Here is a 72,089-nt window from a genome sequence, read left to right as displayed (position 1 = left end):
ACATTTTTTTCAATCAATTTTGTGAGAGACTTCAGATGCAAAAACTCAATTCTGTTTACCACAGTTAATGTCATAACTTGATATAATAGTACTATTATTTGAGTAAATACGAGATAATGTTGCTTGCCATTTAACTATGATTCCTCATTTTCAGTGTATTTAAATAATATGAAGAAACACACATTCTTCCAATGCATTTTTGTTCTTGCAGAACACGTGCTTCCTACAGTCTCCCTGCATTAGTCACAACAAGTCAAACTAGAACATTTGAACAATCCACATGTATAAAAATATCACATCAGGTTAGCTCAAAACATAACCATCAAAAACATAAATCTCATGTAACCATCATAACCTAATCACAGATCACATATAATCATCATAGACCAAAATCATGAATCACATGCATACTAAAACTGAAATAAAATACAGATACTTATCCTTTAATCAATCCTTAGCTTCCACTTATGTCTTTATTCTGCACGCACTTTGGATCGGTTTCCACACTAGACAATCACCCAGTGCCTTCTCCACAACCATGCACATACACGTAGTGTGCATCACACACATACAACTATATACATCAACCAACATCATGCAATACTTGCATCCACAACAGTACCATATGTACCACATGTACACAGTACCACTTGTATGATGTGTACACCATAACAAATGTCCATAGCATCACATGCATGACATGTACCTTAGCCACATTTTTTCAAACCATGTTAGTATAATTAACATAACATCAAGTTAATGCCAAAAATTCCTTTATTTATTCACACTACCTTTAGGCATGTCCAATCAAACCATGCTCAGTTTGTCAATTTGGGAATAAGGAATCCATGGACATGTTCCACTTCTGCAATTAGAGCATAACTAAATAATTTTATGTCAAAGTATTCAAGTGATTTTATTTAGCTAATCCTTTTCATGTATCTTGTGGTTGCAGGAAAATTTCAGCAAAATGATATCATAGAGGTAATCATGCATAATACAACTTTACAATACCAAAATACTTGAGTTTTGGGATTGAATCTGTCACTAGACAAGGTCTTAATAACAATGGAATATGACCTCCGCCAAATCATAAAGCAAGATTTTAATAGCTAATATAGTATGGCCTTCAATATTATATTTGAAGTTTAATAACAACCCTAACCTTTTCTTTAGCTAAGAAAATAATTGTTTGGTACTCCAAAGTACACCACTCATAATCTAGTTATGCCATATAATTTCTTGTTTGCTCTTTTTACCACTTCTCCCAACACTTTGTTGACCATGAATAATTCAGTGTATATTTGAAAACAATTGAATAATTAGTATGCAAGTACCTACACTTCCTATGCATGAGTCATGAATGAGGGTTACACTGCTCTCAATTCCACACCCACTAAGTTTTTAGGCACTATGTGTCCTAGGGTGTGAACCTAGGTCATTAACATGTTGATACCCTAACTTAACCTTAAATTGTGACTTGGTAGAATATAGTTCATTTCTTGGAAATCCAATCAATTATTAAATTCCTTAAAATAAATTCCAAAGTAGTTTATGTGATAATTGATATGTTGTCATATTTAAAACCAGACAACACTATCCATGCAATATGACAATAGACTTCTCCAAGATTGCTTGGTAGGAAATAGTGGTACAAAAATGTGCATCCTAGATTGTATGATTATGAATTAATTTGAATATATTGCTAGATATCATTTTATTGAAACCCATTATCTTACAAAAATATCTATTAGCAATACCACTTAGCCATATTATATGGTTGAAGCATCCTATCATTGTAACATCGAGCTGTTGCATGGTTTGTTATCCTCTCTCTTCATCGTCTTGAACATTTTATATGTCACACCTTACTTGATGCATGCATTATTTTACTACTAGCATAGGATCCTTAGATCACCATAAGTTGTATTAATGTGAAGTCTTTTTTTATACCAAAAATTTGTTAATTAATTCGGACAAGTCATGTTCTGAGTCTAGTGTACAATTCTTATTAGTTATTAGGCTACTCTGAATTTCTTTATTTCTATTTCCAATGCATCAAGCACAACCATATCTAATCTCTTTGTCATTTATGTTCTCATAACACACATATACGTTGTTTATATATAGTAGAATCATACAAAAAATTTCAATCTTATCAATTCCCCCAAGAAGTACATTTGTACGATCTACAATCATTCTACTATAAGCATCTTCTTCTTGCCGCAGATTTGAAAGGCCCCTATTTGTGAGATATTACTAACAAAACCCCATCTCTAGTTGGATTGATATGCACATCCAGGTTGTGGAGTTTGAGGTTGCAAACCTTGAGTTGACAAATTGGAATCTGATTGAACTTAAGAATGTTCCCTTGAGCTTGTATTTAATATTGCCTTTATGCTATTAATTGAGAGTACTAGGAGCTGCTTTTACACTCCCATTATGTATTTACACTAGATGTACTTTTGGGTGTCATTCCCATTAACCTACTTATTAGAGTCGTAAATTTATTAATGTATGATGTCTTGACATGCATATAGTGAGTTGTATTGCACGTATGCACACTCTTCACAATTCTGACCCCAATTCAGTCTAGATTGGAAATATAATTTGTGCCTCTTGCATATCCCAGTTACATTTATTGGGATATTACTTTATGAAGAAAGAAACATGTAGGTTCTAACTATGCATGTTTCTATTGAATATCTAAATAATGACCTAGTAAGGTTTTGTTCCCTTCAGTAGTGTATATTTAGAGCATTTTTCTCACTAAGGGTGAACTAAATGGTTCCACCAGTGGAAAAACCACATCCAAAGATGAACTACATCATTACATATAGATGCACCAATCAACACAAAAATATTAAATTGAAAGACAGGTATAAAAATATATAGTCTCCTACCACATACAGAGACACGTGTTTCATGAGCTTAATGATATTTTATGTGAAACTTCATGAATAGATACAAAGAAGGAAAACCTTCAGAATTTGTTCTAATTTGGAAAATGATTAATTAACCATCAATACTAATGTTGATATAATGTCAATAACTTCTTTCGTATTATCTATATAGAATCCATCTATATACTTTTATTTTTTTTATCTTTCCTCATGTTGGCCGTGATCTGTGGAAAGACACTTGCCTATTTTATCTATTTTTGTTTTCCAGTTACCTCATAAGAGTTCAACATTTCTTCCCTCACATCTCATATTTTCTTGAGATCTCTATAAGTATAAAATTAATTTCATTGAGCTATGTCCTTGGATATATTATCTTTACCGACATTGGTTGAATTTTGTTAAGCTATGTCCTTCGATAAATAATGTAAAACTCATAATTTAGTTTTAATATGAGCAAAGGAATATGATTCAAAATTTCCTTATCCCCCATTAGCTCTTTCAATAGTTTCTTTCATATTTATAAGCCATGATGACCACACCACTAAAATTGATCATCCATCCTTTCAATAAGCATAAATTACAACTATTTCAAATGTGTTCATTCATCAAGCTCAACTATAACCATCTAAAATTAAACCAATTTTAAATCATGGTAATTACTGAGAATTTTTAGTCATCCATACATGTAATCATACAAATGAAACTCATTGTGACCACACAAATGATCCTTACATGCGTGTCATACATATATGTAAGCACATGCATGTAATGACATCAAGATTTTAGGACAATATCCACTCATCATATGCAACGAGAAGACTAAACATACATCCTTCAAGCACAATGTAAATTAACAACTCTAAGGAGAAGGTATTCATATTCTTATGAGATGCTTTATGCATAAAAAAAAAAATGAATCATATAAAATTGTACATACACTTCTCTGTAGTTCGTTTATACACAAAGTGCAGACACGTCATTTAAACTTGTTTTTACGTAATGAATGCTTAAAATAATTATACAGAGTAATCTGAAAACAATATCGTTTCCATCAAGGAAATTGTAATTAAGTATTGCAGCAAACCGTGGCATACCAGGTTATACATGTTTTGATGTTTCCCACACATTAATGTGTACAAAATAAAAAAAATGAATCATATAAAATTGTACATACACTTCTCTGTAGTTCGTTTATACACAAAGTGCAGACACATCATTTAAACTTGTTTTTACGTAATGAATGCTTAAAATAATTATATAGAGTAATCTGAAAACAATATCGTTTCCATCAAGGAAATTGTAATTAAGTATTGAAGCAAACCGTGGCATACCAGGTTATACATGTTTTGATGTTTCCCACACATTAATGTGTACAAAATAAAATATGTGCAGCGCAGTCCTCATCAATACATACAATAATTGAATAACTGTGCACCTAAAACTACCAATAGGTATTTTCCATTAATTGTGGTATATATATATATATATATATATATATATATCAAGCTATGAATGTTTTGACCTGTACTGTTATTTATTGTGGAGAGAGTCTTACCACGTATGTTAGAGTCGAACAAATTCATCCTTATGACATTCTAACTTGTTGACACAACAATTTGGCGTATTAATTGCAGTAAAAATTGGGATTGGTAATATTTTTACCTTAGCAAGCAGAAAAAAGTTTGAAGTTCAACTATATAGACAATAAGGGACCACACCATGAATTTCGTCTATAAACTGGAAGCAATTCCACATCATGATCGACTCCATGGGAGAAAAAGAACTTGAAAGATAAGACATACCTGTGCATTGTTTTTAAAACATGAATAGGAAGCATGGGAGTGTAGAACTATAGGAATTCAAAACCAATGGCTCTAATGAAATACATCACCTCCATGCAGTCTAACTCAAATTCAATGGGCACATTTTCGTTGAAAACTAGCCCCCTTTTTGGCACTGCGCTCTACAAAACAAATTTTACCAATTTTAAACAAAAAGTCGAACTTCACCAATGTGTCTCAAATGTATCCAAGTAAAGTAAAACAACACCTTTTGTAAGAAGGAACTCCTTGATACAATAACACTCTTCCAATTATGGGCTGATGGAATGGTTTGAACTTTCTCGTCAACTAAGGTCTCTCGAAACCTTACAAATGGTTGACCAACCTAGGCTATGAGTTATGTTGGCCTTCCTATGCACACATGATCATGGTGGATCGACATTTACTACCCTCAGGGAACTCTTCTCAATATCTATTGAAGGGCTCGAGGCCAAAGCTCCAAGTCCTTATTACTTGTTATGGGATATCACCGAAATCCAACTAGGCAGTTCGACAACCAAGGCACCACACCCCGAGAGGATTTTCATCATAACCCATCCTTCTTAGCTTCATTATCGAATTCCTTTATATCAGGAATGTTCCATTTTATTGCTTTTCCATAGAGAGGTGGGTTTAGGCAACCATTAGGTTCTCGATCACAACTTTCGTAAATCACAGTCCATATCTGCTCTTGGTTGAATGAACTCATCTGGAGAAGAACTCGAATGGGTTGTTTAACAGAAAAGATATTCTACATGGTTTCCTTGCCAAAGAGGGTAAAACCCGATGTCAATAATTCATAACAAATGGATATGGGATATTTTTACACCAACCAAAAAAAATACCAATCGGTCAATTGGTTACCGATCGTTCTAACAATCGGTCAATTGGTTAACGATCATGATAAACATGAATCCACGTATGTGCACATTTACAACGTAGCATCAAGAAAAGTTAACCCTATGTTGTCAAATCAAAACTGGATAACCATTATCAAACTAAATGCGTTTATGGTATGACAACAAGGATAACAATTATCCATTGAATGCTTTTATGGCATGACAACTAGGATGACCAAAGAAAGCATTAATGCACTCCATGCAAATCACAACTTCATATTCAACGAGAATGTTGTCACCCACCATGCTTACGTTTTCATAAATACACTATAGCTAATATTTCCATATATCATGATCGTAATCCTATTTTCATAGTAGAAGGTATTACTAACATATATATTATGCAATACGAATCATAGTGAATAATGTGTATCACAGTTAACACAAGCCTCCGTGGATTCAATTCAAACCATGATGTGTAGCATAGATAACATGAGCCATCGACTATACAATTGCAAACCTTAAAGACATAATTAAAAACCATAAAGTGAGTCACATATTTTAAAGAAAACCTCAGAGAGATAGGTGCGAGTCACCGTAATTTCTTTGAGCACAATGATGTGACAAGGAAAATGAAAACCACTGATTGTATTGCGAGCCACTGTGATGAATTAAACGAGTTATTGTTCATGGAGTTCAAGCTACAAGGAGTGGACATGATGCGAGACGTGTAGACATGTTGCGAGCCATTGTGATGAATAGAATGAGTTACTGTTCATGGGGTGCGAGCTACAAGGAGTGGACAGGATGCGAGATGTGTAGACATGTTGCGAGCCAAAGAATCCATCTCTCAGCCATATATATGAAGATAATCGATTAATTAAAAAAATAATATAATATTCCAGTCATCCAATGTGCCGCACAAAAGATCAACAAGTCATGGAAAATAAGTTGAACCCTGCTAGGTAAGATACCTACCTGGGAAAGTTGAATGTTGATTACATGATATGAGTAGATAAATATAAGATTCAAATTAAATTTCACGAAATGAAAGGAGTGTTAATTTTGTCCTCCATGTATCCCCGCTCTTATCTTTTTTATTTATTTTTATGCTCAATGTGCACATTATGATTAACCCTTGATTACATTGGAGCACAAAAAGTAACTAGTTATCGCTTTATTCATAAGGCATATTTATTCAAAAAAACACTATATCGTCAGGAGTGTTAATTTTGTCCTCCATGTATCCCCGCTCTTATCTTTTTTATTTATTTTTATGCTCAATGTGCACATTATGATTAACCCTTGATTACATTGGAGCACAAAAAGTAACTAGTTATCGCTTTATTCATAAGGCATATTTATTCAAAAAAACACTATATCGTCTTCTTAGCGCTAGCTTCGATTTCTACCTAGTTGTTTAGATTTGTCAATAATGATGTACAACATATCGGTAGTAAGGAGAGGAGTCAAAAGATTTGATCAAAATATCTAGTGAAATTCATATTAGTCAATAATGAATTTATGTTAGTGATAATATCTCTATCATTCTTCTTCCTGGACACAATAAGACATTAACTATGATATGAGTGGAGACATTCTTAGAAATTACTATTTATTTGAAGTGAATACAAATGCACTAGTGACAAGACCTTGCTTACGTCATTCAAATTAGACATAATCCTTTTGGTGATTTCCATAAAATGAGAAGGTTTAAATGAAAGTAAAGGAATAATTTGTTGGAAAAGTGTGAGAAACGTTCGCTCTTCCTTGCAAACAGTAAGGTGCATGCATTGATGGCATATGCCTTGGATGTCAAAATATTAGATTCACATACGTTCTAATGTAATAGAGACTACGTTGACCTACAACCACGAATTTCATCTATAAACTAGAAGCAATTCCACATCATGATCGACTTAATGGGAGAAACAGAACTTGAATGATTAGACATACCTGTGCATTGTTTTTAAAACATGAATAGGAAGCATGAGAGTGTAGAAATATAGGAATTCAAAACCAATGGCTCTAATGAAATACATCACCTCCATGCAGTCTTACTCAGATTCAATGGGCACATTTTCGTTGAAAACTAGCCCCCTTTTTGGCACTGTGCTCTACAAAACAAATTTTACCAATTTTAAACAAAAAGTCGAACTTCACCAATGTGTCTCAAATGTCTCCAAACAAAGTAAAAACAACATCTTTTGTAAGAAGGAACTCCTTGATACAATAAAACTCTTCCAATTATGGGCTGATGGAATGGTTTGAACTTTCTCGTCAACTGAGGTCTCTCAGAACCTTACAAATGGTTGACCACCCCAGGCTATGAGTTATGTTGGCCTTCATGTGCACACATGATCATGGTGGATCGACATTTAATACCCTCAGGGAACTCTTCTCAATATCTACTGATGGGCTCGAGGCCAAAGCTCCAAGTCCTTATTACCTGTTATGGGATATCATCGAACTCTAACTAGGCAGTTCGATAACCAAGGCACCTCACCGCGAGAGGATTTCTCATCATACCACATCCTTCTTAGCTTCATTATCGAATTCCTTTATATCAGGAATGTTCCATTTTATTGCTTTTCCATAGAGAGGTGGGTTTAGGCAACCATTAGGTTCTCGATCACAACTTTCGTAAATCATAGTCCATATCTGCTCCTGGTTGAATGAACTCATCTGGAGAAGAACTCGAATGGGTTGTTTAACATAAAATATATTCTACACGGTTTCTTTTCCAAAGAGGGTAAAACCCGATGTCGATAATTCAGATCGAATGCATATGGGATATTTTTACACCAACCAAAAAAAATACCAATCGGTTAATTGGTTACCGATCATGCTACCAATCGATCAATTGGTTAACGATCATGCTAAACATGAATCCACGTATGTGCACATTTACAACGTAGCGTCAAGAAAAGTTAACCCTACGTTGTCAAATCGAAACTGGATAGCCATTATCCAAACTAAATGCGTTTATGGTATGACAACAAGGATAACAATTATCCATTGAATGATTTTATGGCATGACAACCAGGATGACCAAAGCAAGCATTAATGCACTCCATGCAAATCACAACTTCATATTCAATGAGCATGTTGTCACCCACCATGCTTACGTTCTCATAAATACACTATAGCTAATATTTCCATATGTCATGACCATAATCCTATTGTCATAGTCGAAGGTATTACTAACATATATCTTATGCAACACGAATCATAGTGAATAATGTGTATCACAGTTAACACGAGCCTCCGTGGATGCAATTCAAACCATGATGTGTAGCATAGATAACATGAGCCATTGACTATACAATTGCAAACCTTAAAAACATAATTACAAACCATAAAGTGAGTCACATATTTTAAAGAAAATCTTAGAGAGATAGGTGCGAGTCATTGTAATTTCTTTGAGCACAATGATGCCATATGGAAAATGAAAACCACAGATTGTATTGCGAGCCACTGTGATGAATAGAACGAGTTACTGTTCATGGAGTGCGAGCTACAAGGAGTGGACAGGATGCGAGACGTGTAGACATGTTGCGAGCCAAAGAATCCATCTCTCAGCCATATATGAAGATAATCAATGAATTAAAAAAATAATATAATATTCCAGTGATCTAATGTGCCGCACAGAAGATCGACAAGTCATGGAAAATAAGTTGAACCCTGCTAGGTAAGATACCTACCCGGGAAAGTTGAATGTTCATTACATGATATGAGTAGATAAATATAAGATTCAAATTAACTTTCGCGAAATGAAAGGTGTTAATTTTGTCCTCCATGTATCCCCGCTCTTATCTTTTTTATTTTTTTATGCTCAATGTGCACATTATGACTCACCCTTGATTACATTGGAGCACAAAAAGTAACTAGTTATCGCTTTATTCATAAGGCACATTTATTCAAAAAAACACTATATCGTCTTCTTAGCGCTAGCTTTGATTTCTACCTAGTTGTTTAGATTTGTCAATAATGATCTACAACATCTCGGTAGTAAGGAGAGGAGTCAAAAGATTTGATCAAAATATCTAGTGAAATTCATATTAGTCAATAATGAATTTATGTTAGTGATAATATCTTTATGATTCTTCTTCATGAACACAATAAGACATTAACTATGATATGAGTGGAGGCATTCTTAGAAATTACTATTTATTCGAAGGGAATACAAATGCACTAGTGACAAGACCTTGCTTACGTCATTCAAATTAGACATAAACCTTCTAGTGGTTTCCATAAAATGAGAAGGTTTAAATGAAAGTAAAGAAATAATTTGTTGGAAACGTGTGAGAAACGTTCGCTCTTCCTTGCAAACAGTAAGGTGCATGCATTGCTGGCATATGCCTTGGATGTCAAAATATTAGATTCACATATGTTCTAATGTAATAGAGACTACGCTGACCTACAACCACAAATTCATCGGTTTTTATGAAACATAGTTTATAAACCATTCCATATCCCAGAGAGGTGGGTTGGCCCTTAAGCCGCAATATTTGAACCTAGAGCTTTGATACCATTTGTCACATACCTCCTTAACCCAATATTAACAACCACCTACTATGCTCCAATCACTATCATTTTACTTCGATTAAATTTATCTTCAGTAGTTGTCACGTGCATAAGTATTCAATCATCTTATAAACAAGGATAACACAAACAATTATACTCACATGCTTAGAGATTAGACAACATAAAGAATAAGGAGCCAACATACAAGACATCCCATGCAATTGAAGCGAACTAGAGTAGCTAAAAGAATGTCACTTGGAAAATCGAGCACCGCTACCCAACCTAGAACTGACTTCCTCTAGTTCACCTCAAGCCAAGAGTTCTTGCGATGGATCAATTGTCTCTTGTTGATTTCTTTAATGGGTATTTGATGCCCTCTTTCATGATATGGTTTCCTTTAGCGGCGTCCCTCTTTTGGTGGATCTTTTTATCCACTTCCTAGGCTTTTCCCAGAAAAAGATCGCCTTTCTCTTGTGCGAGGCTTTTCCCATAAAAACTTTCCTTTATCTCCTGCAAGGATTTTATGTTTTTCTTGCTCACTTTTCTCTCCAACAAGGTTTTTCCCATAAAATCTTGCCTTTCTCTCGTGCAAGGCTTTTATTTTTTTCTTAAACTTAGCAACTTTCTCCAGCTAAGAAATTAATGGATATTTATCTCCCATTCCATTAAGTTTATCTAGAATTTGATATAGAAGTCTTATCATGAAAGAATTATTTATTCCCATTCACCAATGAGATTTCATTTGACAAAAATCTCATCTCTTGGTGTCTCATTTTCCAAGCGATTAAATTATCTTTATTTATTTAATACTAAAGTATTTACTTTTATTGTTACACCTTAGACTTAGCTTTTCTGTTACAATTTAGGCTTAGCTTAGGTGTGACAGATCACAACAAAGTGTTACATACAACGGAGGGGTGTTACATAGTATGAAGAATAGATGTGTTAACCCTAAAATAAAATAGTGGCAAGTGGTGAGTAGTTGCTATAAAAATATGGCAAGTGGCCAACACTATGGCAGAAGCCATGAGCATTAAAAGTGATGGCAAATGGCATGAACATTAAACTTTGGATAAAGGTGCTAGACTTTGTATAAAATTAACCCAAAAAAAAAAAGAAAAGTGGAATCCAAACTTTGGATAAAGGAGAGCAGACCATTCCCGTACTTTGCATAAAACCTATTTGCAAATTGCAAATTCTTCAACCAGACAATAAGACCTCGAAAAGTATGGATAAACCTTGTTTTCACATTACAAATTCTACAACTCAGCCAATAAAAACATAGAATATGAAACTTTGAATGAAAGTAAGTGTTTTTCAAAACATTAATTACATGCATCGGTCAACACAAATTCATATAAATTCAACATCGAATCGATCGCTATAGTCGCTGCGCTGCCTTACGCAGAGACTACTAAGGGTAGCAGTGTGGATTTACCGTGCGCGGTTTCCTCATCACCATCTCACACATATTACGATATGCAGTTAATAAGCACCTGCGAAAAGGGCAATACAGAGCTATGATCGGGATGAAACGGATGTAACATTTATTGAGATATACAGCTCAAATTGAAACCGCTGAATAAGTCAAATCACATGACTTAAGACAGAGTGCGGAGGAATCCATGATTATTTGAAAAACGACAACGAGAGCCATGATCATCAGCGTCACCATTTGAAAGCAACGGCGTGTAGTGGGTGTGTAGTGGGTGTGCTCGTAATTTCTTGATCTAACGAGGAGGCTGCATAGGAAGAAGGGAATGATGCCTGTATACCCTTCCACTATTCCCTTCACACTTCTTTTAACTTCAACTGCCCTTAATCTATTGTTATTCATATTCATCCCACTGATAGACTGGCCGGAGGGAATAGTATTCGATCAAACCTTTGCTACGTCAACAAGTGCCCTCTTTTCTTCGTGCAACAGCTCCAGGAAACCCTGTTCTTTCTTGTAATTGTATCGTGTGTAATTCCAATGGAAACCTAAAGATTGTGATGCAGCAGTGCGAGAATTTATAGAGCTGAAGGTTGACTACCGTCGGGAGGACGGTTTGATAAGAACGAGCAGCGTACAAGTATATATTTATCGCTTCAACGCGCAGCGGTGCAATCTTGAAACAAAAGCAAAAGATGCGCTTCAACGCGCAACGGCGAAATCGTGAAACAAAAGCAAAAGATATTCGTTAAGAACAACCATGAAAATCTCAACGATTTTGTCCCGCCAGCTTTGCAATTGTTGGAAATTTATGATTACAACCCATTATTTTCTGCATCTCTTAATCCGCATGATCGCTTTCATATAAACAATGGATGAGTGTCCTCCCAGGCTTTAGGAACGGCGGGCCAATAATGTACCAATTTTGTAGGAAGTACAAAAGCATCACTGAAGCACGCGGAAAAGTTTCAGTGATTTTACTTGTAGTTGTGCTAATGAAGAAACATACATTTCCTTCTCTTTAATATTTGCATTCTTTGTATAAGTTGTGTTAATAAAGAAACTTATATTTAGTTCTCTTTAATATTTGCTTTGGGATCACGTAAGTTGTGGTTGTGATTATATAAGAAGTTTGAAAAACAAGTACACGGCCTTCGACCACATTTATTTAATTTAAAAGATGGTATGAGTTTGTGCTTATTTTAAAGCTTGCGGAGGTAATCGTCGTATGAATCGAGTTCACCATATTTTTAGTCCCTGCCATCGTCGTATGGCAATGGCAAGGGATTAGAGTAATCGAAAAATGTGGGTTACCATTAGTTTGAGCTGGTTACCATTTGGAATAAGTTGGTTAATCATTATTCATTGCTAAAGTTTTAGGCTCATATCACTTTCACAGTGTTATTTGGCCTCTTCTCGAGGCGGGGAGGGGGCAACCATAGGTTATATTCAACTTATGTCCTTCATATTTTAAAAGACATATTTCAAATCTTAACTAATGCTAGCATTAGTTTAAAGTTATTAAATGCTACGAAAATGTTATTCCTAAACCTTCATCCTGGTTTCCACTGCCACCACCTTGTAACTGCCACCTACACCTTTCATGACGGTGACACAAACACTACAACTACATGTTGCATGGTGGTGCCACGAATACTGCATTGGAAATAGGAAGTATGGCTTATAAAAAGCACTATCTTTGCTTTTGTCCACTGCGTTGTGTGCTCCATTGCACGAAGAAAAATTGCAACTCAAATTGCTAGTTCTGCCATTTATGTTGATGGAATTACTAGTTTTGCCATGTCCGTTGATAGTTCCTACTATATGTTGATGGAATTACTGTTTCTTCCATGTCCGTTGATGGTTCCCACTACTTTAGTGCATGTTGTTGCTGATTTAGCGACATGCTCTTGATGAGTAGGATGTTGATGTTTGCAGCTGTTGTTGCATTAGGGGCCTTTGAGACTATGTAGGCTCAACCTCTTACCTGCAACCTCTATAGGTTCAGCATCTTACATGCACCTGAACATTTCACTGTTAAGAATATAAATGATCCAATGCAAATATTTGTGTTTTCTTTTCTTTCAATGCACATATTCATCCAATGTTTTCTTTTCTTTCCATGCACATATTCTTGTTGTAATGACACTATCCAAATTATCTATTGCAAATATTTTTGTTATAATTAATTACATGAAAGATTTCATTGTTATTTATATTACTTTACTTCTAAAAATGAAAATAGAAAGGGAAATTTCTAGTTCAATACCTGGAACATTAATGTCCTTCCAGGACATTTTCTCCAACAGTTTCTGTGTCCCAAAACAAGCTCCCTTGCATTCATGGTATGCCCCATTTTATCCAGTAAGGAATCATTACTTTGAAGCCTTCATTCTATATAGAAAACTCATAAAATTGTCAATATATACCTTTGCTAGTTGTTTTCTGAACATAATTTGTTAGTTAGTCAAATCTATTTCTGCATTTCCTTCAGGTCCAAAAAAACAAGTCATTTAGTTTCTGTAAACACAAATTGACACAACAACACATTTATCCCGTTTAAGATGAGGGTATTTTTGCTCCTCGTATTACTTGATGACCAAATTTGTGCTTACAATATGCAAGTTTTTCATTCACACAAAACAATGGACTGTATGTCTAAAGAAAAAAACAAGTTACCTAGTCGTGCAGTAATTTCAATGAACTGTTTATTCAATTGCTCTGTACGCCCATATCTGCTGCTCCACAATGAGTTTTGCATCTGAAGCCTCCAAAAACCCCTCCCATGTGATGGAATTCCCCGGGAATCTGAACTGCGTGCCCTCCTTCTTGCAGATCGCAACCAGGAAATTCATGGAAGAGTAGCTGAAATGAAAACCATTTATTTGCACCAATACACTCATTAAACCACTGAACCAGATAAAAATATACATACATGACTTATGAAAAATTATAACAATTTTAGCTTTCTACTTCTGATGATAATATGCTTCACTGGGTATACGTAGTGTCCAAACCTCTCACACCCTCCTGGAAAATAACATATACACAAAACTGGAAATCCCAGTCTGAAATCTTTTGAACCTAGGGTGTAAAGAATGGAAAAAACTAAGTAGACCAGAGAAGGCCGGAGTGCTGATGAGGTATGTGGCCATATATGAATACAAAAGCGCTTCAGGGGACTCAACCCATTTGTTCACCAAAGGATTACCTGTTGGCGCGTAGGTTATCAGAGATGAAAGCAAGTTATCAGAGCTGAAATCAAGGAACCAGAGCGATGGGGAATATCATGGAAAATATCTGCCATATGCTTTGCTTTCGAGAAATGAAAGAAGAAATGGATACCTGGCACAATGTTCTGAGAGATGCGAAATATCATGGAAAATATCTGCCACATGCTGCTTTCAGGAAATGAAAGATGAAATGGGTACATAGCATGTTGCAAACATCGATTAAGATGAATGCCTTCGAAGTAATTAATTGAGGGATTACATCTTTCGAGGTAGAGTCAATCTAACTATATTTTCTTATTTTTTAATTTTAAAAGTGACCATATTGCATTTGAGGTAGAGAAACTGTCTTTTTTTTTTGAGTTATTATACTCTCTTTTTTTTGTGAGATCCTTCATACGGACACAAAAAGTATTTACATTTCTAAACGCATTTTATATTTTCAATTTGATAGGGTTTTTTTTCAAACAAATTCGGCTAGCTAGTTTATCAATGAGATTAAAAGGAAAAATGGGAAAATTTTGTTCAAAAGTCTTTACAATAGCATAGGTGTCTTAACATAGCAGATGACATGTATAATCTTTGGCTTATAGACATGAAAATGGTAATTGAAACTTGTAAAAACATATAACTAGAGAAGCAACATCCATTTTGAGGGTTAATGCTTTGCATTCACCGACTTATCTCATATGAGCACTCTGAATCAATTGTTAATTCTATCTTCAACTTGAAAAAAAATTGTTGAGCGCCTGAGTTGCTTTCCGCACTGTATTTCTAGAGTTGTTTATGAAATTGTTTATAGCCAGAGACGATCCAGATTCCTCCTCTTCTATCACTGACAGACACACACAAATAGAGAGATAAACACCCAAGAAAGAAAACACATTGACAGGACTTAAATGCGCAAGAAAACGAATAGACAACAGAGAATCCTTAACAGTGTAAACAGAAAAATGGAGATAGATCCATTATTCTCCATCATCCTTTACTTTATTCCATTACTAATGGAAGTTTGATTAGCCCCAAAAGACCAATAACGTGCTCCTTGTCCATGGATTCCAGAACTTCATGCTCATCAAAGTTGAGCTTGTGGAAGGATTTCATCTCCTGAAAAGTTCGGCTTGTAAATTCATTATCAAGAACAAGAATATACTGAAGCTTGCCTCCACTGCACAAATAACTTCACTACAATCTGTTCAATATTCGTCGACTCTACACTTTGAAGCTTAAGAACTATGGGCCTAGACTGTGCACTACTCTGCAAAATTTCACATTTCCTGACTTCACACTGATCTGGTTGTCACATTATTCAGTCTGCATGCAGGTTGGCCTTCATCGAACGTGACAGAAAAGCCTCCCAATCTAGACATTTGGTATGCATGCACCTCAGATCCGGAATAAGGCATTTGATATGCATGCAGGTTCGTGTTCATGGCATGAGAGATACGTGGCTGTGTTGAGGTTTGCTTATAAAATAGGTGTATCAGTGACCGTTTCATGCCGTTGTTCTATGCCCCTTATGGGTTGAAAGACTTTTTAGGATAGCCATTATATATTAGTATGAAATCTCGTATTGGTTTGTTTTTGATAAGTTTTCAGTTTCTGAGTTTGCTGTGGGCATGAAGCATCTCAAGGAATAACATTACAGAAAAAAACCATTTTAATTTTTGGATAGTTAAAAGAAATTATGAGGAATAGTTAAACAAATAGTTAATTTTCGGAATACCAAATTCAAATTTTACGAATAATTATATATATACTTCTCATATATATATATATATATATATATATATATGACGCTATGCCTTTTACCCTATTGGCACTAGTGGTTTAACATTAATTGAGCTGGCCGAGCTAGACTGAACTCTGTAAACTATTTCATGTCACATAGAGCAATGTGAATGGTGCATGAGCATTCATATACAACATTCATCTGTGTTCCATAATACTTCTTAGTATGCACTAATATGGGCATTTGGAGACCTAACAGGCTTTCTGTAAGGTTGGTTTGTCTCTGCCCATAGCATTCTTACTGGTTGGCTAGGATCCCTCACAGAGAAAGATGAGGTTGATGTTATGACAGCTTTTCATGTTTTTTTGGCTACTAATCTTGCATTTTCTTCTAGTTTTTAGAACATACTACAGGTATTGGGTCCTGACTGTTAAGAAAGATGGGCTATACCAGAGGTGGGCTTAGGAAGAATGGCTAGGGTACTGTTGTTTTACTCCTGAGTTGAGATTGCCTAAAGCAGGTCTTAGATATGATGAAGATTCATTGTCAAATAAATATGGCTTTGCTAAGACTAGAAGAGTCTTGTTTGTTGTATGTGGAATTTCGACTTAGTTGCTGGAAGAGCAACCGATTGCAGACAATTATGTTCCAAAGATTTCAGATTTGGTTGTTCATGATATGCCATAATCTTCAGATGTTATTGTATATTACATTGATTATAATGTGCAGGGGTGTTATGAACCTTTAGTTAAGCTAGAACCTGAGGTTGCACTTTCTGTTCAACCAGAACATAATTCTTTGCCATATCGACATCCTCATCATAAAGAATGGAGGAATTTGTCCAGGAATCGACATTCTTGGAAAGATGGCAGTGCTTATTGCAGATCTTTGCAGCAGAGGCTTGAAAGACAAAACTTTGGACTAGTGGCTCACTACCAGGGTTGAGAAAGATGCAAGGATTGTGAGTGTGCTATTGTTGATAAGTGCTCAGCTGAGTAACCCACTGTCCGCTTCGCTCCCCTCCCTGCTCAAGGCAGGGACTAGCTGCCATGCAACCTCCCTTGTTCTCTCTTGTTATTATTTCCTACTGACAAGATTAAGATAACATTTCACTAAAAAGATTCAATTAATGCTTGTCGCTAACTATGTCAAAAGTATATGTCATGTATATTTTACTCCCAAAGCTTGAAAATGGCTCACCTCACCGTCTCTCCCAAATTATATTGAAGAAATACCTTTTACACAAAAGAGAATGTGGAAAATTTGGAAATCCAATTCCAAAATCAACACTCCGGATTAGTATAAATATTTGAAAATGAAAAAGAGATATTAATAAAATAATATTATATATATATATATATATATATATATATATATATATATATATTCTCTAAAGTATGTTAATATTTTTATTTATAAAAATATATACATTGTTTGAGCGAGTTTAATAGTTAAAAGTATGTGTTTCTTTTTAAGAGGTTACAGGTTTAAAATTAAAATGGCAGAGTATTTATGTCTTAGTAGATTTAGTAGTCAAATAGTCAAATCATTGATTGTCCTTGTCCCATAAATAAGGGAGTTTCATACACCAATGTGGTGTCCCTAAATGAAAATATATATATATATATATATATATATATATATATACATATATATATATGATATTAAAATATGAATATATATAAACACCAACTCTACAAGCAATAGCTCACAAAACATGTGAAAAGAAATGAAAATAACCATAGACAACATGATAAATTACTTTGTAAGAAAATGTTAACATAATTACATGAAGAATCTCATAGTTTACATAATACTTTGTTCTAATAAGAATTAAGACACTTACCTAATTTCATTGATACATCATATATTGTCAAAAATATTAAAAATAATCATAAATTTTTTACTAAATTATAATTTTATTTTAATTTGTTTGTTTGTTTGTTTGTTAAATTGTGTGAGTCCTGCGATGATTACATGTTTAAAATTTGGCTTGAGAAATCTTAACTCAAGGGCATTTAAGTCATAGTTCTAGGATCTCATCTCCCCTTGGCCACACCAACGCTTAACATGTTTGGATTTTTTCCCGTCCTTCATATCATAGAATGCCTTAACAATACAATCCATCTCCATCTATTATATAACTCAGAGGAAACTTTATTTTAAATAATTATTATTAATTATTAAAAAATAATATATATATATATATATATATATATATATATATATATATATATATATATATATATTCATTCAATATAATGATGTTGTTATAAAAAAATAAAAATAAAATGGAAACCAAATTTAAATAATATTTTTTTAATTAAATTGAAAAGCAAAAAAAACCATAGCTATTACTATCTACTTAATAATTTATTTATTGATATTTAAATTAAAATTTTGGAAACCAAATTTTAAAACCAACCTTCTTCTCAATATAAATATTTTAAAATAAAATAAAATAACTTAAAACATATATGACCATGAAGGAAGATATGATTAATTACATGTTTGAACTACAAAGTAATAATTATAACAAGAATAAAGTGTTTCAAAACTAATAAAAATGTTTGAGAGATATGTAATTATGTTAATATTTGGTATAGCTTTCTCGCTAACCATTTTCTCTATTTTTTTTTTAAATATGTAAAAAAGATTATATAATAGTTAATTCTTGGAGCTTAGATTAAATATAGTTTAATTAAACTAAAACACAATAAAGATATAAATATTTCATCACAAAAATAAAACAACTAATAAAATATTATATTTTTGAATGTTTATAATTAATTAATGTTGTTTACATTAACATATACACATTTTAATATGTTCATTTTTTAATATATATTTACGTGTTTTTTTAATATATATAATTTTTTATAATTAAATTGATTAAAATGTGGTTTTGATATGAGGCATAATTTAATTTATAGACAAAATGGCCTTTTTTTCATGACCATTTTTTATGGTTAATTTTAATTAAAATCCCTTTTAAATTTTTAAAAATTTGAGTTTAAATTGTTTAATGTGCATAATTCTAGTGCCTCAATTTTTTTAAAAATATTGAATCTATTTATGCATTCAAAAATGTATTATATATGACAAAAAACTTTCAAACTACACATCACTGTACTACCTTTACCAAAAGATATTAAGAAGTGTATTATTATCTTCTTCACGGGTGGGTTGACGATGGGAGAATTCCATCGTAATAAGCCATTACGTGGGCATGCTATTTTTTAAACGTTATTCATTAATACTAGCATACAAAATGGGAAAACTAGACGACCTAAAATTACTAGCTCGTGATCTCTATGCCAAAATGCTTTTAATTCTTCAACGGGTGACTTATTTTATTAAGTCCTGAAATAGCTAGTTCTTCACCGACCAGAGATTTCCAGACTCTGATACTGTGTATAAAATTAAAAATTTAGTTATAATAATTTTTTTAAAATATAAATAAAAAATAATATAAAGTTAAAATTTATATAAAATAATTATATATAAAGTGACCGAATTCTTAAAATTTAAGTCAAGCCACTTACTTCAGATAAAGCTTTTTCCATCACAAAGGACCATACATTAGTAACCGAAACCCATTCTATAATAATTTTGATGGAACGAAAAACAAGTAGCATCACGGTTAGCGAGAGCAAAGATGCTCTCTTTTTAGCATTAAACCGAACAAAATGCATCACCCTTAATTAATAAGTCGCAAACTATAAGAATTTTGAGATAAGGTTTTTTTATTTTTTAAAATTTTAAAATAATATAAGTGGAGAAAGTTAAAATAATATAAATAGATTGTGTTTTGAGAATTTGGTGGGGGCATTTTGATTATATAAATTATATAATGTTAATTTATGACTTTAACATACATTAATTAATATAATAATATTAATTTATCTATAGAAATGCCATTTTATATAAAATATAGCAAGTGTGAAATAATACATATTAATAATAATGATAATTTTAATAATATAATATTATCTTGATTAATATTAATATTAAAAAATATAATTTTACATTATTATTATAATTATTAAAAATATTTAATTATTTATAAATTAATAATAATAATAATATATATATATATATATATATATATATATATATATATATATAAAAATCGGTTGTTGTTTATATTCCAAAATAAAAAAGATTGAGGAGGCTAAGCTCCTGAATTACAAGGCATCATGTTCGGGAAGCAAAGCAGGGCGATACTACTAGGAAGACAAAATTCTTCTTTGCTCCTGTCGTTTCTGGATTTTGGAAAACCTGAACAAGTATAAATTCTAATGAACTAGAATAATAAGGAGAAGAATTTGCAGTGCATGCTTAGTGTATGTTGATATGGCTGATCTGGTGCGCTGTAGACTCTTCGGGCTTGCTGTCGATTCCAGTGTTCCTTAGGCTTGAAGAGCTGGTGTTGGGAGCATTTCTTTTTTCCATCATGAACTTCAGAATGTCAATGGATTCCTGAGCATGGTTACATCTGTTGGAGAGATCGTTAAACTGTTCCTGAAGTGAAGAAACTCGATGGAGAAAAAGATTGATGTCGGCCTCATGCTTCTCGCTAGTGGTCCGAGCATGAATGTCGATTTTAGCATCCAAAATCTTCTGGTGAGCACGGATTTGTTCCAGCTCGGCTTGCAGATCGGCGCAGTGGAGATAGTCTTCGCTTCTTGCCATTGAGGGAGCACGAACTATGTTCTCAGTGCTCTGAGGAAGCAGGGCTTTGCGAAGATGCAGATCTGATGAGCCTGGGAAAAAGAAGCTTGGAGGAGGAGTGAAAGAGTGAAGGGAAGGTGGTCGATGGCTCAGCGCAGAAGAAATGCAGGATGCTAATGACGGGAGGAGCGAACTCTGCCAGGGAAAGGGGAAGATGCATAAATGAGGGAGGGAGAGAGCGGTTAAGAAGGCGAAATCTGACAAGAGGTCTAACAAGGGGCTGGAAGTGATCACGAGAAAAACACCGGGAAGATCACAGGGGAGGAAAGGACGGGGCAGAGCAGCATGGGTGATGGGACTAAAATGAGAATAACGGATCGTTTCTAGAGATTCTGCTGATAGGTCATGATTCTGTTGACTGTCAAGGCGGATTTTAGTAGTGGTCAGGACCAGAATTTTCTTGAAGACGCTGCAGGAGTCAGAGCCAATTGATTTGCTGCAGTCCATTCTAAGCATTGAAATGTTTTTGATCAAGGAAGATAATGTTGGGATTCGACTGAATCGCAGAGAAGATTACCTATGGGTCTGCTACATGCTCTATTGGCACAAGTGTTGGCTTCCTTGTTGAAAGTTCGAAGAACATGGAAGAAGCAAAGGTCAGCCATTTGTTGAGCGAGAGCTTGACACCGGTTGATAGTTTGTTGTAGAAGCACATTGGAGGCATTTCGGTTGTAGACCATTAGACTGATGATGGTAGCTGAGTCACCAAAGATCATTGCTGTGTTAATTCCAAGTTTTTGAAGTTGGACGAGCCCTTGGTAAAGAGCTAGAGCTTCAGCCCTATTGTTGGAGAGGGGACCTAGCCCCCATTCATAAGTGGCTCTGATATCTCATTGGTATTGTAGATGACTCCACCTGCCCCATTGTTCCAGGGTTGGATTTGGAGGCTCCATCGAAGAATAGATAGTAGGAGTTGCTGTTTCTGAGCCAAGTTGAGAACTCCTCTTCTTTCAATCTTACTTTCCAACTATGATTAGAGTTGTTGAGCTGACTGCTGATATTATTCCCACTCTGGTTACTATTGCTTTTATCCAACAAATAGCCTATGAAGTTCCTTTCTTCAACACAAAGGCCAGTGATATCAATTTGCTTCTAATTTTTAGCTGAGATGGTTTCTAAAGTAAGACTCTTTGCCTTCTTACAAAGTTTCCTTGTGATGGTTTCTTTATCTTTGAAGACCATGCGGTTTCTTGCCAACCAAATGTTCCACGGAAGAGAGTAGGGAAGAGTATCCCAAACCCTTTTGACTATGTTGTTCTTCTTTTGCTGCCATGGATAGTTCTTCTTCCAAAGGTGCAGAACTTCTCCAATGGAGTTATGGGGACTCCAGGGGAGATGGGCGTTGAAGGATATTCCTCTCCAACAGGAAGTGGAAAAGGGGCAGACAATAAAGAGATGCTGGATGGTTTCTTCTGCAGCTTGGCAGTTTGGGCATCAGGAAGGTCCAATTATGCCTCTCTTTGGCAAGTTGTCAGAAGTGAGCATTTTCCCTTTTAGGAGAGCCCAGATGAGGAATTTAATTTTACGGATGGCCTCTGACTTCCAGACAATTTTCCAATGTGTCAAAATGGGCGTGGGGTGTTCGCTGCTACAGATATACTGATGGGCAGCTTGAATTGTGTAATTGGAACTTGAAGGATCCCAACGAAAGCTGTAGATACCATTTTTTTTAATAAGAGCAATGCTATGAAGGTGAGCTTGGAGAATAGCAAAACTCGCTTTGAGGTCTATGGGAATGGTTGGAAAGGTCCATCCCGTCCAAATCTAAGATTGGGTATCCCATTGAGAAATCTGATCCAAATAATGAAGCCCTATGTTGTCAAAGAAAGAGAGGATTTGATCAGTTCCAGGTTGGCTGCTAATAGGCTGTTGTCCCATAATTTTATTTGCTTCGAATTTGATATTGGTGCTACCCTTGGGGACTTTAGAAATGTTTTGGGCTAGAAAGGGGATTGCTTTCATGCACAATCTCTAGATTTTGGAGAAAACTTTGTTGGGGATATCGTTGTCCAAGAGGTGCTATCTTGGAAAGTTTAGATATTTGGCCTCCAACACTCTTTTCCACCAAGCGGAATGGCCGCTGATGAATCTCCAAACGATCTTGTCACAAAAAGCCAAATTTAGGAACTTGGGAGATCTAATTCCTAGCCCTCCATGATCGTGGGTTTGAATGACCTGCTTCCAACTAACAAGATTGAACTTATTTTTTTCATTTTTCCCCCCTTGCCAAAGGAAGTGGCGGAGAATGGTTTCCATTTTATGATGGAAAATGGCAGGAGCTTGCAGAAGCGTAAATTGGTATAAGGGAAGAGAAGAAAGACCTCTTTTCAGGAGAACAAGGCGACCTACTGGATTGAGCCATGTGGAACCCCATTGCTGCACTTTCCTTTTCATTTTATCTATGATGGTATCACAAACTTTAGCTTTCAGAGGACCAATACTCACTAGCATGCCCAGATAAGTGAAGTGCTCCCAGTCTAATTTGTAAGGGACCCCAAAGGTGCTGGTGATGTTATGGAGGACTTGAGCTGTAGTGTTCCAATAATAGATGCAGCTTTTGAGTTGATTGACCATACCTCTTGAGTAGCTCATGTATTTGTCCAAGAGGGCTTTGAAACAGTGGGCTATTATGATGGATGCTCCTCCAATTAACAAAGTATCATCAGCAAATTGAGAGTGATTTATGTTTTTGACCCCATCCCCGAATTTAATTCCAGTAATGAGTCTGACCCGCTGATTGTAGTCCAAAGCTTTACTAAAGGATTCAACCATCAAGATGAACAGATATGGGGAGAGGGGGAAACCTTGTCTTAGCCCTTGAGAGGATTGGAAAGAGGGTCCAGTTCTGCCGTTAACAAGAGGATAGATCCAAGGGCCTGAAATGCAAGCTTTGGTGAGATCAAGGAAAGGCGCAGCAAATCCCATTTTCCTTAGAACAACAATGAGGAAAGAATGCCTGACTCTGTCGAAGGCATTGGCTAGGTCCTTTTTCTTTTCTAGATTGGCTAGAATGAATAGCTTCTTGGACGAGGAGGATTGAGTCGGAAATTTCCCTGTTGGCCAGGAATCCTCCTTGATTTTGAGAGATGAGCGAGGGGAGGAGAGGTTCTCAGCTCAACGTCAGGAGTGCCTCCTCTCTAGTTACACCTCTACACCTAGATTTATGAGTGCACCCTCATGAAAATGACCATGACACCTCTCAGGTATAACTAACCCTTTGACACCAGTCTTGGAATGAATTATTTTGATGAGATCTTCTCACTACTCTCTATGTTGACACAATTTTATTTCCTTGGCAAGCATTTTTCATGGTGTTGGAGAGGCACCTTCAGGATTAGAAGGTGTTCTTAGCATCTACTGCTGCTACAATAGCCCTCAGGTTAAGGACCTCTTTCTTTGTTTTATTCCCAACACTTTATTTATCATTTGTCATGCAAATTCGACATTCAATATATGTAATGGATGCTAATTTTATTTCAGTTTTCTCGTTTTCCGTCACAGGAATGCTAGGATGAGTGGGTTTACGCTACATGTTGGGTTGTGTTATATTCTTTCCACGACTAGCCCACGTAGTTAACTAGGGGTCAGAGGGGGGGAGGTCATAGGGGGTTTGAGGTGTACCCGTAACCCCACTTTATGGGGTCCAGGGCAAAATTTTGGTTTTGGACCCTATGTTAGGTTTGGCAGACCCACCTATGGTTTTGTGCATTCGCACATGTTTTTTGGACGCGATGGCTTTTCAGTCCATGGTATTAGATGTGATGGTTTTCGGTCCATGGTATTGGATGCTTCGGCATGTATAAATATGTATTGTAACATTGAAAGGAACATAATGAAAAATAAAGTTGGTAGTCCCGGTCTTGGGATCTAGGGGAAAATCTCTGTGTATATGTGTTTTATGTGTTATGCTCTCGCATTGTTTATTTTCTGTGTTCTAGAATTCGTATGCAGGTAATTTCTGTATGGGGTTAAAACCTACATTTGGTATCAGAGCAGATTTGGCTTCAAGGGGACACCTTTGTTGCTGAGGGGTTTCGCTCGGGCCTGTGGTAGACCCTATTCAGTGGGAGATCTACAAGATCGATTCTGGTGGTGAAAGAAGATGGCAAGTAGTGGAAAGATAGAGATCGAGAAATTTAATGGTCAGAGTTTTGAGTTGTGAAAACTCAAGATGGAGGATCTGTTGGTGGACAAAGATCAGTGGATCGTGGTAGATCTAGGTACTAAACCAACGGGAGTTTCCAATGAAGAATGGAAAAAGTTGGATCAGAAGGCAAAGTGCACAATATGATTGTGTGTCTCAGATTTCATATTGTTGAATGTATGTGGGAAGCTACGGCGAAGTCTTTGTGGGACAAGTTAGGGACTTTGTACCAATCTAAGTCTCTGGTGAATAAACTGTTCCTGCGAAAAAAGCTGTATAACCTGAGGATGAAAGATGGAGACTCGGTGATAGAGCATCTGAATGCATTTAATACTGTGGTAAGTCAGTTAGCGTCTATTGATATTAAAATTTCAGATGAAGATAAGTGCATCAGTTTGTTGTGTTCTCTAATAGATTCGTGGGATAGTCTGGTTATTGCAATAGGTAGCAATGAAACTGCCTTGCAGTTTGATGAAATAGTCTCAGCCTTGCTGATGGAGGAGATGAGACGGAAAAATATGGAGAGACAGAATGGTGATGCCTTGTCTGTACGAGGACGGTCCCAGAACAGAAACAAAAATAAGTCATCGAGTGGGAGATCTAAATCTAGAGGGAGATCTAAATCTCCAGGAAAACCTGTAAAGGTGGTGTGTTGGAAATGTGGAAAGGAAGGGCACTTCAAAAGGGACTGTAAATCTAAAGCTCCTAACAAAGGAAAGGGATCTGATGATGCTCCTTCTGCAGAGGCGAAAACCACCTCAAATGAAGGTGGGGATGTGTACTTGGCTTCTTCAAGTACACATGTAGATCATGAGGCATGGTTGATTGACTCAGGTGCATCCTTTCACTTCACTCCCCACAAAGAGTGGTTTTGCGAGTATGAGAAATACGATGGTGGTGATGTCTTCTTGGGGGATGACAGGAAGGCTAGAATCGTTGGTCGCGGAAAAGTAAAGTTGAAGTTGCAAGGTGGAAGGGTTAGAACGCTTCTAGGTGTCCTACACATTCCTGCATTAGCCAAAAATCTTATTTCTGTTAGCAAGCTAGATGATGCAGGTGTAAAAATAGTGTTCGAGAAGGATACCTGCAAGATGGTTCCGGGAGCACTAGTATTGATGCGGGGAGTTCAGTTCGGAACTCTGTACAAGCTGCAAGGTAGCACTATTATTGATGGGTGCAATAGTTCTGTGGTTCCTGAAAGTGGAGCAAAAAATTCTAGTGGTCTCTGGAGAGAAGACCATGCTGTGGCATCAAAGGCTTGGACATATTGGAGAGAAGGACCTTTGAATACTTCATGGTAAAGGTATGGTAGAAGGTATGAGTAATAGCTCTTTGGATTTTTATTTCTGTGAAAATTGTGTATATGGAAGCAGAATCAGGTGAGTTTCCCCTCTGGTAGTAAGAGGGCGAAACAGATATTAGAACTTGTGCACAGTGATGTATTTGGACCTGTGAAGGTTCCATCACTGGGTAAGTCTGTGTACTACGTATCATTTATAGATTACTTCTCAAGGAATACATGGATATATTTCCTTAAGAAGAAATCTGAAGTCTTTGACAGGTTTAAAGAATTTAAGGCTCTGGTGGAAAACCAGACAGAGAAGAAGATAAAGGTGTTGAGGACAGATAACGATGGAGATTTTTGCAGTAAGGAATTTGAAGAATTCTGTAAGAAGTATGGTTTAGCACGACAGAAGACTACTCCATATACACCTCAATAAAATGGAGTTGCAGAAAGAATGAATAAGACGTTAATGGAAAGGGCAAGAAGCATGCTCAGTGGTGCCGGGTTAGGACAGGAATTCTGGGTAGAGGCAGTGGATACTGCATGTTACCTAGTCAACAGGTCACCTTCATCATTGTTGGAGGATAAGACTCCACAAGAAGTATGCACTGGTAAGAAACCCTCTCTTTCACATCTGAGGGTATTTGGATGTGATGCATATGTACATGTTCCAAAGGAGAAACGAACCAAGTTGGATAGTAAATCTGAAAAGTGCATCTTTATTGGGTATAAGGATGGTTTAAAGGGTTATAAGCTTTGGAACCCAGTCACACGGAAGGTTATGTACAGTCGAGATGTGGTGTTCAGAGAGGTGAAAGATGTTATTAAACATGAAGTCCAACGAAAGGAACCTGAGAAGAGAGAGTTTGAGCTAAAGGAGGAAGAATTAGACTCTACAGCAGAGGAGGAATCAGAAGATGAAGAGCCACAAACTTCGGCTGTGAGAAGATCAGTTTGAGAAAGAAGGCAGCTAGAAAGGTATAGTCCAACTGCTTTCTATTCAAATTTTGCTTTATCTATTACTAACGATGATCCCAGAACTGTGAAGGAAGCAGTAGATTCAGAGGATGGAAAACTCTGGAAAGAGGCCATGGTTGATGAAATGGCATCTTTGCACAAAAATGAGGTTTGGGATCTGGTGGAGTTGCCTGCTGGAAGGAAACCCATTGGTAGCAAATGGGTGTTCAAAAAGAAGACATATGCAGAAGGAAAAGTGGAGAAACACAAAGCTCGGTTGGTAGCAAAAGGTTATTCCCAGGTGCCGGGAATTGATTTTGGTGATATTTTTTTCTCCTGTTTCCAAGGTAACTTCTATTAGATTACTTTTATCTGTTGCCGCTGCTTTTTATTTTGAGGTAGAATAGATGGATGTGATGACAACATTTCTTCACGAGGATCTGGAAGAGGAGATCTACATGAAGCAACCTGAAGGCTTTGCGGTGAAGGGTAAGAAAGAACTAGTATGCAAGTTAAAGAAGTCTCTGTATGGGTTAAAATAATCACCAAGGATGTGGTATCAGAAATTTGATACATTTATACGGGGACTTGGCTTCACCAGAAGCAAAGTAGATCACTGTGTGTATTTTAAATTAATTAGTGACCGTGTTATTTATTTGGTCTTGTATGTGGATGATATGTTGCTAGTTGGAAATGATAAAGAAATTATCTAGGATTTGAAGACTCAATTGTCCTCCAAATTCGACATGAAAGATCTTGGTGCTGCAAACTATATTTTGGGCATGGAAATTAAAAGAGATAGGGAAAAGAGGAAGCTCGGGTTAAACCAAAGGAAGTATGTTGAGACAATACTGCAGAGGTTTAATATGCAGGATAGTAAACCAGTGAAGGTTCCTATTCCTGTAGGTGTGAGGTTATCTGCTGAAAAGTGTCCCAAGACACAAGAAGAGGAAGAGGACATGTCCTGTGTTTCATATGCAAGTGCAGTCGGTAGCCTGATGTATGCAATGGTTTGTATTAGACCAAACATTGTGTTGAGTCTTGAAAATGTCATTCATTTCCATTACACTTTCACTATTATGTCTATTATATCACCTCCATTTCACCTCCATTTCACTACTATGTCACCACATTCATCCCACTTTCATTATCATTGGGCCACATTTATGTTTTTCCAATCTTTATTAATTCTAAGTCTTTTAAGTGAATTTGTGGTTAAAAATTAGAAAAGAATGTGCATATGCTTATACCTAACAAATGGGTTGAGATTGTTGACATGTGTAGGTTAAAAAGAGGCTTTTAGAAGACCCTTATGTGGCACTCTAAGGAAAAATTCGAATTTGAGTGGAAAGAATCATTGGATCATGAGGATGTGTGTCACATCTCCTAATTGTATTGTAACTCTAAGAAGACATGTGTCTTATCAGTTCCTATTTTGATTAGGACTCTAGAGGTAGAGGGAGAGATTCATGGACTCTCATTAATGCGATGGCTCTCATCCTTTTGTATAAATAGGAGATCTCTCTCCTTCATTTGTTAGCTTAGAGTTTGGAGTTCTTAAGTCTTTTAGCTTGTGAGTTCTTTAGCTTGGAGTTTGTAGTTCTTTCTTGATGGCTTTTGAAAGCTTTGGAGAACTTTGTTGTACTTTGTAATTTTGAAGAATTTGAATAAAGCTTTGATGTTCTCAACATGGAAGGAGATGTGAAGTAGATGTCATAGAGCATATTAGAATGTAAGGTAGAATAGATTTCATTTTGTAAATTTTGCTTTGATTTCATTATGTCATTTGATAGCTTTCAATGGTAGATTAGATTTTTCATTCATGCAATTTTAATTCATGCAAGTGTGCTCAACCAGTTGATTGTAGATTAGTAATGCACATAGCTTTTTAATGACTAATGACATGAAGGAATTATCTTGTCCTTCTGCTGATTTATTTTCTTAGTTCTAATTCCAGCACTGTTTATTTCTTTCAGTTTTGTTTTGTTCATTTACTTTTCTGCAAGATAGATATTAGACTGCTCATGTCATTTTCAGTTACCTCCTATAGCCAGAGCGACTCAAATGGTGAGGGATTGAAGTATGAATGTGTAGTTTGATATTATTTTATTTTTCTGCAAGTTAGTTATTGAATTGCTCATGTCATTTTCAGTTACTTCCTATAGCCAGAGCGAGTCGAATGGTGAGGGATTGAAGTATGAATGTGTAGTTTAATATTAGTTTCATTTTATGCAAATTAGATATCAGATTACTCAATTTGTTTATGATTGTCTCCTATAGCCAGAGCGAGTCGAAAGGTGGGGTCAGAATATGGGTTGATGTAATATGATTTAGTTTACTTTGCTTACAGTTTGCGAATTACTTTAAGTTCAGTTTTCTTTTTATACAGCAGCAAGGATACTGGGTTTCATAGTCACTAGCTCATTGATTGGTTGTTGCATTCCATTTTGATTGAAGTAGCTGCATATTTACACTTTTGTTTAAGTACTAATTCCATCAATAACATGTTTTGAGATCTTTTGAAATGCTAAGTTTTGGAAGTTACCATTAGGGACATAGGCCTTGTCTTGAAATCTCTATCCATACTTGTCTTTTAAAAGTATTCTTAAGACCTTAGAATAGGATTTCCATTTGCATTAGACACTTTAGGAAACCAACAAAAACAAAACCCCAAAACAAAATAAAATCTATAAAACAACGAAGTAAGAAAAATGTTAACTAAGCACATATGGTGCACCACACTTCATTAGTTTACGATACCCGGATTGATAATTCATGTAGAGCAATTTAAGACATTAAATTGACTAGACATTTTGGCGCCGTTGCTGGGGAAGTGTAATTAGGAGACCTTATTTCTTACATCTAAAAAAAATAATAATTCTTGAGTATGCTCTCCTCTTGCACTTTGTGTGATCTGGAGGATCAGAAAAAGGATTTTTATGTAAAAAAAAATAATAATTCTTGAGTATGCTCTCCTCCTGCACCTTGTGTGATCTAGAGGATCAGAAAAAGAATTGTTATGTTAAAAAAAAAAAGGGAGACAAAATAAACTTCATCATTTCAATTGATTCAATAAAAAAAATGAAAAAAATGAAACTCAACTGCTTTGATAGGTTCAAATTGTCCAAAATTGACTGGTTATGGTTTGTAGTGGTCCTCAAAACACTGTATCCTGTTTTAATAAGGTTTTGCAACTTAGCTGCGGAAAGTGCCCTGATTCCGCAGCTAGTTGAGAATTCCGCAGCTGTTTCAAGGTTTAGCAGGTTACAAATGTCCAATGAAAAAACCAACCACATGGGCATCTCCAGAATTGTCCTGACATGGATCCTATCCTAGTCACCCAGCTCAGATCGATGAAAAACCAGCCTAGGACCTTAGTCAAAGTCCTGTTTTTAGCATGTTTTTCTTGAAGTCTTTGCTACCTGAAATTGAAAATCATTAATCCTTATTATAAAAATTTACAATTTCAGAGAAAAAAAATAAGAAAAATAATTTATGGCTATCTTGAATCCTAGCTTTCAATGTGGCTTCAACAAGAAAATCTGCCTCCCTGTTCAAGCTTTGGCCTGAAACAAACCTGCAACATAAATAAATAAAAAATGCATTGTATATGCGAAAAAACCAAGGGTTCGAATGTTAAACGATTAGGTAACAATAAGAAGGTGAATGAAAATTTGTAGAATCCATGTTAACTCCATCAAGGGGCCTCGACATTTCTTTTTAGAGGCTGAAATTTATTTCAGGTGGATTGAGCTCCTTGTTTGAGGACCGAATCGTGCATTTTTGGAGGTTGATTCATGTAGGAGGCATTCATCATTTAGTGGCAGATTTCTGGAGTTGATTTCACCTTTGGATAGCTACATTATCAGTCAGAAACAGAGGGTTGAATTCTTGAAGGTAGCTTCTGGTGATCCATTAAATTATTGAGGGCCGAATAGTCATTTTTCTCCAAGGGCGAAAGTATGTAAGCTGATTACATTTGTTGACAGAAGGACATTTCTAAATATTGACTAAACATAAGGATAATAGATCAACGATTGGCTCATTCTTTTGTTTTCAGATAACAAACCTATGACTATTAGTTGCCCCAATTCTTCAACTCTGTCATTGCGCCTGTATAATACACATTACAAAAGAAAAAAAATGCGTAATAGCTGAAAAACGTCAAATTTAAAACGCGCGATTTTGCTAAACGAAGACGAATTTGAAGAAAAGAAAACATGGGTTTTTTCACCAGATGGGTCAACTAGATAACCAAGAAACGATTTGAAGAAATTTGTGGCGGTCTGGGAGAAATCCGTGGTTCTTTGGAGCCCATTTTTGCTTGCCGCGTGTAAAAAAACGGATTTTTGAACAGATTATGATTGAATTCGGCGTGCCTCAGAAAGGGGAATTATAATTTGGTTCTACACACCTACTCGACCTCTACCACATCTTCCACCCTTTGCCACCACGTCTTCTGCCCTTAATGCCATCTGGTTGCAATTCATTAACGCCTGTTAACAACAGTTCCAATTTAAGACGGCTCTCCATTACGTGATCTGGTTAGATACGACTCTTCACAGCCGATTAATAGACGTGGCATGGAGTAGAATTCAATCTTGATTTTAATGCATAACAGCCTCATTATTAATCCTCGGGTTTAACTCGTATTCGACTGCACTTTCACACTCCACCTGTAATCATGGGAAGTGACCGATTTCATTATGGCTCCTCTCCACTGCATAATTTCTGCAGCCATTTCATAAACATGTTTACATCTCCTCCGCAACTGTTTAGTTTAAATTTCTGTCAGGTTCACTTCATATCTCCACTGTTCTATTGAAGCACAGTTTCATTTCCACTTTGTTCATATCAGTCTCCGCTCCATTTCGTGAATGCACCTCGGCTGCCTGTCCTCTGTTTTCCGCTGACAGTCCCTGAATCTTGTTCACTCCCGCTACCTATTATCCGGTTTACATTTTCAGTCACTGTTGTCTTCTCCATAAACCCCGTAACCTAGCCATCTTACCTTTGTTAAACCCTCACACGCAGACAAATTTTAGACAGAAGGAAGGATGGATCCGTTATTAAAGGCAGAACCGGAAGGGCCAAATGGTTATGGTCATGGTTATAGGTTGTTTATCAAACTATAAGTCCATCACTAAAACTGTTTTGCTCCATTCAAACAATGAAAAAAATTTCAAAATTGATGATTGACTGTTTTAGCCACTTTCCGCAGCTGATTCAACTTTCTGCAACTAGTTCAACTTTCCGCAGTTGTTTTGTTAAACTCTAGGTTGCAGATATCATCAAGCAAAACAAGCCACATGGGTAGTTGGGGGAATGTCGGTACATGCATGGTGTCCTATTCATTCGGTCAAATTTGATGAAAAAGGCCCCGGTCAAAGGGAAGTCAAGTTGTGTGTTATTACTGAGTCGCCACACTAAGTCGCTACATGTCAAGGAGAAAAAACAAAATAATTTTGAATCAATGAAATGAATAAGTTATTTACTCACTTTTCTGAAGGTATTGATTAATTTTGGACTGATGATGAAAGATGAATGGCTAAATTTTTATTCAAGATTTTTAGCTACAGAAACTGTGCACATTCCGCAGCTAAAGTCCAATTCCGCAGCTGTTCTCTAATTCTGCAGCCAGAAAAACCTCATTGTTCAAATCAGCCTATCTTTCTCATACAAAATCAGATTTTGATGATTTAAGTATCGTTGGAAAGATCTCAACAAGATCTACACAATGAGAAATCTATCATTAGAGTTTGAAATGGAAAATAATGAAATAAATTGCTGAAAAGAAGCGACATTCAACTTGGGGCATCAATTCCAAAGCAGGTATAAATTCTTTTGATTTTTCCTTTGAGAACTTGTTTCATTAATACAAATTTTTTGTTTTGTGTGTAAATATCATAACTAGAGAGATTGATCACTTCTCTCCTTTGATAATCTTACATTCCATTTCAGAAGAAGTATTAGTTTTTTTGCAGGTTCCAGGAGGAAGGACAAATGACTACAAGAGTGGTGTCTCTCTAAGAGACCAATTTGTTTCATAAAAGGATGATCAACAACAAAGAGGAAATATGCTGATGCAAAATCAGATCCAAACACTTGAAAGAAAAACTTTCAGATACTATTGTCTCCATCACATCCATCCATCACATCCATACTTCATAATAAACCATTCATATCATTTTCCTCCATATTTTCCATTTACATTCACATACACTTTCCATCTCTTTTTGTCTATTCATAACCCATAAATAAAAACAAGAGGCTCATTCACATGCTTATTGCCCATTTCCATTTCTACTCTCCATTGCCATTTTTCATTTTCATCTTCCATTCATTGTCATTTTCATTCCGCAAATAAGCCTTGCTTCAATGCAAATTATTGAGTCCATAGTCCTTTGAGTCTAAGTTCTTTGTAAAAATACCTTGAGGCTTGCATGGCTTAATGGCAAGTCCTCATGCTGACAAACAATGGGAATACATTAACATCCCTTTTTCGTCAGATCTTCTAGGTGACTCGACTTCAGCAAATTCATTCGTATCTAGCAAGATGTGTTTGGGCATCTTGACTCTCATTGTCATCAATGGTGAGAGTTCTCGTGTTGACTAGTGGCATCCATTAATGGCCACTAAGCTAACAATTTCCTACTATGTTCGACATCAGAACATCTTTTCACATAATAGGAATTGTGCCAGTGAGTTTTGAAGACATGAAGACTGTTATTTTCAGCATTTTGGAGCAGTTTCAGCAAGTTTTAGTAGAAGTAATAAAATGTCATCTTATCTCTCTATCCATGACTCCTCTTGTTTAGCCACTTGAAGAAGAATATGATCAGAAATTTTCAGCCACTACACATACAACTCATCCATTCCAAAGGGTAAGTGAAGGTAAGTATTTTTCTAACTTTTGACCATAGAATTCCATAAAAAGCTAGAATGATAATTGTTGGAAAAACATTTCTCTTCCTCATTTCATAAAATTGCCAATACCATTAGTTGGGGGGGGGGGGGGGATACATTCATATTCATATCTTGCCATGTCCATATCATATTCAGGAGCCCACATACTTTCAACATATATTAATTATTACATTGCTATTATGAGCATACAATGGCTTTTGAAAAAGTGCTTAAAGGATAAATTGGATACAAACAAAATCATGGTTGTCACAGAAGAACCAACCATCATGCAATCCAATAAAGATATGCTTTGCAACAATAATCAAAATATCATTATGCAAAGGTCAAAGATCAAAATAGAAGGCAACAACAAAAAAATGGTTGTAACACAAGAACCAGCCATGTTGCAATTCAAGTAAAACACTTTGCAGAAATATGAAGTTATCAAATGATATCATGCAAAGTTAAGCCAAAGCTCAAGGACCAAAAGAGTTAATGTAATATATATTGCATGAGGACATGCAATAGCTTCAGTTGGGGGGTATGTTGAGTCTTGAAAATGTCATTCATTTCCATTACACTTTCACTATTATGTCTATTATATCACCTCCATTTCACTACTATGTCACCACATTCATCCCACTTTCAATATCATTGGGCCACATTTATGTTTTTCCAATCTTTATTAATTCTAAGTCTTTTAAGTGAATTTGTAGTTAAAAATTAGAAAATAATGTGCATATGCTTATACCTAACAAATGGGTTGAGATTGTTGACATGTGTAGGTTAAAAGGAGGCTTCTAGAAGACTGTTATGTGGCACTCTAAGGCCAAATTCGAATTTGAGTGGAAAGAATCATGGGATCATGAGGATATGTGTCACATCTCCTAATTGTAATGTAACTCTAAGAAGACATGTGTCTTATCAGTTTCTATTTTGATTAGGACTCTAGAGGTAGAGGGAGAGATTCATGGACTCTCATTAATGAGATGGCTCTCATCTTTTTGTATAAATAGGAGATCTCTCTCCTTCATTTGTTAGCTTAGAGTTTGGAGTTCTTAAGTCTTTTAGCTTGTGATTTCTTTAACTTGGAGTTTGTAGTTCTTCCTTGATGGCTTTTGAAAGCTTTGGAGAACTTTGTTGTACTTTGTAATTTTGAAGAATTTGAATAAAGCTTTGATGTTCTCAACATGGAAGGAGATGTGAAGTAGATGTCATGGAGCATATTAGAATGTAAGGTAGAATAGATTTCATTTTGTAAATTTTGCTTTGATTTCATTATGTCATTTGATTGCTTTCAAGTTTGGTAGATTAGATTTTTCATTCATGCAATTTTAATTCATGCAAGTGTGTTCAACCGGTTGATTGTAGATTAGTAATGCACATAGCTTTTTAATGACTAATGACATGATGGAATTATCTTGTCCTTATGCTGATTTATTTTCTTAGTTCTAATTCCAGCACTGTTTATTTCTTTCAGTTTTGTTTTGTTCATTTACTTTTCTGCAAGATAGATATTAGACTGCTCATGTCATTTTCAGTTACCTCCTATAGCCAGAGCGACTCAAATGGTGAGGGATTGAAGTATGAATGCGTAGTTTGATATTAGTTTATTTTTCTACAAGTTAGTTATTGAATTGCTCATGTCATTTTCAGTTACCTCCTATAGCCAGAGCGAGTCGAATGGTGAGGGATTGAAGTATGAATGTGTAGTTTAATATTAGTTTCATTTTATGCAAATTAGATATCGGATTACTCAATTTGTTTATGATTGCCTCCTATAGCCAGAGCGAGTCGAAAGGTGAGGGGCCAGAATATGGGTTGATGTAATATGATTTAGTTTACTTTGCTTACAGTTTTTGAATTGCTTTAAGTTCAGTTTTCTTTTTATACAGCAGCAAGGATACTAGGTTTCATAGTCACTAGCTCATTGATTGGTTGTTGCATTCCATTTTGATTAAAGTAGCTGCATATTTACACTTTTGTTTAAGTACTAATTCCATCAATAACATGTTTTGAGATCTTTTGAAGTGCTACGTTTTGGAAGTTACCATTAGGGACATAGGCCTTGTCTTGAAATCTCTATCCATACTTGTCCTTTAAAAGTATTCTTAATACCTTAGAATAGGATTTCCATTTGCATTAGACACTTTAGAAAACCAACAAAAACAAAACCCCAAAACAAAATAAAATCTATAAAACAACGAAGTAAGAAAAAGGTTAACTAAGCACATATGGTGCACCACACTTCATCAGTTTACGATACCCAGATTGATAATTTATGTAGAGCAATTTAAGACATTAAATTGACTAGACACATTGCACATGCAGTGGGAGTATTGAGCAGGTTTATGTCAAAACTAGGGAAGGAGCATTGGACAGCAGTGAAGCGGGTTTTCAGGTATTTGCGTGGCACCAGTGATTATGGTTTGTGCTACCAAGGAAGACCAGGATTGAACAGAGCGTTGGATATTTGTGGCTTTGTTGATGCAGACTGGGCTGGAGATCTGGATCAGAGAAGATATACAAGTGGTTATGTGTTTAACCTATTTGGAGGTGCAGTCAGTTGGATGAGTAAGAAACAATCTGTAGTGGCACTATCAACTACAAAGGCAGAATACATGGTAGCCACTCATGCAAGCAAGGAAACAGTTTGATTGCAAAGATTGTGTTCAAGTATGGGGTTAGTACAGGAAGCTATAAGGATAGACTGTGACAACCAAAGTGCATTTTTCTTGGCAAAGAACCCCGCATATCATTCAAAGACAAAGCACATTGATGTTCAGTATCACTTTGTGAGGGATATGATAGAAGACAAAAATGTGTTACTGATAAAGGTGGACACTTTGAAGAATACTGCAGATGCATTGACAAAATTTGTGAGCTCTGAGAATTTCTCTTGGTGTAGAGAGACAATGGGCATTTTAGGGTTGGAAAAATGACTAAGCTCTCTTGTGGCCCCCTGTGGAAAGAAAACAACAAGTGGGAGAATGTTGGGTTGTGTTATATTTTTTCCACGACTAGCCCACATAGTTAACCGGGGGTTAGAGGGGGGGAGGTCATAGGGGTTTGAGGTGTACCCGTAACCTCGGAAAATTTTGGTTTTGGACCCTATGTTAGGTTGGGCGGACCCACCTATGGTTTTGTGCATTATTTTTGCACATGTTTTTTGGACACGATGTTTTTTCGGTCCATGGTATTGGACGCGATGGTTTTCGGTCCATGGTATTGGATGCTTCGGCATGTATAAATATGTATTGTAACATTGAAAGGAACATAATGAAAAATCAAGCTGGTAGTCTCGGTCTTGGGATCCAGGGGAAAATCTCTGTGTATATGTGTTTTATGTGTTATGCTCTCACATTGTTTATTTTCTGTGTTCTAGAATTCGTATGTAGGTAATTTCTGTATGGGGTTAAAACCTAAATTACATAATGATGGGTAAAATTTCCACATGTACCCCTCTATCTCATGAGGTATGCCACTATCAGCTCAATGCCGCCTGAAACAGGTCTTAAAAGTTTTCTTGATATCTTATTTACTAAATGACATTTTTGGGAAATTACTTAGATTGAATTCCAATAGTTTTTCATTTGAATATTGTTTAAAATCTTGTGTACCTAAGTTTGTTTGGAGGATGAAGTTAGGATGGGAGGTTGGGATTGTTTATCCTACCGACCTCTTTGATCCCTTCTACTAACCCTACTACCCGAGCCACCTGTGACCTTAGGGTGTTTGGGAGGGTGTCTATTACCTCTTATTTACTTTTGTTTGGTGTATTTTCCTGGGTTTTTCCTTCATACTGCTCATATGTCTCTGCCAATGGTATCACCCCCAAATTTTGGGTTTCTACTTTATGCATTATTTTTGCCACTTATATCCTTAGTTTTGTGTGAATAAGGTTAGTGATCTCCTCCTTGCAGTGAAATGAAGATCATTTAGTTGCAGGACTGGTTTGTTGGCATTTACATAACCATTTGTTTAGGTTGGTTTCTCTCCAGGCTGCTTGCAACTATTTTTCTCTATACTTTCTTCGTGAGGTTGTATGCGGGGAGGGTACCTGCTCTGTTCACTAGAAATTTTTCTTTCTTATGGTAATTCCCTCTGGGATAGTTCCTTGTCTCGATGTTTCACATGCATTTGGGGTATTATCTACAACGCCAAGCTTGCACTATCACTCAGCCACCTCTCCTCATTGTGTTTTTCATGGCCTTACAAGTTTTATCACGGGTCCAACTCTTTTGATTGTAGGCTTCTCTAGACAAAAATTCTTACAATGACTAATTATCGGGGTTTCATAGTATTGATGTTGGACTATCCACTTAAGTGGAGTGTCACTTATTCTGTGCTTTGGATATTTTCTCCTATATTGTCGATTATGGTTTCAGGAGGTATGTTTTTTCCTTTAAAATTTAACATAATGTCTAGGACAAGTGACAATATTTTGAGATGAAGCTAGGGCCGACTGTGTCCCTCCAAATGATTACTTAATTGACATGTAATCCTAGTTTTGGTATGTGTGTTTGTTTTAAGGTTTGATTTCATTAAGTCTGAGGCACCAAGACCTCGACTCATGACACGCTCCTCCTCTCAAGCATTGTGTTATATATTTGAATGGAGAAGGTGTATATTGTGGACTATATTTTTTTCTCTTAATGAAAAATAGCAACCAAAGAATCTTTTGCAATTTTTGATGTTCATTCCAAAGTTGTTTACTAATTCTCATTATTAATAATCATAGCAACATGAGTTACGTTTTGTATGAAATCTGTTCATTTCCAGAGTATTTTATTGTTTCTATAATGCTCAATTTACCGTTTGCTTTGTATATGGATTTTAGACTGTAACAAATCACATGTGTATAGCCCTGAACTCAGATTTTTACATAGTACTTGTAATTTCTCGTTCTGAAATATGCATTAGTTGAACTATGTATAAGGTTATAATTTGTGCCATATACTATGTGAAGTTAGGTTCATTTATACTCAGTTGACCTATCGGAGTTGAGTTCGAGGTTCGCAGCTAATATAGCCGAACTAATGAACCCTATTTAGTTAACAACTTATTTCATGCCTAGCATTGGGATAAATATGATCCACGCTTAGTTCACAGGAATAAATAATTCCTATACTTACTCCTTGCTACATGATCCTTTAAGGTCTTTGATCTTATATCTCCTGCATGTTGTTTATCTAATAGGAAAGGCTCTTCTGTGTTGCTTCTACCTAAGTGCACAACATACTTTAATTTACACCTTATTTCCTATTTACAGATCATGCGCATAATCACTAATTACTGGTGATTATAACAACAACTTGTTTTACCTTTTTGCTCTAATTATACCTACTATTATTGCATTTGAGATTGTGGTTTATGCCTCTGTTGTACATATGGTTGTTTCCTATCCTGATCATATCATCTAGAGATTCATTTACCCTCACGTTGACATAATTATCTGGTAATACCCAAAATTAGTGGCGATCAATAATCTAACTTTCTAACATAACTTGTAATTCTAGCAAGAATATAATTTTAATAGGAAGTAAATCCAGGACAATATCTTGTTCTCGGCCCTAGATTCACCAATAATTCCATACTACTCACCTTCCCATCAAAGAACATTGGAATACTCAGTAACATTCCTAGATTTACCATAATTCTGCCCTACTACACTAACAACAAGGAATAACCACATTCATTAACAACAAAGAAATTATCACATTCATTAACATTAAATAAAAATTCACATTCATTAAGAGTAAAGAAATTATCACATTCATTAACAACAAAATATTAACCACATTCAGTAGCAGGCATGTATCTAACAAGATTTCTTATTTCCTTGTTCACTAAGAAACCTGCATCAGAGCAAGACACTGACCACCCAACCACGAATTGCCTCTAGTTCCCCCCGAGCTCAGATTTGTTTTCCAGAGAATCAACAACCTCATTGATTCTCCCTTTGGGTAATTATTACCCTTCTTCATGATATTGTTTCCATTTCAGGGGCATCCCGCTTTTGTAAGCTTTATTTCTTTCTTTCCCAGGCCTTTTCTTTTAAAGTCTTCCTTTCTCTCCCGTAGTGCATGTAAGATTGTTGATTTAGGTTTCCTCATTTAGATTTTTTTGATTCTTCGTTTCTACTAGTTGGATAAGATTGAGCACACATAGCATAAGACTGAGTACAGGCATGGGGTTTCCCAGTTTGGACATAGATTCATGGTTTGACCAGAGCTTCCCTTACAAAGGGATCATATTTTCTGTCCAAGCTTCATAGGCCAATAATTACAACCAAGCAAAGAGAAGACAGACACAGGACTGGCCAAGTGTTGCAGTGTCACAAGACTCTTTAAATTTAGCCACATACTTATTCAAAAGCCAGAACACAATATAGGACAACACTTATTTACAAAACAAAATGACAAGACAATCAAAACAAAGCAAAGCAAAGTGAAGCAAAAAAACAAAGTAAAGTAATAGAACAAAAAGTAAGCATGCTATGTACATAGGGTGGGGCACGACCCTATATCATTGAAAATAACATTTTAAATCTTGGCCATTGACAGGAAGGTTGTCAATCCTCCCGTAAAGTGATTGTAAGTGATTGTAAACGATTGGTTTGTGAACCATGTACGAACCAATCCATAGGGACTGGAACTTCGTATGTTTTCCTTTGTCTTCGCGGGGTTTATTCCACTTCAAGACTAAGTCACCCACAACGAAGCTAGTGTTCCCTGCAGACTTTCGATTGAACCATCTCTCGATATAGTTCTGGTGGAGTGAATTTTTTTCTTTTTTTCTTTCATTCGTTCTTCTTGTAACTTGTGTAATATTTCCATCCTACATTGAACCAATAAACACGGTTTTCCTCAAGATTCTTAGGACAACTGGAGAGCAGGTAAGTAGATATTTTGCAAAAGGATGGCTTATTTTCTGTATAAAAGGAAGTATGTAGATATGTTCAGAGAGGGATTTGGTGTAACTCGGTCAACCCAAAATGCATTCACCAGAGCGGAATGCCAGTTTCGTTGCTCAGAGTAAATGGTCCTTTTTATGATGCTAATGAGATTCTTGTTTGTATATTCAACAAGACCATTTCCCTGCGAGTAGTAGTTAACTGAATGTTTAAGAACAATACCATATTGCAAGGAAAAATCATACAGTTTCAATGAAGAGAAGTAAGTTTCATTGTAAAAAACAAGTGATATAGGAACCAAAACCTTGAGATGATGTTCTACTGAAGGAAGCTGATGACTTCTTGGTTGTTCACTTATTTGAGTGGAATTGCTTTTGTCCACTGCATGAAGTAATCTATAGCAATAAGGATGTAGCAGTGTTGCTCTGATGAATGTGGGAATATCTCCTCAATGATGTCTAAACCCCACTTTTGGAATGGTTCGTCCAATACAATAGGCTGCAGCGGGGCTAATGACCTTTGAGTTTTGTCGGTGCATCGCTGAGAGACCGTGCACTTGCAGTCATAAGTGTGTGCATCCTTAAACAATGTGGGCCAGTAGAAACCGACTCTCATGAATTTTTGCACATATGTGTTACCCTCAAAGTGACCTCCGGCTGGTCCATCATGCATATCACATAACACTCTCTCTAAATCTTGTGCTTCCAGGAACCTGAGCAAAATGCCATTGTTGTGCTTTCAATAAAGCCCTTTGTGCACCAAGTGGTAAGGTAAGGTTTTGAGGTGAAGTTCCCTCTTCTACCGTATGAAAAAGTGAGAGGGCATGGTGTCGTGCTCAAGTTACTAGTGCACTACTTCATACCAAGAGTTTCAGTGCGAATTGGGTGGTTCTCACTCTACATTGTACATGTCGATTTCTTGCTCCCAATCGATGAGCTCTTCTTCTTCCTCTTCCATGTGTACCGCTTTTGCTGCAAGTTTGAAGAGAACGTGACCCTTGATAGTGTGAATTAGTTTGATATCAAGATCATACTATTGTATTCCTCTCATCCAGTTCGCACGTCTTTCACCCATCTCTTTTTAAACAAACACTGACCTGACTGCTGGGTGTGGCACAAAGACTATGCAATGATTTTTCAGCAAGTAGGTTCTAAGGTGTTTCACCACCTTGTATACAACATATGCTTGTTTATGAATGGTGGGATAGTTGATCTCGGGTTCCTGCATGCTTGCGCTCATGAAGGAGATGGGACATTCATTATTCAGCTCATCCTTCTGTGTGAGCACTGCAGCAAGTGAATTGCTGGAAGCGAATGTATAAAGCCAAAAAACATTTTTGAAATTTGGGCTGTACAACATAGGTGCATATACTATTTCCTGTTTGATACGGGTGAACACATCCTTTTCCTTCTTCCTCCATTTGTAGACTGCATCCTTCTTGATCATGTCTTGGATAGGTTTAAAAATATGTGCATAATCTGAGCTGAACTTCTGGAGGAAGTTGATATTCCCCAAGAAGGACTGCATAGCTTTCTTGTTGACTTGGTGAGGAATCTGTGTGATAGTCCAAACTCGGTCTAGGTCAACCTTGATCCCACTCTTGGCAATGATATGCCCAAGGAGGTTCCCCTCAGACACTTCAAATACGCTCTTCTCAGGATTTAGGGATATCCTGTACTTTCGACATTGCTCAAATATCTTCTTAAGATGGCGTAGGTGGTCTGACCATTTTCTGGAAAATATTGTCACATCATAAAGGTAAACCACCACACTCTGTATGATGATCCCATAGAAGGTGATGCCTATAGTGCACTGAAAGGTTGTTCTTGCGTTTACCAGCCCAAATGGCATCCTTCAGTAATCAAACACACCCCACTTGGTACGTAAAGTAGTTTTAATTGTATCAGGTTCTGCTATAGAACCTGGTTATATCAAGAAAAATCGTCAAGGAGAGAAAATATTTCTGCTCCAGATACTATCTGCAAGATGTGCTCCATAGATGGCACTGGGTAGTTGTCTTTGTCCGAGGCTCTATTCAAAATTCATAAATATACGCACAGGCGGATTTGGAACTAAGTTTGAAACCTAAGTACAATGACGAACCTTGTAAATGATCCGAGCATCCAACAACCTAGTCAATTGTTTATGTATGAGGGGTTCAAGTGACGGATGAAATTTTCTGAGCTTCTTCTGAAATGGCTTGACCCCTTCTCTGATCAGAATGATGTACTGGATTATTCATGTGTCATATGTTTCCAAGTCATTGTATGTCCATGAAAATACATCACAATACTTTCTAAATAAGCGGACAAAGTATTGCCACTCTTTCAGTGTACAACACGTATCGAGATTCATGAAATATAGATCTCTTTTTGTTCCCATGTTAATCTGTTCGTGCATCAGTGTGGAACTATGGGTTTTGGTGTTCTTGGGCCCTTTGAAGCGGTTTCTCAAGTCATATAGCTTTTCTAGTGAAACCACACCCTTGGGGATGAGGTTACCTTTGTTGTCATCAATTGTTTCTTGCAGAGACTGCTCGTGCATGTCTTAATCTATTGTTGTATCTTTGAAGACGTCAACATTGGCCATGAAATGCAGTATCACTTTCAACATAAAAACATTGAGGTTGAGGGCTTTATGTAAACCCAAGGTGAGTGCTTCATATTCGGCAGTATTATTCATGCACTTGAACTCCAAGTGGCTTGAGACTAAGTGTTTTCTTTTCCTTGGGTCCAAAAAACACACTTGGCTTTAAAACCGTCCTGTGTTTTGGATCCATCAAAATACAAGGTCCACAAGTCTTATGTACAAGGACCACTTACTGCGCTAGTATTTCTAACACTACTGCTACCACTGTTACAAAGTACTGTACAAGTTTCATTTTCACTAGTTGGGCAAGGAAGGAGACCCAACTATGTATTTGGTGGGGTGGGGCTTGGCTGTGCAAGATAACACCCCAGCTGTGTTTCCAGAAAGAAATTTCCGAACAGAAGTTCTGTGAAAGCCAACGGTTCATTCTAACCATTCAAGGGAGTAACGTTTTGTTTCATGTATCTCTTTGACAACACCCGAATCTGGTTGTTTCTACCATGGTACAGAAGCCATAAGTGTGACTAGTCTGTAGAAAAATATCCTTGCAACTTGTTGGACCTGTCTCTGCTAAGAAATAAGCCATATTCTTTCGAGATGTCCATGATCACAATGTTGATGCACTGATTAACTCATCCATCAAACGAAAACCGAATGATCACACCCCAGAGTTCACCAATGATCGATACACATGTTTGGTCAAGTTAGATGATCTACATAGCTATACTGATTCATTGCACATTGATCGGTTTAGCAATGGAGAGTGGCATGACAGTGACTGATGCACCAGAGTCAACCAAACATTTGTGGAAATTGAAATTAAATATTTCGAATGATAGCAAAAATGGTGGGAAAATCAAGTTCTCTTCTTCCATGCAAAGTGCATTGAGTACATATGTGAGTGATTTGGGAGACTTGCTTGGTCCCTTGTTAGAAGAGGAAACATTGTATGTGGAGGTTTCACCTGGTGCATGCAAAAGAATATCCTGCTAACCCATGAGTTTAGTAATCTCATATAGAGAAATGTTTGCACGGGTCTACTTCAAATCTTCAACAATAATGTAATCCAAAGTAGGAAGACTCACTTAGTTGTCTCGGAGAAGACTTGTGTTTGTACTGTCCAGTGAAGTGTTTTTGAGTTTGCTGCTCATGGACGTAAATTTCGTTTTAACTATCTTCTAGGACTTGCTTTGTGTCTTCTGTGTTGAGGATGTTGGTGGATCAAATATTCTGAGAATTTGTTTGAATTTCTCTTTTTGTATCTCAAGCACAGTGGGAGCCCCTTGACTTCTCAAGTTGTATCGACTATTCTATTTTTGGGTCTCCTTCTCGGTGGTTGTTTTTTGTTGGGAAGCATTAAGGCATTGATACATGTTAACTGCGTGCCCAGAACTTGGGGCTTCATCAGATGCAACATCCTCATCATCATCTTCATATTTTAACTGAACCTGCTCATTGGAGTTAAAATGATCATTCATCCTAGAAGCCATGGTGTCCACAAATCGGTTCCATTCTGGACAAGACTTCTCAGAATGTCGTACTTCGTGGAACTCATAAAAGTTATCCTTCACAATCTGGTCCATTTGGAGCACAACATTAGAACTCTGTGCATATTTATCCAACTACCTATTGCTGCTACCTGATGTCACATTCTTCCTCTGTGCAATTCTAGGATGTCTGTTGCTCACCACTGTCTCATTTGTTAGTTGCTTTAGTTCTCATAGTTCAGATGTCATGGACTTGAGGAGACGAGTAAGGGTATCAATTTCATTTGTTTCTTTTTCATTTACCTTAATTATAGCAGTCTGAGACCTCCTGCCCTTATCTTTGGAGTCCTTAGCTGGTTCATCATCTACAATCACTCCAATCGCACACAGGTCTTTCTCCACATCAATTTCTTCTTGGCAATTTTATAAAATTTATGGTTTCACAACTCGCTTGACAAACTGCACAATGCTGGTCAGCAGTGCAGACATTTAGTAGTCAACTATGATGGAGTCATGAGTTCTAGTTTCTACAGTGAACTTGTTCAAAATACAGTTAAATCTTTGGTTAAAATCCTTCACTTTTTCTTTCTGCTCCATCTTAAGACAGCCAAATTCTTCCAACAACATGGTAGAGGTTATGTCATCAACAAATTTCTCAAGTAAAATTCTCTTGAACATCCCCCAGTTCTGAATGGAGTTGAAAGGAAGTTTTTGGTACCATACAACTTCTCTGCCATCTAAGGTAAATTGAAACAATCTACATGAAACATTGTCGTAACGTACCTCGAGTGTCTACAGATGTAGGTTGAACGTGTTTAGATGGTCTTCTGCCTTCACTTCTCTATCAGGGTCATACTTCGTTAGCAACTTCTTTGCGTGTCTTGGCATCTTGTGAAAGACACCTCGGAGAACCAATGGGCCTTGTGTCATCCATTCCAGATTTTGATCAACCATATTGTCCTCTTATTCGTACTCCTCCTCTTCTTCTGAATCAGACGGTTCAACCTCTGAATCTGTTGGTTCGTCTATGCCTTCACCTCCTCTACTGCCTCCACTGAAACTTGAGCCCAAAAGTACGCTGTTTAACTTTTTTTCCTTTTAAGAACACAGGAGGTTCCTCTTCATTCTCAACAACGTCTTCCATCTCTTCAAGAGTGGTGAGGATTACTTCTTCAACAGACCAGACTACCACTCCTGTGGGTGTAGTCTTTTTCTTCCTCTGCAAAGAGGGAAGAGTGTGTACTCTTGGAATCAGTCCAACAACTTCGAAAAATTGATGGGTGATGGGACGAACAGCGTGAAGATGATGATACGAAATTTCTTGTTCAGATCTAGGAGTTAAGGAGTAACCAAATTCATATTTTCGTGTGCGAGAGAAGGAGTTTGTGTTACTTCTTAGTGTTGAGAGGACATTCATCCATAAACTACTAGTGTCCCTCCTTCTAACACCAGAAATGTTGACGGTGCTGGACCCACCAACATTCACGGGATCTCCCCGGTATGAAGTCCCAACTAGGCCTCACACTGTTTGGTGTAGAAGTCCCATCTGGTACGATGGCTCGATTTCCATTATCTTAGATATTTGCCTTAGCTCTTTTTTTTTAACACATGAGAGTGTTATTCTTGTAACTTTAAGAAAGTGGGGTGAGTGTTCCTGTTGAGTGTGTAATATAACTCTGCGTCCAAGTTCTCTTATATCAAAAGGGGGAAGTGAAGTGAGCCTCTTGATGAGAGGGAATAGTCCCAACCCAGGAAGAAACACATGCTATAAACAAAAAGGGTTTGTCTAGCATCCAACGGAAAAGTCCACAACAAATGCAGTAGGCATGAAAACCAAATTTCAAGGGAAAACATGTACACCGTCCAATGTAGTCCACATAGGGGTGATGGTAATTAAAACCAAGAAAACACAAATATGGTCTGTCTAATGTCCGGCGGAGTAGTCCACATGGACGGGACAATATTGATAAAAATTAAAAACACAACTCCAACAATGTAAGTACTAAAATAAATAAAGTAGTTCAGCTATCTAAGTACATGTTAAGCAAACATGCATTACAAACATTTAAATAATAGTCTTACAAACAGATACAAAACATGCAAGAAAACATGCTGGCTTGAGACAGACTTCTGAATTAAGTAAAAGTTCCAAGACACATATGTACACCATACATCACTAGCCCTAGTAGTGGGACATTGTTGCCACTCCATGCTCCTCAAAGATCAGACTGCAGACTCTCAAGGCCATGTGGGAGGAGCCAAGGTGAAAAATCTTGTGTTCATATAATGAGGGGGTATATATAGCCAAGGGGGGATAATTAACCCTTGTGACTCTTCGACTTCCGTCATGTCTGTTTGACTTCTTGTGGCTTTTCAACTTACATCACTATTTAACTTCATATGTGCATCTCTTGGACTTTCACATTACATTACATTTGATTACAACAAGTATGACACATAGTAGTGATGTGGTCGAGACAACTCATGACACAACTCGACATGACACTGCTGACATGTACTAACTGACTTTGGTGTCTTTGTCGAGCTGTTGTGATGTTGAGTGATGGTATGCCCTCGATGTAACATGTTTTCACCTTTGCATGGCAAAGTGCACGAGGTCTTTGATGGTCTTGGTCTTTACTTGATTGTGCATGTGTATCTGTCCCTTTCGCTCGTTGCTTGATGTTCTTCGTGCATTCGTTCAACTGCGAGCAAGTCTTCTAGCATGTTATCCTTCTTCATCATGTTCATTGTCACGCCATGTTTGATCAATGTACTTGTTCTTGCAATCACTCGTGATGAGACAACATCAAATCCAAAAATCTCCTAGTCTAACATGATGCACTGTTTTCCGTTTCAGTGCAGGTGACCAGGGGATGGACAAGGCACTGAAATTGTGCAAAGCACAACTTAGGCTGGGATGCGAGGCTCCATAGAACTGTTGGGAAAAAATGTGCATATGTCACTGGGAGGTAAATTTGCGCAATCCGAGACAACAGTGACAGCTGAAGGGTAAGACCCACCTGACATGCAAAATTGCGTAGTTTCCGGGAGGAAGACCAGGCAGGTTGTTGGGGAACTGTTGGGAAATTCTATACAATTTTCAAGGGGAAGACTGGGCAAGTCATCTGGGGGTCCAGCTAGGGATCTGCGCAATTTCTCCGAGGAGGAGAAAGCGAGTAGTGGCAGGCACTGGTAGAGATTTCTGCGCAGTTTTCTAGGGGAGGTTAGGATCAGGCTACAAGAGTTGCTGGTCAAAACTACGCAATTATGGGAGATAGTCTGGGATAGGTAGCGTGGGCTCTCGGACATAACTGTGCATTTTTTTGGGCTGAGCGCAGAATGGTGCAATAGGGAAGGTGACAGTCAAAATTGTGTAATTTTTTTAAGGAGATCAAGTAGGCCAGTAGGGGGCCTGCCTGTAAGATATGCATAATTTCCTGGGATAGTGCAATGACATGCAACAAAGGCCTGTTCCACATGTCTGCGCAGTTTCTGCAAGCAGTGCAGGGCAGGCATGCTGGACAAGTTCTGCGTAGTTTTTGAGATCAATGCAGCCCTGGGTCACAACTCAAGTCAATTTTCTAGTTGATGAGAGGGAGGTTTGATGGGTGATCTTGTTGGAAGCGCAGAATGGATCAGGTTATGGGATAACTTCTACGCAGTTCTGGGAGATAGACGGCTAGTTCACTTCCAAGATTGCATAGTGCAGGCTGCCCCGGAGGACGACCTCAAGCTCTGCGCAGTTCTGGGCATCAGAGAAAGGTCACTGAGATCAGGATCTGGTTGAAGGAGGGTTGTTTGGTCGACAATTTTTCAGGAAAATTGATTAAGTGTGAAAACAGGTGAACTTGTGCATTCATGGCATTGTGATTACACACTTAGCATGACTCTACGACAAGACACCTCAAACCAACAAGACAAGCATGTGCTCAGTGAGACTAACTCGAAGGTTAAGAGCGACAAGCGTGACACTTGAGATAGATCTTCGCACAACCATGACAAAACTTGCACGACAATCATGTAATGTTTAGAGAGCGAAAACAACTCATGCACACAAAGCCAAACCTTCAAAATTGTCAGAACAAGCTCGCAAGCATGACATAGTAATCAACATGCCAAAAGATGATTGAGGGTCAATCAAGAAAAAGGGGTGTAAAAACTCGACAAGAGCTCATGGGATGAGCCCGAGTGTTTGAAATCATCAAGGGGAAAAAAGGAAGGCTCCAAAATTTGGATGCAGGCCAAAATTTTGGAGGGTGTTGCAGCCACTACAACATAAGCCTATAGACACACCTCCAACTACAAATTGGAGGAAGGAGAATACTACTTTAGGTGAAGAGGTTGATGCTACCATTTATAGAAAACTTGTAGAGTATTTGATGTTTCTTTTGAACATAAGACATGACATGTGCTATGCAGTAAACAAGGTTAATCAAGCTATGGTGAGGCCTACCAAGCTGTATTGGAAGGCATAAAAGAATGTTTTATGGTACCTTAGAGGCACTACCGAGTATGGATTATGGTATAGGAGGACAGAGGGAGTGAAGCTTCAAGGATTCATTGATACGTATTAGGCAAGGATTCAATTAGACATGAGAATTATTTTAGGTGTTATCTTAAGTGTTGGGTCTGCAACTATTTCCAAGTATAAGAAGAAGGAGAGGTTTGTGGCACTTAGCTTAGTAGAGGTTGAATACATGGCTGCAAGGAAAGCAACATGTGAGGCCATATAAATGAGGAAAATACTTGTATGTATTTTCAGTCTTGAGATGGATCCAACAATGATATATTGTGATAATCAGAGTTGCATTAAGCTCTCTGAAAATTCGACATTTCATGTCAGTTCCAAGCACATTGATATCCAATATTATCATTTGCGAGACTATGTATAAAGGATAATTGTATTGCTATAGTACATTCCAACTGAGGAGCAAGATGATGACATCTTGACAAAGGCATTGTGAAGAGGTAAATTTGAATTCCACGGGTGGAGGATAGGGGTGGTGAAAAATCCCTTTCTTACTAGGGGGGAGTGTTAGAAATAGTAGCAAGAAAGTCTCAATTTAACTTTAGCATTAGTCAAATTGAGTAAATCAAATTTCCGCATCAACAAGAAAACTTGGAGGAAGTTAACTAGTGTGACATGGCTCTTATCACTCAATTAGCATAGTAATTTCGAGTTAGGGGCTTGGAGTTTAGTCATACATGTGTTGATTGCTAATTTTAACAATCTAGTTAAGTTATTTTCAATTGTATTCAGTTAACTCAACTCTAACTATTGATAGAGTCAGTTGAACATCAGTTGTGCAGTGGGACAATAGTCTAACTCAAAGATATGCTAGTTAACTAATCAATTAGCCCAAACTAGCTCATACATGCATGGAATTTGAATTTCTCAGCTAAGCTGGAGGAGACAAGGCTAGTGTAACATGACTTGTATACTAGTTGAGTGTACGATAGTTGCATGTAGTTAGGAGATCAATTTCTTGGGAATTGCACAAGGAAATAGGGACTTCATTATTTTTTAACAACTCGAATTTGGTCATTTTTGTGCGAGGAAATAAGAGGCTGGTGGAGCAGAAAATTGGCAGTGTCAGTTAGAGGCTCTCATATAGTAGAGAGAACAATTATTCTTTTGTAGGTTGTGCTCAAAGCTGAAGCAAACAATTGTAATATTTTCTCTATTCAACTGATTAATGCAAAGAAGCTTGAGGGGGTTTTCCCAGTTGTGTTCCCCTAGAAATCACTGTGTACTTGTGGTTTTTATTTTTTCATGTCTATGCATGTTTTTATGAATTGTGATTTCTATTTTGTAGATTAATGGAGTGGAATTGTGTCTCTTTTTTTTTAGTTCGAAATATTGAGCAGTTACAATTTCTATCAAATTTCTACAGATTCAGACAAGTTATTTGATGTTTTAGTATGCCTTGAAAAGGATAAATGATTATTCATTTGTCGTGTCACAATATTTAACATTATTTATATTTTACTTCCTTTTTTATACTTACAAATTACTCATCTGCATTATTGGATATTTTTTGTTCTCGACTATTTCACAAAATTTTGGTTAATAACTCTTTCATTTCATTTTTTTTTCAATATACTTTGGTTTGAGAAAGTTAGTTTGAAGAGGCATAAAGGTTAAACATTTTCACAATGTGTTGAGAAACTGTAATGGCATGTACACATTTATTATTATTAATGTCGCAAAAGACATATCTCTAAATAAATTTGGAAATTCGTATTATGCCTATATATACTTATTATAGTATTAATAATATAATTTTAAAAAGTTTTACAATATTGGTTTTTCTTAACTTTAAATTATCCTTTCAAGTGAAATACACAACTAAAGTAACCATTTTTTTTTAATTGAAGCGTTTATAATACTAAGAAAACATGTTTACATAGATATTCCAAAAGATGCCCTCATGGGTTTGATTTTTCTTTCTCCAAATTTTACAATCGAGGGACGGCATTCTAAGACGAAAATGAAACAAACCGGAAGAGAAAAAATCAAGTAAAGTATGTGCCCAAGCCAACACCAATATGTTCACCCAATTCCATCGTGTTCCTAGCCTAACTAGACATGAAAATATCTTATATGACATCAGATTCGATACATTACAAAAACACAAGATACAAACACCATGATGCCACTATAAATACATTAGATATAAATACCACAATGAAAAAAGGGCCCTTGGCTTTCTATCCAAATGATGCCTTATGGGTTACCAAAAATACGCGAAGGAAGGCCTATGATAAACCACAAATTAACTATCATGATAAAACAAAATTCTACCCACAGTAAATAGACATTAGAATTCTGCCAAAACTCGTCAACAAAAAGGCCACAATATTCATAGTCGCATGCCATGAAAAAACATCGACAAGCCAAAGGTAAAACACTGTAGCTCTTACTGCCATGCCTAAAGACATTGGCCAAAAAATTAGTCATTGAAACCATCCTACATTCTCACTGGTCATTTTCAAAGGAGAATTCTCACTGGTCATTTTCAAAGGAGAAATTTGGAGGCTTGCACTAGAACTAGGGGGGTCCATCAATTCTCCACTGTTCAAGTTGCAGATGATATGATTTTTTATGTGTGCTAGTTGAGAATCAAACCTATCTAGACAAAACCTTTGATTCTTGATCATCCATTTGATGTATTCTAGGGATGAGAAGACATTATATCTTTCTACTTGCTTAACTTTCAAAACGAGGCCCAAGAGGGTATTCGTCATAAAGTATAGATCCAACAAATTAAGTATTGCTTCTTCCTACCCCTAGTATGACCAAGGACAAAAACCCATGTCGACATATCTTCCATAATCTCTAAATATGAATGAGATTGATGTTCATTCCCTTTTTGAGTCTCCAACTTGCATATTTCTTTCTTGGTCTCTAGAAGAACTGCATTAAAACAGGTGGAAAATGAGTCATGGGAAAAGTGTCTAGATCCTTGCTAACTGTGAGTAGTGTTTCCACCTCCCCCTCTCCTGCATCTCATCCTCTACTTTAGTGACGTGGCTTCTACCATTGGAGCACACCTTGAGTAGCTACTATAAACTTCGTTTTCTACAAAGAAACAAGAGAAGGAATTAAAATCTCCAAGTTGTAAATTGAACATGGACAAAATTAACGTTTCATTTATTATTGTATTCAAATATTCAAAATACCTTTGCTATTATCTCCTACGCTCGCCCCCTAACCCTCCCACAATTGTGATATGAAGTGGTGTATATATTATTAAAATCAAGACAAGAAACATTTTGAAATATTTGGTTATTTCCATGTTTCTTGCCTATTTTATGCTAGGAAGAGTCAACCACATATGCATGGATTCAATATTCACTCACTCTATCTTTAATTTTCCTCCATTGATGATATATTTGAGTTAAACCAAGGACTACTTATAAACCCCACACCTCTTAATATTATCCAATTGTATTCATTTTGAGTTTTTGTAGTATCTATCATAGATGTGAGAAAGACTCTTCGTAAGTAGACTTGAATATCGATATGTCTTCCAAATAAAATTCCAAGAGTTTAAAAATGGATACAACACAAAATTTATCAAAGATATAAAAGTTCAAGTGCATTACATAATCCCAAAGGATAAACTGCGTGTTCATACAAAACCTGTCATGTTTTCAACGTTCTCTTCCATGGTTTTCCTTTTTCTTTCACATTTGGTCATAACTAGATTTTTGGTCCAACTTTGTGAAGTATCTTGTCTGCTCAAATTGGTTCAATAAGTCATTAGTGTTTTTTAAGGGATAATTTTCTTGATGGTTGTATTTTTGAAATGTTGGTGGAGTATAACACTATTACAATATAGTGTTTTTACATCAAAACTTTGTGTTATAAATGCATTAGACATCTCAACTTACAATATAGTGTTTTTAGATCATAACTTTGTGTTATAAATTTGTTGCAGCACTCAATTTATGTATTTTTTTTTTTTTCTGAGCATTTGACAAATAGTTTTGGCATTTGTTTCATTTTTTCCAAATTGGAGAATGCAAAACAATTGAACAATGCAAAACACAACAATATGGCAAATGTATTTTCCATTTTTCCTCTTATGTCAACTTTGCGTTCTAGCTATATCACTTGCATCTTATTACATCACACACACACACACACACACACACAAATATTATAAAACAAGAGATGCACAAATATATGTTCCCATATCATATTGTGTTTCTATATTTCTTATATATTTTTAGGGGTGATGTGTGATTCCATATGTGCTCAATGTGGAGTTGATACAGTTTCCTTTTAAAATAAAACTAAAATATTTTCTAAATAAAATGTAATATTGACTATAGTTAAAAATAAAAATGAATATGCATGTTTAGTTAGTTTTAATTAAAAGTATTATAGAACATCAATAATCTCACTATGGTCATCCGAAAATGATATTACAATCCAATCTGGTAAAAATATTTCACTCACTCACTCTTAGTAATAAATAAAATATTTTGATGTTCACATGATGTGGTATAATTTCATATCAAATTTAAAAAGAAATAAATTAATTAGAACTAAAAAAAAATGTGAGTAAGATGTTTAAACCTTATACTTTTAAAAACAAATTGAACACAAGATTTAAATAAACTATTTGAAGATCTATGTTAAACTAATTTATGCCAATATCAACTTTGTGTATATCTATATATAAAAAAAGAAAATATCTTAATGTTGTATATAATAAAATATTCAATGTAGAAAGAAAAAAGGTAACTTAATTTTCAAACATAAGAAATATCAAATACATCACAAAAAGAAGAATCTACTAAACCAAGAAAAAATTTAGGCTAATTCTAGCTGACCTAGAAAGCCCAAAAACATGCAAATTACCAATAAAATATTGCCCAAAAACGTGCAAATTACCAAGAAAATATGAGAGAAAAATTGAAATTCTGACCCCAATAATGCCCGGATAGACCTAAGATTCTAGCCACAGACTCCTCTCTTATAAGAGAGTGAAAACTAGAAAATAAAATGTTTGGCTTAACTCCAACCCAAAATCAAACCCACAATAAGCTGGACACTGCCACTAACTAGCAATACCCCCTACTAGAAGAATGTACGATTTTGGCCTGAACATTACCTAGAAAATTCTATAAAATTAGATATATGTTCATCACACCCCAACCAACAAAACCCATAAATCGTTTGGGCTAATTCCAAGTGGCCCAGAATGCCCAAAATAGAGCGAATCTCCTAGCTACACAATTTTACACCCAATCAAATAAAAATTGATGAGAAATGATAAAAAAATATGTTCTCCAACCCTTGCACATGCTCTATAAGAGAAAATTCTGCTCAACTAAAAGATACAAGAATATTTTTGAAAAATGGTGCCAAACTCCTCCTCTAACCAATAGAAAATCTTGTGCAAATACAAAAACCCTGCAAATGATGCTCCAAATATCCTCTAGAGTTTGTCTTCTACCCCCAGAAATAATGAATTTCTAAGTAAATATTATGCAATAAACTCTCAAATTCTCTCCTAGGGTGAGACTCAAAGTTCACCGAAGGTACAGGTGGAAGAAATTTTAGCGTGGAAATTCTTTGTGCTAAACAACACTGGTTGACTTGGCTGAACAACTCAAGCAAACTCTTGAAATTAGAAATGAAATTCCAAAAATAGAATGATCAAAATGAGGTTCTAGCCTTCCTTTTATTGCTGTTTTCCCTTCCTTATACCATAGTTTGATTTCTATCACACTATATTTTGATAGGATGGTTTGATTCTTCTTGTAGTTCAATTTTCTTTTCGGTAATTTTCATAACAATTTATATTCACTTTATTTATTTATTTATTTTTTTCTAATTCTCAGCAGTTGTCCTTTCTCCAAAATTTATTTAGTACATGCACAACTTATTTCTCATAATTTTGTTTATTTAAAAATACTTATTATTTATAGAAATTGCAAAATTGAAAATTTACCTCAGCAAAATTATTAATTATAAGCATTACAAATTAAGATGAATCTAAACAAATTTATTAAAAACACATAATTGAACGTTGATGTATAATTTTTTTTTAAATTTTATGTTATAATTTTTTCTTTAGAGATTTGGTTTGATTTATGTAACTAGGTGATTAAGATAGATTATAAGCGACATCTTGAAATAAAGACAGCAGCATGTGGATTTACAGTGTGCAACGCACTCGTGACCCTTCCACAAATATAATAATATGCAATTAAGAAGCACCTGCGAAAAGGGTAATACAGAGCTATGGCTAAAAACGGATGTACCATTTATATAGCTCAAACTAAAACAACTGAAGAAGTCAAATCACGCTTAAGACAGAGTACGGGGAATGCATGATTGATGGCATGTTAAGTCGATTGCAGATTACCCGAATTATTTAGGAATCTCATGGATATGGGTAGGGGAATCTGCAATCGCCGTGATTATTTAGAAAACGAAACGAGAGCCATGATCATCAGCGACACCATTTGAAAGCAACGGCTTGCAGTTGTTGTGCTCGTAATTTGATCTAACTAGGAGGCGGCATAGGAAGGGAATGATGCCCGTATACCCTTCCACTATTTCCACCACACTTCTTTTAACTTCAACTGCCCAACTTAATCTATTCATATTCATATTCATCCCACTGATAGTCTGGCCGGACGGAATAGTATTGTTGCTATGTCAACAAGTGCGCTCTTTCCTTCGTGTAACAGCTCCAGAAACCTTTTTCTTTCTTGTAATTGTATCCTGTGTAATTCCAATGGGAACTTAAAGATTGTGATGCAGCAGTGAGAAAATTTATAGAGCTGAAGGTCGGCTAGGTTGGCTACCGTTGGGAGGACGGTTTGATAAGGACGAGGAGCGTATATATTTATCGCTTCAACGCGCAGCGGCGCAATCGTGAAACACAAGCAAAAGACGTTCGTTAAGAACAAACATGAAAATCTCAACGGTTTTGTCCGGCCAGCTTTGCAATTGTTGGAAATTTATGATTACAACCCATTATTTTGTGCATCTCTTAATACACACGATCGCTTGCTTATAAAGATCATCCCAGTGTTGGGTATTTTTAAATGGAGAAATACCAAAACCAGCAAAATATTCACCACAGAGACAATTCTCTGTTTCCTCTGTCTAGGATCTTTTGCAGAGAACTTCTTTAAAAACAAACTCACTCAGAACACAGCATTACACAGTCACAACACATTTCTATTAATTTAAAACTGAAACTCTGTTACATATTTCTTCCTCTGTGCAAAGAGGGAATCTCAGAAAAAAAACTCTGCTGCTCTCACAGATTTTCCACTACTGTGGATATTACAAAAACAGTTTCAAAAACATTCCTGTGTTTTTCATTGCCAGACCAACATTACAGCACTGTTGTGCATATACAAAAATGAAAATCGCACTGCTGTGCACCAAGACAACACACACTACTTTTCGCAGCCACCTTACATACCACATATAAAAAAAAACTTACGCCCACACTTACATAACAACATAAAAAAAAACACGTATTAGAAATATAACGTGTCCCAAAACAATATTAAAGGGCCTCACCTAAACTACATAAAACATATATATAAAAAATATATAATAATATATGTGGGACGTGTGCCCATCACCATATTAAACATATGCCCATGACTAAAATTAACGCCTCCACTTAATATCTACGAAGACACATTAAAGGCCATTGATTCCACTATGGCGGTCAACGGAAAAGTCATTCACTCCACGCAAGGCTTTTAATATAGGCTCGTATGCATCTTCAATCAATCAACGGACGAAAATACGGGAGCAGATCCTACGGTGGAGAAAGATATCGGAAGCCCTCACTTGAGTGAACGATAGCTCCCGATATGTCAGAGTTGCTTACGTCAGGTGAGAGCCACGTGCCAGCACCAAAACGCATCGGAGGCCAATATACGGAAACAACTTTTCGTGGGAAGGCGGTGCGATATGCCCTGGGCGGTTTGTGGTTTCATGCTGGTGGTTTTGGGTGAGAACGCACGGCTGCGTTGAAATTATAACTTCAACACTCCCCTTTAATTTCAACAGCTGGGCATTCGGTCATACCGAGACACTTCCTCAAAAATTCAAAGCTCTTCTGATCCAGTGGCTTTGTCAAGATGTCTGCTACCTGTTCTTGAGTCCTGCAATGTTCTAGGACAATTTCTCCATTGTTCACCAATTCTCTGATGTAGTGAAACCTTGTGTCAATGTGTTTCGTTCTCTTATGAAACACTGAATTCTTTGACAATGCAATAGCTGAGCTATTGTCACAAAAGATCACTGTCGCTTTTGCCTGCTCTTGGCCTAAGCTTCTCAACATTCTTCTCATCCACATTGCTTGACATGCTGCTGCTGTAGCTGCCACATATTCAGCCTTTGCTGTAGACAATGCTACAATGGACTGCTTCTTAGAAGCCCATGAGATGGCTCCTGAACCCATATGAAAAACATAACCGGAAGTGCTCTTCCGATCATCTACACTTCCAGCCCAATCACTGTCAGTGTATCCAACCAAATCTGAATGTTCTGAGGCATGATATAGAATTCCAAACATTTTGGTACCTTTCACATACCTCAAAATTCTCTTTGCTGCCTGCCAATGTGCCTCCTTCGGCCTCTCCATGAACCTGGAAATTAAACTAACAGCATACATTAAATCAGGCCTAGTTGCTGTTAAATACATAAGGCTGCCCACAATACTTTTGTACAAGCTAGGATCAAAATCCTTGCTGCTGTCCTCTCTGCTGAGTTTTAATCCCATCACTGTGGGAGTGATTGCTGCCTTGCATTCTTCCATCTTAAATCTGCTCAAAATTTGATTTACATATCTTGCTTGAGATATAAAAATTCCTTTTTCATTTTGCTCTACTTCTATGCCTAAGAAGTATCTCAAGAAACCCATGTCAGTCATTTCAAATTCATCCTTCATGACTGATTTAAAATTCTCAATGAGCTGATCATCATTACCTGTGAAAATAACATCATCAACATATAAGACAACAATTAAAATTTTACCATCTTTTTCTTTGATGTAGACGGTGGGTTCTCCTTCACACTTGTCAAATTCATTATCCAATAGATAAGAATCTATCCTGCTGTACCATGCTCTTGGCGCTTGCTTCAGCCCATAAAGAGCTTTCTTCAATTTGCACACTTTGTGCTCTTCACCTTTCTTCTCATATCCGAGAGGCTGTTCCACATAGACCTCTTCCATTAACACTCCATTTAGGAATGTTGACTTCACGTCCATTTGGTAGACTTTCCATTTGTTTTGAGCTGCTATGGACAGCACTGCTCTCACGGTTTCCATTCTTGCAACCGGTGCGAAAGTCTCCTCATAATCTCTCCCATACTGCTGTTTGTACCCTTTGACAACCAGCCTTGCTTTATGCCTTTCAATCTTGCCTTCAGCATTGCTCTTGGTCTTGTAGACCCATTTCACACCAATGACTTCTTTGCCTTTTGGTAACTCAACCAAATCCCATGTTTTGTTTCTCTCTATGGCATTCATCTCCTCATCCATAGCTTCTATCCATTTCCTATCTTTAATTGCATCCTCGAAATGAATAGGGTCATCAACATGACAATACAAGGAAAATAAGGAATTCATTCCTTCATCATAGATGTCACTTAGATTTCTAAATTTCTTACCTCTTTCACTTGGTGTGCAAGTGCTTGAAGATGCACTTGAATTTCCTCCTTGTGGTGTGCTTGGAGAAGCACTCTCATTTATCCTCAATGGTGTCCCTTGCTGTCCTTGTGTTGGCGCTGCTGTTTGGGGATGCATTTCAGCCACCTCCTCTTCATCTTCATCATGAGACAAACAGCTCTTGACATTCACTGTTTTCTCTATGCTTCCATCCCAAGCTTCCTCTTCAATGAATTGAACATCCCTGCTGACAAAGAACTTCTTGGTAGATGGGATGTACAGCCTGTAGGCTTTGGATTCATCACTGTATCCAATGAAGATGCATTTCTCCCCTTTGCTGTCCAACTTCCTCCTTAGCTGATCTGGTATGTGTGCATAGGCCACACACCCAAAAACTCTCATGTGGGTGACTCCTTGCTTTCTCCCACTCCATGCCTCTTCTGGCACCTTGTTCATGACTGCTTTTGTAGGACACCTGTTCAATATATAAACTGCACAATGTACAGCTTCAGCCCAATACTCATTTGGCAAATGCTTTGCCTTCAACATGCTCCTTGCCATATCCATGATGGTCCTGTTCTTCCTTTCAGCAACTCCATTTTGCTGTGGGGTGTACCGAGTTGTAAACTGTTTGTGAATTCCATTTTCTCTACAAAATCTTAGGAATTCCTTGGAGATATACTCACCTCCTCTATCAGTTCTCAAAACTTTTATATGCAGGCCGCTTTGGTTCTCCACAAGTGCTTTGAAATTTTGGAATTTCTCAAACATTTCACTTTTGTTTTTAAGAAAATATATCCAAGTCTTTCTTGTAAAATCATCAATGAATGTCAAGAAATATAGGCTGCCAGCTAATAATGGAGCTTGCATTGGTCCACACAAATCTGAGTGGATAATCTCTAAGGGTGTCTTTGCCCTTATGCTCTTCCATGATGGAAAACTTTCTCTGTGTTGTTTTCCCAAAATGCAGCCTTCACATAGGCTGTCCGGTTTCTCTATCAATGGTAATCCTTTTACCATTCATTTTCTGCTCAATAAGTTTAGGCCTCCAAAATTTAGATGCCCGAATCTCAAGTGCCATAACCAGTTCTCATCCTTTGACACGCTTTGGAAGGCCTCTTGGGTGACTGCTGCCATTTCCTTCTTGTTCTTCAAGTCTGCCCTGATCCGGAGAGGGAACATCCTGTTCCTTGTCATCTTCACTTCAGCAATGCATCTTTTGCTGGGTGGTATGTCCATGATGGTGCACACATCATTTTCAAAGTAAACATTGTAACCCTTTTGGATAAGCTGTCCAACACTCAATAGGTTACATCTCATTCCGGGGACATAGTATACATCTGCTATGGTTTTCCTTTCTCCTTGCTTTGTAAATATCTTTACCTCCCCTTTTCCCATAACAAACACTTTACTATCAGTTCCTAGTGTGACCTCTGATTTCAAATTCTGATTTAAGGCTGAAAAGAGGGCTATATTCCCTGTCATATGGTTGCTGCAACCTGAGTCTAAAAACCATATGTCCTCACTATGTGTTTCAACCATGTTACAAGCTAACAGGACATTTTCTTGACTGCTGTTTTCTCTTGTAACATTTGCATTTTGTCTGTTGTTCATATCATGTTTCTTTCTACAATCACTTGCATAATGTCCATACTTTTTGCAATAATAGCATTGAACATTAGATTTATCATACCTTTGTCCTTGAGCCTGATACTGATCTCTTTGTTGGCTGCTGCCTTGACCATGGTTCTGATTTGGATTGCTGCCTCTTCCTTGTGCATTTGATGGGCTGTTCCTTCCACCTCTGTTCTGGCTTCTGCCTCTTCCTCTTTTGTTTCCTCTGCCTTGACCTCTTCCTCTTCCAAAGGACATCTGGGTCTTGAAGGCTTGCTCTAGAGATGAGTTTTCATTCCTACTCAACCTCTGCTCATGTGTTATCAGTGATGCATGTAGCTCATCAACTGAATAGCTTGAGAGATCCTTTGTCTCTTCAATGGTGGTGACTATGGCATCAAACCTTGAGGGTAAGACCCTCAATATTTTCTCCACTATTCTTCTATCTTCAATTGTTTCTCCATGAGTTCTCATTTGTGTGATTACACCAATCACATGAGTGAAGAATGATTCAATGTTGTCTGACTCCTTCATGTTCAAGTTTTCAAAATCCTTTCTCAGCAATTGTAGTTTTGCTGTCTTCACTCTCTCCATGCCTTGATAGGCTGTCTTGAGGGTTTGCCATGCTTCATTTGATGTTTTAGCTGCTGCTATCCTTGGAAATATACTCTGGTCTACTGCTAGATGCAACAATAAAATGGCCTTTGCATCCTTCTTCCTATTGCTCTTCAGGAGATCTCTCTCTCCCTGAGTTAATGCATTGAACTCAGTTTCATCTGCTGGTTCTTCAAAACCTTCCTCAACTATTTCCCATAAATCTTGAGAAGCAAACAAGGCTCTCATAGTTATAGACCAGTAGTCATAATTCTTCCCATTAAACTGTGGGAGCTGGGTATTAAACATACCCATACCAGTGCTTGTGCTGGCCATTCCTTGACTCTGTATTTAAAAAAAAACTGACTGTTTCTTTCAACAGCAACACAGAGAAAAAACTTTGAGAAATACCTAAATCCCTTTGGCTGAAACTTCACACTGCTGGAGAAGCTTTCTCTGCTGCAACCACACCTTCCTTCAGCGTCTTTGAGCCTTCAAAGAGCCTGGACTAGCTCTGATACCACTGTTGGGTATTTTTAAATGGAGAAATACCAAAACCAACAAAATATTCACCACAGAGACAATTCTCTGTTTCCTCTGTCTAGGATCTTTTGCAGAGAACCTCTTTAAAAACAAACTCACTCAGAACACAACATTACACAGTCACAACACATTTCTATTAATTTAAAACTGAAACTCTGTTACATATTTCTTCCTCTGTGCAAAGAGGGAATCTCAGAAAAAAAACTCTGCTGCTCTCACAGATTTTCCACTACTGTGGATATTACAAAAACAGTTTCAAAAACATTCCTGTGTTTTTCATTGCCAGACCAACATTACAGCACTGCTGTGCATATACAAAAATGAAAATCGCACTGCTGTGCACCAAGACAACACACACTACTTTTCGCAGCCACCTTACATACCACATATAAAAAAAAACTTACGCCCACACTTACATAACAACATAAAAAAAAACACGTATTAGAAATATAACGTGTGCCCATAACAATATTAAAGGGCCTCACCTAAACTACATAAAACATATATAATAATAATATGTGGGACGTGTGCCCATCACCATATTAAACATATGCCCATGACTAAAATTAACGCCTCCACCTAATATCTACGAAGACACATTAAAGGCCATTGATTCCACTATGGCGGTCAACGGAAAAGTCATTCACTCCACGCAAGGCTTTTAATATAGGCTCGTATGCATCTTCAATCAATCAACAGACGAAAATACGGGAGCAGATCCTACGGTGGAGAGTTGATATCGGAAGCCCTCACTTGAGTGAACGATAGCTCCCGATATGTCAGAGTTGCTTACGTCAGGTGAGAGCCACGTGCCAGCACCAAAACGCATCGGAGGCCAATATACGGAAACAACTTTTCGTGGGAAGGCGGTGCGATATGCCCTGGGCGGTTTGTGGTTTTATGCTGGTGGTTTTGGGTGAGAACGCACGGTTGCGTTGAAATTATAACTTCAACACCCAGGTTTTAGCAAGGGTGTGGCCCATAATGTAAGAATTTTGTAGGAAGTTCAAAAGCATCACTGAACCACGTGGGAAAGTTTCAGCCAATTTTACTTGTAGTTGTGGTAATGAAGAAACATACATTTTGTTCTCTTTAATATTTGTTTTCTTTGTATAAGTTGTGTTATTCAAAAACATATATTTAGTTCTCTTTAATACTTGCTTTACGATCACATAAGTCGTGGTTTTGATTATATAGGAAGTTTGAAAAACAAGCACACCTGTCTACCACATTTATCTAATTTAAAAGATGGTATGAGTTTGTGCTTATTTTAAAGCTTGGGGAGGGAATCGTCGTATGAATAGAGTTCACCATATTTTTCTCTCTGGTTATTATTTCCTATGGACAAAATTAAGAAAGAATTGCACTAAAAAGATTCAATTAATGCTCGTCGCTAACTATGTCAAAAGTATATATCATTAAAAATATATATATTTTTTTACTAAATTATAAAAATATAATTTTTTTTTTTTTAATTTTTGGTTTGTTTGTTAAATTGTGTGAGTTTTATGATGATTATATGTTTAAAATTTTAATTTTTGGTTTGTTTGTTAAATTATGTGAGTTTTATGATGATTGCATGTTTAAAATTTGGTTTGACAAATTCAAGGGTATCTAAGTCATCACTCTAGGATCTCAGGTATCTAAGTTATCACTCTAGGATCTCTTCTAGTCTCAATCACACCAACACTTAACATGATTGAATTTTTTCCCACAGAGTTTCGAACCAATGACCTTCACACCATGGAGTCCCTTAACAACCCATCACCATCTCTAATATACATGGAAACTTTATTTTCAGTTATTATTATTAAAAGATAATATATGAGTTAAATACACACAAATATATATATATATATATATATATATATATGAAAAACATAATGTTGTCACAATTAAAAAAAATTAAGTGTTCAATATTATAAATACAAATTAAATGGAAACCAAATTTGACAACATTTTCTTAATTAAATTAAAAAACTACTATTATTAACCAACATCCTTATTGATATAAATATTTTAAAATGGAAAAAAAATATTTAAGAGAAATAGTATGGGAGCAATATCATACATTGAACATATAATAGGGGTAAAGGGTTTTTATATTGATAGGTATAAAAAAGATGGAACTCAAAGTTAATGAAAAAATAAACAGGGGTATAAAAAATATTAATGAAAAGATAGATACTTACAATATCTAGTGAAAGTGTAAGTTTTTCAAATAAGGAAGGTGTATATGGTTTGTATTGGTAGGGGATTAAATATGAAATTTTTAGAGTTATTTTCTAATATGTAGTCAAATTAAGGGTATTTTTTAGTATTTTTTACTTAGAGGTTCATTGAGTAAAACACCCTATATCTATATATATATATATATATATATATATATATATATCTATCCATGAATGACAACATAAGGAACTGCATGTTTGAAGTATAAAGTAGTAATTATAACAAGGAAAATATGTTTCAAAACTAAAAGAAATGTTTAAGAGATATGTAATTATGTTAAATGTCCTTTTACACAAATATGTAATAAGGGTTACATGGTAGCTCAACTCAGCTTAAATATAGGTTAATTAAACTAAAAAACAATAAAGACATAAAGATTTCCTCACAAAAATAAAACAATTAATAAAATTTTGTATTGTTGAATGTCATCACAAAAAATTAAAAAATTCAATTAACTAGTATTATTTATATTAACATACATACATTTTAATATATATTTGTGTGTTATATATATAGAATTAAATTTATTAAAATATGTTTTTAATATAATAATAAATAGTCTTAAATTTAAAATATGAACAAAAAAAACTATAATTCTTGAAAATGAAAATAATAAAAAAATTAAATGAAAAGAAAATAAAACCGAAAACAAAAAATTAAAACTAAAATGAAAATCACTGAATAATTTATAATAAAATCTCAACTAATTACTTTACAAATAATAAAAAATTAATAAAAATTAAATTAAATAAGCAACATACATTTTTATTAATACCAACTAATACACAAAGCAAATGTATAAAATGCTAAGTAATAATAATTTTAAATAAGCAACATACATTTTTATTAATACCAACTAATACACAAAGCAAATGTATAAAATGCTAAGTAATAATAATTTTTTTTTTTTTTTTTTCCTATTCAGCTTCTGGCCACTAACAAATTCCTTTTTCCTTTTTCTCATTTGGCGTAAAGGTCCCTTTCTTCTTTGTAAAACCCTTTTATAATTAGAATTGATTTAATCATTGCGTCGGTTCCACGCTTACTCCATAAGTCGTCGAGGATCCCGTTGATTTGTGGTTACCAAATGCGCACACCGGTTGTTTGGGCCGACGACTGCACATACTCAAGACCGAAGTTGGATTTCAGATGTTATTCGGGTTCAGATCCTTGCCTGCCACTCAGTTCTTTGCCCCGACTTGCAGATTCGCGAATATCTTTTCTTTTAGTTTAATCAATGTATTTCAGTGGCAAACGTTGCCCCGTTCCACGTTCAATTAAATTATATAAAATGTATAACAGCGACTGCTCACCAATCTAAGTGTTCTGGGGATTAACGCTTCATCGAATCAAACCAGTGCTTCAATCCAAATAAACAGAAGTCAACACATTCAACCGGGCGAGTCCAGGGATTAGCTATTCAATCAAAGTTATACAGAGACACCTCATTCAAAATCGAAATCAAAACAACACGCTACAGGAAGGAACATCGCAAGGAATATCAACACAGGAAAAGCAAAAAAAAAAAAAAAAATTCTACTCTCCCACGCCATTCTGCTTCTCCCAAACCATGAGTTCATTTTATATATATATATATATATTTAAATTATGTGAAAAAAATATAAATATTATTTTTAAAAATTATATATATATTAAAAAACCAATAGATATATTGCTCAACTCTCTCTTAAATTCCAACTCCCACTCTCCAAGAAATAGCTCATAGAACATGCAAAGAAAAACGAAAATGACCACCAACCCATGAATTACGTGATTACGTGAGATGAATGACAACATGATAAATAGTATATTTAAACACTTACATAGCAATTAATTGTAAGGGAAAAATGTTTTAAAATTGTAATTTAAAAAACAATTCTCATATTTGAATAAGAGATATGTAATTATGTTAATATTAATTTGATGTATAATATTTAAAAATATATTAATAACAAAATATATTTTAACATATTTTTTAATAAAATATTTATATAAATTATATAAATAAATAATAAATTTAGATGGTTTTGTTTAAGGATGTTATAAATTTATTTGAGTAATTAAAAATAATTTGAATTTGGTTTATTGTTATTCAAAAAATTTAAAAGCAAGAGTGTTTGAATCATGTTTTGATGGTGGTAATGGTTTCAACATTATCAAAAACCCTTAATCACCCAAAATCCTCAAATTTGACAACTCTAAACTAAATTTACAAAATCTTTTGTTTTATTTTGTCAAAAAAATTATTAGAATTTCCAGGATTTTTCAAACAAATTTAAAACCTAGTTAGACTACCATTTTTTCTATTTAATTTAAAATTAATATATAAAATATTAACACTACAAATATATTTTAATATAAATTTTAAATAAAATATTTTAATATTTTAAATTTTTTATTTTTTAAGCAGCAGTCGAGCCTCTTAGGAGATGGCTCGAAGCATAGATGCGCATTTCAATCTCGAATTCAGGAAGATTTAGAAGGGTCTCTTCTACTGCGTCTAGCACACTGAAAAACACCACTTCTACCGTGTCTGGCACTCAAACAAACACCAAGTGGCCCAGCTCATCGACAAGATCGCTTCTTTGATTCAAACCCTCGACCTCGCCCTTGCTCGACACTACTTCCAAGTGTTTCTCTTAACGATGGTATGCGAATTGAGTGGAATTGTTCATACGTTCTTGGACAAATTCAATCTCATTCGTGTAAAGATTGCGCTGACCACAACTCGAGTTTTAGAGTAAGCTGTATTTTATTGATCAGTAAATATTTTACTATTTGAGTTCGGCACCAGTCTCAATCTTATGTTTTCACATTTCAAATTTCCTATCCAGGTATTTGCATGAAGTTTTCTCTCCATCTATTGTGCATAAAAAATTCAAGTCCTCTAATATTTTGCTTAATGATGATTTCAAACCCTCGTCTATCCGACTGTGGAATTGCTAGCCCCAATCCAAATTTTGAGCATCAGGTGTGATTCATGATGGTATAAAAAGAAAATTTCCCTTCTCAACCTTTTCATGAGGGTCAGCCTTACCGGAGAGGACACTGAAAGCTAGAGGACTAAAATTATAATGATGTTTTGTTTTCACGTTCAGGTGCTAGGTTCATTTGGGTACAGTGCTCCTAAATATGTCATGCCAGGAATCTATACAATGAAGAGTGATGTGTATAGTTTTGGAGTGGTAATGCTTGAGCTTTTGACAGGTCGGAATCCCTTAGATAGGTAACTCTCTTTTTTTGAGAGAAACTTGTGGGTTATACCAAAATAGATACCATTCTAATTCAGTTTCTCCTTCTGCAGTTCAAGAGCAAGGTCAGAACAGTCATTAAGGTCAGAAAAGTCATTAGTAAGATGAGCCACCCCTTAGCTTCATGATATTGATGCATTGGAAAAGATGGTTGATCCAGCTTTGAAGGGAAGCTATCCTGCTAAATCTCTCTCGCGCTTTGCTGATATTATTGCCCTCTGCATTCAGGTATTATCTAAAATATCTAAATTCAAGCATAAATTATAAACTACATCCAAAGGTCGGAGATACTAATTTGTATTTGTAAGTTACAAGAGAAAAGGAGGAAATGAACAGTATAGGCATAGGAAACATAAGTTCTGAAAATTCGTTGCTTGGTGTGGTAGCCTGAATTGGAATTTCGTCCTCCAATGTCTGCAGTGGTGCAAGCATTGGTTTGTATGATGCAACGGGATAGCCTTAACAAGAGGATGACAGGAAATGAAACTGTAGACCATGATCCTACAGATTATTAAATGAAGCGAGATTGCTTTGCTTGTACTCCAAAATAAAAGATTTAATTCTAAAAAGCTAGTACTGCCTTCTTTGGACTTTCTGCAACAGTTGAAGAGGGGATAACTTCATTATTTAGCTTCTAAGGCCTTCCTTGGACTTCAACAATAGTTGAAAGAGTTGATAGAAACATCCTTCGTTGGACTTCTACAACAGTTGAAAGCATTGATAGCATCATTATTTTCATAAATTGAATTTGTTCAAGATTTTCTTTAGTCCATGTTGTGGTGAAAACAATGTAATTGGAATATTAATAAAATATTAATACTGGTTTGCTCATTGTGTTTCTATGTTTACTTGCCAAATGTCTCGAGGCCTTGCGAGCGCGTAGAAGCAGTAAGACTTAGGTTGCTCTCTTTTGTCGTGATTAGAATAGGAATTCTCTTTATTTATAGAAAGAATGGAAATGTTAAAAGGCCTTTAAATCAAGTAGTAGGGATTAGTAAGTCAAAGACTTTGAAATAGACTCTTATAAATAGTATTAGCTTTCATCATCCTAATTTCATGTCAATGGATTGGCTTCAACATATTGTTACCCTGTTAAGGTCCCCGTATGGGGAAATCATCCAACTGGTGTAGAAAATGCATCGTCCAGTTAGGGATAAGTGGCTTGATGAATACATGGATGAGAGCTCAAAGATCTGGGATGTGTGTCATGTACTTCAATGGGAGATTACAAGCCTTGAGAAATACCAAAATGTTGTAGAGAATATTTCCATGACATTGAATGAAAATAGTAACCCAATAAGTCAACAGTGCAAGTAGGTGATGAGGAGCATATCAGGGTGATGGAGACCATATCGGGCGAGATGATGTGGATCTCTAAGGATGAAAATAGTAACATGTTCCCCTAAGATTCATTCCTTTGTAAGTGGGTCATCTAAAACTTAATCTAGTCCAGATGGCCTAATAAACCAATAGTGAGACATCACAAAAAGAGACACAGTCTACTTCTAGAACTATTGCAAAACCAATGGATTAGTTTTTGATATAATTCTCATGGGTTCCTTCAATAGTGAATGAAGTAAGAATTGAAACGAATGGGAATTCTATGCAGTTGATTCCTTTGGACTATTAGGTGGTATCATTAATGGTTGGAAGTCAAGTATGGTCCTAACTAATTCATTTCCTGTGATTGTAGGGTTATGCACAGTCTTATTTAGCAAAAGCATGGGACAACCAGTTACTATGTTGAATGTGTATGGCCCCTATGAGGATAAATAGATCTTTTGGGATCAATATTTTTCTTTAGAGTTTTTAGAAATGGCCATGTGATTTTTTGGGTGCAACCCAACTTGGTCTAGTTTTGTCAAAGGTTCCGAATTTTGAGGAGCAGAGCGCTCAAAGTCCGCAAAGTTATATTTACCACGCGATGTTTAGGGGCTTTGGGGCAGGTCAAAGCCCCTCATTTTGTAACAGGTATTGGGTGTTAGTCCATTGCTTTGTTGGATCCATTGTATGTGGACCATGGTCTTGTAGAAATGAAATGTATATAAGGACATAATATGCCTTACCAAAAGTAATACAATAGAAGAAAAAAATCATAGATGAATCATTGATATCTTCTGTCTTTAGTCTGTATTTTGGGCATTAGGAGAAGGCTCCGCAGCTGAGTGCATGGAGGCCTTGAAGAGTTTGCAGCTGAGTGTGCAGACCACCTGTTGCTGGGTGCGCAGGTCGAAGAAGTTGTATGTATTGAAAATCTATCTTAATAAAAGAAGAAGAAGTTTAGGAAAAAGTTTATGTATCTATATTTATACATATCGTTATGCATGCTTTTTACTGAATTATGTGATCACACCACCCTTAGGGCTTTTGTTGTTTTAGGCTTGCATGGTCCCCGGCTTTTTTTGTGATTGAGATTGTTTGGTTTGTCCCCTTTCTCCTCTTTCTCTCTTTCCAGGGCTTCTTCGTCTCCTTCTTTTTGCTCCTCTTCTTGTTTGTTCTCCTGAGTAGTGTGTGCCTGTACTGTTTTCTCTCTGCTCCTGCTGTTTGCTCTACCTTCACTCTCCTTTCCTTTAAGTTTCTGAGTGCTGTCTTCCGTCCTGTTCGCATCTTGTTTCCTTCCCTTGCTGGTTCCCTCCTCTTTCTGTGACCTTTCATACCCTGTGATCCGCACACCTTCCTGTGCAATTTGTTTTTGCATGATTATTTGTCTGAAGGTAGGGGTCCCTATGGACCCCTCGTTGACCATCTATTGGGTCAGGCTCTGACCCCTCCTAAGAAGTTCTGCTACTCTAATCCTGTTCCTCTCTAGGTCAAACCCAAGGTCTGCAAATTCCGAGATCTGTAAACCCTAACTCCGTTCCCGCTCGCTACCCCATGAATTAGCCCATTTCATTTGCAAAGGTAAAGTCCATTTCTCTTTGAAAAGTGGCACCGACATTCATCATGCCAAAAAGAATCTTCACATAAATAAAAGTGCCCCATGGTGTAGTTAATGATGTCTTTTCTTGGTATTCGGGATGTACTAGGACTTGATTGTAACCAGAAATAAAGAAATTCCACTAGATTCAACTACCTTCTATAGAATGTGATCCATCTTTGAGAAAGGGTAGTTATCCGTCAAGGAGGATTTATGAAGATTTTGGAAATCAATACAAAGTATAATTTATCTAGTTTTTTTCCTAGTTGGAACTAAATTTGATACCTCCTTAGAATATATTAATGATACTATGATCTCGGCATCATAAATTCTTTTGACCTCCTTTTCAATTAAGGACATGAGCATTGGGTTGATCCTCCTAAGTTTCTATTTAAAAGGCCTTTGGTCTTATTTTAAGGGAATATTATGATGTATAATGTTGGTGTCATAAGATTTCAAATCTTCATAAATCCATTCAAACACATCTATGAATTCTTTGAACAAGTTGATGTACCTTTTATTTTCTTCTGGGGGTATGGATTTGGATAATTTAATCATCTTCTGTTCTTTCTCAGTTTCAATGTTACATTATTCAACTTCATCTCTAGTAGGTTCAATTTTAGGCTTTTTTTCTAATCATTAAAATAAATAAAAAATCCTCTAAGATGACTAATCCTCTAGGAAAAACATTGTCTTTCAATTGTAAAATTTATGATTCTTGTTTTTCTTGATCAGTTTCTTTCAACTATAACTTAGTCACAACGTTATGTACACTATCTTTTATGTCAATATCTACATCTATATTAGAACACTAAAACTCATCTTTTGATTATAAAAAGCTTTATGTTCATTGTTTCCAAAGACTTGCCAGTATCTTGTAGTGTCTGGTATAGTTGGTCTATTTTTTACTTCAACAATATATTGGTGACTAGGATGATATGAAATTTTACAAGTACTAGTTGAAGTAGCAAGACCATTAGCTAGGATGTTTTGACCTATAGGGACTATAGATAGGCTATACTCAATGAAAGATTCAAGAAAATCCAAAACAACATCCCTATACGCCCTCAACTTTGGGTGTTTGGAAGAGTACTCCTTTTAATTTGTTTTATTATTAGTTTAGAATCTCCATGAATTGAAATTATCTTTGCTGCTAGCTTATTTAAAATTTGTAACCCTCTAATTAAGGCTTCATATTAAGCTATGTTATTAATACATTAAATGTTTAGGTTATATGAATGGCCTTCTGAGTGACGAGTTTGTGAA

The 72,089-nt window shown here is 36.1% G+C and overlaps 1 pseudogene; it reads left to right on the top strand.

Annotated features, from left to right (window-relative positions):
• Window positions 1-67,300: 67,300 nt before the first annotated feature.
• On the top strand, window positions 67,301-68,421 carry LOC149149722 (protein STRUBBELIG-RECEPTOR FAMILY 8-like; annotated as a pseudogene).
• The last annotated feature ends 3,668 nt before the right edge of the window (window positions 68,422-72,089 follow it).

This window comes from Pinus tabuliformis, chromosome 9, assembly GCF_031772625.1.
Source record: "Pinus tabuliformis cultivar Carrire ecotype Pingquan chromosome 9, CPIR1, whole genome shotgun sequence".
Taxonomy (NCBI): domain Eukaryota; kingdom Viridiplantae; phylum Streptophyta; class Pinopsida; order Pinales; family Pinaceae; genus Pinus; species Pinus tabuliformis.
Note: the sequence above shows the minus strand (reverse complement) of the source record. Positions and strands in the feature narration are given on the sequence as shown.